The sequence below is a fragment of the Eumetopias jubatus genome, unplaced genomic scaffold (genome assembly GCF_037043125.1).
Source record: "Eumetopias jubatus isolate StellerSeaLion01/CBP00866 unplaced genomic scaffold, mEumJub1_p1.0 scaffold_8, whole genome shotgun sequence".
NCBI classification, from domain to species: domain Eukaryota; kingdom Metazoa; phylum Chordata; class Mammalia; order Carnivora; family Otariidae; genus Eumetopias; species Eumetopias jubatus.
In genome coordinates, this window is record NW_028274814.1 from 142426634 (window position 1) to 142479379 (window position 52746).

Sequence of the window (52746 nt, forward strand, 5' to 3'; positions counted from 1 at the left end):
CAATTCATTAATTTATAAGATACCAGTTATAGTCTTTTACCCATACATTCAACACATATTTATTGAGCACTATTTTAGATTCTGAGGATACGGCAGTGAACAAAACAGGTTAAAATTCCTGGTCTCATGGAATTTATATTCTACTGGTGAGAGAACATAAACAAGATTAATAAGTGAAATAAATATAAGGAGGGGATAAGTACCAAGGACAAAAGTCAACCAGAGATGGAGGGTGGAAGAGTGTGTGTGAAGGGGGTGGCTGCAATTTAAATAAGTGTACAGGCTTGTTGTGATGAGCACAGGGTGTTGTATGGAAGTGTTGAACCACTATATTGTACACCTGAAACTAATATTACACTGTATGTCAACTAACTAGAATTTAAATAAAAACTTAAAAAAAAAAAAAAAAACAAAGGAGCAAAGGGGGAAAAAAAAAGGGAGAGGTAAAACTCTCTGTTTAGAAACAGACTCTTAACTATAGAGAACAAACTGACAGTTACCAGAAGGGAGGTGAGTGGGGGGATGGTTTAAATAGGTGATATTTAAGGAGTGTACTTGTGATGAGCACTGAGTCTTGATTAAAAGTGTTGAATCACTATATTGTACCCCTGAAAATACAGGTCTTTGAAACTAATATTACACTGTATGTTAACTAAATGGGATTTAAATAAAAACTTAGAAATAAATAAATGTGCAGGGAAGGCCTCGCTGAAGTGATTTTGACCAGAGACTTGCAGGAAGTGAGAGAATGGGCCATACAGATATCTGGGAAAAGTGCATCCCAGGCAGAGAAAAGAGTAAGAACAAAGGCCCTGAGCTCGGAGTCAGGTGGATGAGCTGGAGAAAGAGCAACAAAGTCAATATAGTTGGTATAGAGAGAGGGAAGGGGAGAGTAGTGGAAGATGAAGTCAACATATGGGGGGTAGAATTATGGTGGGCCTTGTAGGCCACCAAAAAGACTTTTTCTTTGAGTGAGATAGGAGTCTGGAGGGTGATAATCTGATTTACATGTTGATAAATCACTAGGTTGAGAGTAGCTTGTCTGGACCTGGGTGGAAGCAGAGAGACTAAGAGGCCACTAATGCAGAATAATGCAGGGGAGAGAAAATAACAGTTTGGATTAGCATAAAAATGATGTAAGTAGTATGAAAGAGGATAATTCAGGGTACATTTTGAGGGCAGGGCCAACAAGATTTGCTGAGTCAATGTGGAGTCAGAGATGACACGAAGATTTTTGGCTGGGTAACCAGAAATGGAGATACCATTAACTGAGATGGGGGAAAACTAGAAGATACTGGGTTGTGTGGGGAAGAAAGAACTCAGTTTTGAACATGTTAAGATGCCTATGAGGCATCCAAGTGGGGATGCTGAGTAGGCAACTGGATAAATGAATTCAGAGGGAGAGTAGGCTAAAGATAGAAATTTGGGAGTCATCAGCATACAGGGTTAAGGTTAGGGTTATTTAAGACACGAGAATGGGTGAGGTTAAGGGAGATAATACAGATGGAGAAGAGGTCCATCAAGTTTGGGGAGATGCGAAGAAACCAGCCAAAGAGACTGAGGGAGAGGAGCCAGAGAGGTAGAAGGGGAACCAGTCCTGACTCCTAAGTCAAGTCCAGGCTCTCAGAGAGTCACTGGACCCCAGCTAATGTCCTCTGATCATATGAAATCTCAGCAAGCTGAGAAGACAACTCTAAAGAATTCAAGAGACAGGAACTCCAAAAACTGTATGCGATAAAATAGGTGTTTCCTTAATGAGTGAATAATTTATAATGCTGAGAAGGTGAGGACTTAAGATAGGACATGTTGAAGAGCATAAAAAAGTAGAATTGCTGGGGGACCTGGGTGGCTCGGTCAGTTAAACGTCTGCCTTTGGCTCAGGTCATGATCCCAGGGTCCTGGGATTGAGCCCCGCATCAGGTTCCCTTATCAACGGAGAGTCTGCTTCTCCCTCTCCTCCCTGCTGGTGCTCTCTCTTGCTATCTCTTTTCTCTCTCTTTCAAATAAATAAATAAAATCTTTAAAAAAAGTAGAATTCCTGTGAAAATTTGGTATTTTATGCATTTCTATGTTTAAGAGAATTTGGCTTATTAGAGTAACAGGTCAGCTCTGTCATTCTAGTTTAAAATGTGAAAATGATTATGGGTTACAATTTTATTTTTTTAAAGATTTTATTTATTTGAGAGAGAGAGCACACAACTGGGGGTGGGGGGAGGGGCAGAGGGAAAAGGGGGGCAGCCACCCAGGCACCCCTGATTATGGGTTATAATTTTAAGTCAAAATCTTTGTAACTTTATAAAAAGCTTTAGGACATTTAAGAGAACCTGAAGTTCATCATATTTATGTTTGGCTTATGAAATTTATAAGAATTACTTAAGAAAGTAAAAGGTTTGTTGTTAAGACAACTGAGAGTACTTGCAAGACTCTGTAGTGCTCTTCCTGCCTCAATCATGGACACCCACACAGAAATAGGGGCTGCAGGGTCAAAGTAGTCTGGAATGCTGAGCCCCCCCCACATGGAGAGCAACTGTTCTGGAGTCTCCCAGACCTGTGATGGACCTCATGGGAATGGGAATTAAACTTTTGTTAAACCACACACACACACACACACACACACACACACACACACACGCGCGCGCGCACACACGCACACAAAATGAGTTTAAGTTTGTACATGGAACAAAAACATAATATTATTACTATTTAAATTTGTTAGACCTAGAATAAAATTGAGAGTTTAGAATGAGATAATCTTTAGACTAAATAATCTAATAATCTGATTTAGAACGTAAACTAAACTTAAATGCTCAAGAAAAACTGGATTTTGGGGGCACCTGGGTGGCTCAGTCCTTAAGCGTCTGCCTTCGGCTCAGGTCATGATCCCAGGGTCCTGGGATCGAGCCCCACATTGGGCTCCCTGCTCATCGGGAACCCTGCTTCTCCCTCTCCCACTCCCCCTGCTTGTGTTCTTGGTCTCACTCTCTCTCTCTGTCAAATGAATAAATAAAATCTAAAAAAAAAAAAAAAGACTGGATTTTTAATATTAGTAACTTTAATAAAATAAATATTAATTTTTAAAACCAAATAAACATTCAAATACTCTTTTCTCTATCTAAATAATGCCTTTAAAGTCACCAAAGCTCATATTTATCAATATCTAGCCATGTCCTCATATTTACCCTAAGCTTCAGTTATATCCAATATTTGGTAAATTGGGTTATCTACCATATGCCAACCAGCACTACAGAAACTGGTAATTAAAAAATAAATAGGTACTCAGTCCTGCCATCAAGGAATAAGTCTGACAAAAAGAAACCTGTTGTAAAGCAAGATTCTTTGAAGAGCAATAGCCATTCATCCAGATGCCCTTGCTCAGTTTCAAACCAAAGCCTTCTCATATAAAATGGCCCTTATAGCCATGTCATTGAGAACTCTGAAAACTCCACGTTCTCCCTTTCCTCCATGTGTTTACATATATTATTCTACTGCCTGAAATACCCTTCCCTCACTCTCTTGTTTTTAAAGACTCAGCTCAAGGGTCACTTCTAGAAGTCTTTCCTCACATTCCCATAGCCAACTCCGAAGGTTGCACCTCTTTTGCATTCCCATAGTTTCTGCACCTCTTCCAGCCAGACACTGTTCTAAGCATTTACATCTTTAGAAGAACCCTAAAAAGTAAGTACTATTATTATTCCAATTTACAGATGAGGAAAACAAGGCTCATAGACATGAACTAAGTTGCCCGAGGTCAGACAGCAAAGACACAGATCTGAGAATTGGGCCCTGAGAATCTGGCTCCGTCTGTGTGCTCACACATTATACTACTGGTATGCAATAAATTCTTGATAAGCACGTGAGTGAACAGAACTAATGAGATGTAGTAAGCAACTAAAGAATAACTTGTGTATACCTTGCAACCCCAGGCTAGAACGCAGGCTCTGCCACGTATGGGCTGTGAAAGCCTGGCAAGTTACCCTATCTCCTTAAGTCTCAGCTTCCTCTTCTGTAAAATGGAAATAGTAGCTCCTTTGCAGGTTATTGTGAAGATGCACACAGCTATGGGTATAGTAGGCACCCACATTTACCAAATGAAATAGTTGGCATGACTATATGTGTAACACCAGGTACAGACAGAATAGTTGCTCAGAAAATGTTTTACTATAATGAGGTGAAAAAGAGATATGAAGCCAATAATATAAAAGCTAACAATTATTCCATGCTTAATATGTGCCAGGAACTGTGTAAATTCTCAGTGAGCATTAACTGATTTACAACCATGTAACATAGTAAGTGCTACACTTTCCTTGTTGTACAGATAAGGAAACTGAGGATTGTGGAAGAATCTAACGGAAGTCACATAGCCGAACAGTAGTAGAACTGGATTGGAGTGTAGTCCTGATTCTAGAGGTGGAGCTCGTTAGCCTATTTTCTCACAACTGTCTCAGACAATACAGTGGGTGGTTTTGAGCTTGACTGTCAGGAGAGACAAAGGACAAAGAATGGGGGTAGAGGAATGGAATGAAGAGGCTAACAGTGAGCTCAATTTGGGGCAGCTTGAGTGTGTGGTGCCTATGGTGTATCCAGGCAAAGCTATTCAACAAACAGTTGAAATACAGGATTAGAGCCCTAGAGAGAGAGAGTAAACTGAAAATAAAGATTTGATGGTGGTTTAAATTATGGGAAAAGATGAAATCATTCACAGTGAATGTATAAAAGAAGAGAAAATGGACTTGGAAGAAGCCCTTAAAAATCAGCCCTTAAAAGCAGAAGGAAACAAACCCATAAAGGACACTGATAAACAGAAATGTAGAGAACTGGGGAGTGGGTAGTTGAGACCAACAGAAGAGAGGAGGGACAGGCCAGTTAATTCATTTAGTCAACAAATATTTATTGACTATCAGGCACTGTTTTAGGTGCTAGGAGTGTATTAGCAAACAAAAGACAATACTTGCCCTTGTAGAGTGTACATTCTGGTCAAGGGAGATAGGCAATAAACACATAAATACAGAAAACGTCAAGCGGTAATAGAAAATAAAACAAAGCTAAGGTAGTTTACAAAATAATGGAGTGGCAAGAACCATTCCATCTATGGTGAACTATGGAAATCCCCTCTGAGAAGGTGAGTCTTCAAACAGATTCAAGAAAGTGAGTGTGTGAGTCCTGTGGATATCTCAGGGAAGAGTTCTATGCAGAGGAAACAGGGATGAAAAAGCCTTGAGGCTAACTGCTTGAGTGTGGTTGGAGAACAAGAAAGCTAGAAATGCAGAGGAATGAAGGAGGGCACGATGTTAGGAGATGAGGCTGAGGCTGGGGAAGATATTACAGTTTTTATAAGACTGACTTTTATTCTGAGTGAGCTGAGGAGATATTAGAGAAATTTGAGGGAGTGACACGATATTTGAATTATGACTTAAAAGGATTTCTCTGGGAGTGTCCGACTCTTGGTTTCAGCTCAGGTTATGATCTCAGGGTCGTGGGACCAAGCCCTGGGTCAGGCTCCACACTGGGTGTGGGGTCTGCTTATGATTCTCTCTCCCCCTCTGCCCACCAGCCCGGCTTACGCACACGTGCTGTCTCTCTCCAAAACAAACAAATAAATCAAAGGATCACTCTGGCTGCAATGTTGAGAGCAGACTGGGATGGGGATGGTGGAGCAGAGAGGAGGCTGCTGCAGAACTCCAGGTAAGGGATGACGGGGCTTGGACCAGAGTGTTAGAAGTGGCAGTAGTGAGAAGTGACTGGATTCTAAATATGTTGGAAACATGGAGCCAACAGTATGTGCTGACATTCAAGTAGAAATATAAATCTGCAGTGTGGTGAAAAGCCTGGCTGAACATCTGTACTGGGGAGTCACTGGGGTACAGATGGCATTTAAGGCTATGGGACTAGCTGAGATCTCCGGGCAAGTGAGGGTGGATGGAAGGGAGATCTGAGCTCTCCAACGTGTAGAATTTGGGAGGAAGAGGAACCAGCAAAGGAGACTGAAAAGCAGCAGCCAGTGAGCTAGAAGAACCAGGAGAGATCAGTGGAAGCCAAGTCTTGGAAGCCAAGCGAAGAAAGTAAACAAAGAGCGATCAATTGTGTCTCATATAAAGCAGCATAAGGAATAAAAAGTGGATTCGACATGGATTCAACAACCTGAAGGTCACTTGCAAACCTGACAGAAGCTGTTTTCATGGGGTGGCAGGGACAAAAGCCTGACTGCAATGTGTTTAGAGAGAAGGGAAGAGAAGCAAAACTTGTGTGTTCTGGTTCAAAGAGAAGCAGAGAAAGGGCCAGTAGTTGGAATGTAATGTGAAGTTACCGGTGTTTTTTGTTTTTAAATTGGGAGACGTTACACCAATGTCAAATATTACAAAAGGGCCCAATGAATTTAGGACATTTTATTTGGGTGTCAGGTCTCCGTGAGTAACTGAATAACAGTAACAATGACAACAAGATTTCCGTGAATAAAGAATTAATGGAGCATTAAACAAAATAGACAAGCATGCAGATTCAGTTGAGACAGGTAGGAGAAACAGGAGATAGTGACAAGATGATAGAGAGATTTTCTCTTTTTTTAATTTACAAAGGCAGAGACTTGCCTGTCTTTAGGTTTCTATGGAAAGAACTAGTTGAACAGAGAAGGCTGAAATCAAGAGAAAGGGTAACAATGGTGCACGGGCTGGTTTCAGACAGGAAAAAGTCACCTTACCCTCTGAAGGGAAGAGAAGGGTAAGGTAGGGTCCAGGTGGTCCAGGTTCAGGCCTGAGGTCTCTAGCTCACCCACAAATGGCAATGAACATGTTCTTGGTTTCAGGAGAATGATACAGGTTTGGTAAAGCTGCGCGCCTCACTAGAGGGACTTGGATATGCAGCAGAGAAGCAGTGGTCGTGTGGCTGGGGTCACATGGCTGCACGGGACCCTCAGGACTCTAGGGTAGCACAAAGAAAAGGTATGGAGTGTAGCTGGCTTGGGATTTTGAAACGTGTGGGGTGGACAGACAAGGTGAGGGCACAGGTAAGAGAGCGGATTAAGAGGTGTGTAAGATGATGGGTGGGGACGAAGCAGAAGCATGGAGACCAAGTCCTTGAGGGGCAGGTGGAATGGGGGTGGACGTTGTGACCAGAGTGATGCTGGATCTCAGAGGAGGGGTGGGCAGATCCACGGAAAGGGTATGAGCGGGGCAGAGGGAGACCATGGGGTCGGAGCCCATGTCTTTTCTTCCTGATAAGGTTGCTGCAGGGGAGCAAGACTAGGGTGGAAAGGAGCGCCAGGCCGGTGCCCATGCCGAAGGGAGTGAGGTAACGGCAGACTAATGGGGTTAGGTGAGCAGAGGCGGTGTGGGAGTGGGAGAGGGTGGCCTTAAGGAGACGGTGCGAAGGGCTTGAGGTCACAGGGGTCCTGGGGAATGGAGACTCCAGAGCTGTGCAGGGCTCAGGGCCTGGAGTCCTGGTTGTAGTCTCAGGGTCTTGCCTGGTCTGAAGAGTTTGGTAGAGGCTGGGGTCCCCCTGGAAATTAGAACTGGGAAAGGACAAGAGGGGCTCTTGGGTGGAGATTCCTGGCGGGGGGTGTGTGCGTGAACAGCGCAGGAACAGCACGTGTATGTGTGGTGGGAGTCCTGGAGTCAGAGGAGCAGGAGGCTCTGGGAGCACCCCCAGCGTGTAGATCTCAGGGACTGGCGTGTGTGGGGTGTGGGGTGCAGGTGTTCCAGGTGTGGGAGCAACAGGCCCTACGGGAGAGTCCAGGGCTGGAACGTGCAGCGTGAGGGGTCTGGAGGAAGTGTGGGGTGAGGGGACCGGGGTGAGGAGGGTGTGGGGGATGGGGGAAACTGCGGTGAGGGGGGTGTTGGGGTGGGGTGTGGGGGGAGAGGAGACAGGTGAGGAGCGGGTGGGGGGTGAGGAGACTGGGGTGAGGAGGGGGTGAGGGGAGAGGAGACTGGGGTGAGGAGGGGGTGGGGGGAGAGGAGACGGGTGAGGAGGGGGTGGGGGGTGAGGAGACTGGGGTGAGGAGGGGGTGAGGGGAGAGGAGACTGGGGTGAGGAGGGGGTGGGGGGTGAGGAGACGGGTGAGGAGGGGGTGGGGGGTGAGGAGACGGGTGAGGAGGGGGTGGGGGGTGAGGAGACTGGGGTGAGGAGGGGGTGGGGGGAGTGGAGACTGGGGTGAGGAGGGGGTGGGGGGTGAGGAGACTGGGGTGAGGAGGGGGTGGGGGGAGTGGAGACTGGGGTGAGGAGGGGGTGGGGGGTGAGGAGACGGGTGAGGAGGGGGTGGGGGGTGAGGAGACGGGTGAGGAGGGGGTGGGGGGTGAGGAGACGGGTGAGGAGGGGGTGGGGGGTGAGGAGACGGGTGAGGAGGGGGTGGGGGGTGAGGAGACGGGTGAGGAGGGGGTGGGGGGTGAGGAGACGGGTGAGGAGGGGGTGGGGGGTGAGGAGACTGGGGTGAGGAGGGGGTGGGGGGAGTGGAGACTGGGGTGAGGAGGGGGTGGGGGGTGAGGAGACGGGTGAGGAGGGGGTGGGGGGTGAGGAGACGGGTGAGGAGGGGGTGGGGGGTGAGGAGAATGGGGTGAGGAGGGGGTGGGGGGAGTGGAGACTGGGGTGAGGAGGGGGTGGGGGTGAGGAGACGGGTGAGGAGGGGGTGGGGGGTGAGGAGACTGGGGTGAGGAGGGGGTGAGGGGAGAGGAGACTGGGGTGAGGAGGGGGTGGGGGCGAGGAGACTGGGGTGAGGAGGGGGTGGGGGGTGAGGAGACTGGGGTAAGGAGAGGGTGGGGGGAGAGGAGACTGGGGTGAGGAGGGGGTGGGGGGAGAGGAGACTGGGGTGAGGAGGGGTGTGGGGGGTGAGGAGACAGGTGAGGAGGGGGTGGGGGGTGAGGAGACTGGGGTGAGGAGAGGGTGGGGGGAGAGGAGACTGGGGTGAGGAGGGGGTGGGGGGAGAGGAGACTGGGGTGAGGAGGGGGTGGGGGGTGAGGAGACGGGTGAGGAGGGGATGGGGGCGAGGAGGGGTGTGGGGGGCGGCGAGCGGCCCGCAGCTAGGGGACGGGTGAGGTGGGGATACCGGGTGAGGCGGCGGGCACAGCTCGAGGACATCGTGGCCCCGGGGGGTCAGGGCGCGCAGGGAGGGCCTGGAACCCGTGGCTGGGCCGGCCTCGCTCACCTCCGGCACAGCCTGCGCTCGCGTGGGGATCCGTGGCCCACCTGCGTGGCGGGGGGCACGCGGCGGGAGCGGGGCACAGCACCCCGCCCCTTTCCGTTACCAGACCCGCCCCCCGGAGATGGCTTCTCGCCCTCATTGGCCAGTCTCCGGGAGCGGAAGGGGCTGGGCCGCAAACACGTGAGTGTGCCGCCCTCTGGCTGGTCCAGAGTCTCGGCCTCGAGGTCTCATTGGCTGGTCTCCAGAGCGCAAGGGGCGGGGTCGCCCCGGCTGGTCTCGCCCGACCGAGCCCTGGCTGAGGTGGTGGCTGGAGAGCCGAACTGAAGGGAGGTGCCCTCGTGGACCTGATCCTTGCCTTCCTCTCCGTGGTTCATGAGTGCGAGGCCATGCACGCGGGGCCCTGTCCCCCGACCACTGTGTCCCCGGTGTCCAGGACAGCACGCGGCCCCGCGGGGGCTAGTAAGCATGTGTTCAGTTAGCTGTGCCCGGATGTGCTCCGTCTTGACGACGACGTGCTGGCGGACACTGTTACGTCTGTCTCGCAGAGCAGGAAGCTGCGGCTCCGGGAGGTGGGGCAGGGACCGGAGTTCCTGCGGCTGCGAAGAGCCCCCAGGCACCGCCGGCCTGCGGGCAGTGCAAGCGCACCGCCCCAAAACCGCGGTGGTCCAGACCGCAGAGACGGCGCGTGCCTCCGCCGGCGGGGGCAAGGCGCTCAGTCTCTAGAGGGCTACGGGCACCTGGGGAGGGCAGGAAGCAGGGGGCGACACGGTGACGGGGTCTCTCTTGGCTGCTGGAGGGGAGGCGAGCAGGCTGTTCGGCCGAGTGATGTTGGAGATGTGGACCGCCTGCGGGTGGCCGCGCCGGAGCAAGGACCCGAAGTCAAAGCCATTCAGAGGCTGACTTGACCGGGCTGGGTTATGTGGCCGGTGAGGGAGAAAGGAGTGAGCTGGTGGCCGGAGGGCGATACCACTGGCCGAGGGGCGGCGCAGGGGGACAGAAGCCAGTTCGGAAGGTTGGTAACTTCAGTTTTGATTCCACATAAACTGGACTTTCTCTCAGGGAGTCTGAGTGTTAGCAGACTGATTGCAGAGGAGGAGACACAGCTAGAGTTGAGCCCGACGGTTCTGGGCACAGAGGATCTGCCCATGTGCTGAGGCCATGCCCCTTCTGGACCTGGTTCCCTGGCTGTCCGTCCCCACCTGTGAGCCACCCTGCACACTTGTACTCAGTCCACCTTTGCTCGGACTGCCCAGAGCTGATTCCTGTTATAGCACCGCAGAAAACCATGAATCAGGAGTAGCTCCGATGGGTAATGAAGGCAGCTTCAGGAAAGTCTAGGAGTTTACCAGGATGACAAACGACATAGCATTCCAGGCAGAAGTTTCATCGAAGGCAAGGGCAAGGGCGTGGAAAAGCTTCCTTTAGGGAATGGAGAATGTGGTTTGGGCTCAGGAGGGGTTGGAGGAGACTCAGAAGGTCGTCTGGGCTGGGCTGGGAGGGCCGTGGATACCCTGCCTAGCAGATGAGGCAGGCTGACGTGCCTTGCAGAGCCCAGGCCAAGGACAGGCTCTCAGGAAGCCTGAGGATGTCAGTCCGGCCTTCCCATGAAACCAGCTAACTGTTCACCAAATGTTTCCTTTATATCCTTGTCACATAGCCAGACTGCGTTTTCCAGCCCCCCTTGCAATATGAGCTCTGGCTAGTGGATGTGGTCAGAAGTTCTTCGGGGCACCCCCCCCCGCCCCGGCCGGATCCCTCCCCGGCCGGATCCCTCCCCGGCCGGATCCTCTTGCTCTCTTCCCCATACACCTGCTGGATGTTGATGTCCAAGGCAACTTGGGACTGACTTGAGGAAGGGAGGGCTTCTGTTCTGTCAGCCTGCCTTTGAATAATGGTATGAGCAGAGTCTCCCTCTCAGCCAACTGAACAAGAATTAAACTTCTATTGGGTTAAGCCATGATGATGTCAGGATTTGTCTGTTCTGGCTGCCAGCCTTAACTAGTGCAGATCTGCAAACCCCAGGTGTACAAGTAGCTTATTCAGGTTTTATTTTTTTTTAAAGATTTTATTTATTTGGCAGAGAGAGACACAGCGAGAGAGGGAACACAAGCAGGGGGAGTGGGAGAGGGAGAAGCAGGCTTCCCACGGAGCAGGGAGCCCGATGTGGGGCTCGATCCCAGGACCCTGGGACCATGGCCTGAGCCGAAGGCAGACGCTTAACGACTGAGCCACCCAGGCGCCCCAGCTTATTCAGGTTTGATGGGTTGTCGCCAGAGGTTTTTACCTTGGTTTAGCATTATGATTTTTCCTCTTACTTATTTTAACCAAGAACAAATCTGATTGAAAAACAAAAAACAACAACAAAAAACCTTTGGATTTCAACATTAACGAAAAGCCAGTTTTTTGGGAGACTCTGCTCACTGCTCTGCCAGGGTAGGTTACACAAGTACCCAGAGTGGCAGAGGTCTGTGAAGAGATTTCTGGAAGCCTAAGAAAGCTCTGATATGGAGCGTTAACATTTTGTGAGCTTAGATTTATAAGCTTCTCACTGAGACTCAAATGTGGTTAGGAGCCTCTGCCCTGGGAATACCTCAGGAGCTCTCTTCAAAGCTGCTACAGGAGCCTACAACTCCTTAGTTTTCAATTTATCTTTTGAGGAGTTTGAGACATTTTCACGAATACTTCCTATAGGCACATCAAACTCAACATTTAAAAATATCATCCAAGCACCCAAAGGAGAAAGTGTGAATAATCTTCGATGCCTCCCTATCAGGTTTTTTAGACCTACCTTTGACATTCTTGGCGTCCTGAGTCTCCCTTTGGTAGTTTAAGCCCCGCCATTTCTCCCAAACCCCACCCCCCACCACGAGTAGCATGGACAGGTCTCCTTGTTTCGGTCTTCACTGCCCCCTACTTTGTTCGAATGTCATTCTGGTTGGCCAGAATGATCCCATTAAAATTTAGGACAGATTAGATCACCCTCAGCTCACACCTCAGTGATTTCTCCCATCATTCAGAGAAGCCCGAGCCTGGCACCTGAAGCCCTGATGCCCTAACCCACCTGTCCCCTCCTGCTCCCACTACCTCCATGCCAGCCACAGCCCTTCTGGTGCTGTTCCTGCACTGTAGCCAGCTCCTCTCACCTGGAAGCTCTGGCCCTGGCTGTCCACTCTGCCAGGGATGTGCTGCCCTTGCACCCTCACTTCTTTTGGGTCTGAGTCGGATGGCCCTGCTCAGGGAGGCCTGCCTTCCCAACCCTGTCTGAAACTGCCACCCACCCCTCCACTGCTCCCTCCCCTTACTTTTCCCCTTGGCACTTATTACCATCTGCCTTACTATATAATTCACTCATTCTTCTTGCTTAATGCCTGTCTCCCCACTAGACTCTAAGCCCCAGAGGGAGGGACTGTTTGGGCCAGTTTTATTCACTGCTGTAGCTCAGTGCCTAGCACACTAGAGCACTCAATAAGTACTAAGTGAATTATTCAAAAAGCCTCCTGGTTTCCATGCCAGTCACTCCATCCCCTGATCCATGCCTGTTTCGCCCAATCATGAATTCCATGTGGCAGATGCCCCGTTCACCACTGAATCCCCAGCACAGAGCCAAGCAGACGGTGGGTGCTCAATCAACAGTGCTTCATAAGAGAAGGCCCAGGACTGTATCGAATTCATTCCTGGGTTCTTAGCAACAAGCAGAGTGCCAAGATCTAGGTTCCTTCTAGCATGCTAATTAGCAATAGTAATTAAGTGCCTACTTATACTTTCCATAAACGTTTTTTTGTTTACTTTTAATGTTATTTTAATGTAAAAAGTCAACCTGAGGGAAGAAGCATGTGTTGCTCCAGATTATACTGTGTGCGCTCTCACAGACATGACCACCTGGCATGCTGACTATGGCCAGGAGTAGGCCGTGGGCCTCCACAGGGCGGTGCTCCAGCCCAGAGGCATGCAGAGGGCATGACCGTTCATGGAGACAGCGGCTGGGCCCCACTCTCTGGCAGACAAATAGAAGTGGCCCCAGGGAACAGGTGAAGGTTCTGAAGCAAGAATTTATTCCAAGTGGGTGTGGACAGTGGTGACCTCAGGAGAGACATGCATTTCAAAGTAGGTCACAAGCCTCTCAGTCTCCCAGCCCCATCTCCTCCCCCTGCTACCTCTCTGGTCTGAGCTTTGGCAGGGGAGGGCCTCCTAGTTGCCAAACAAAACAAAGGTACCTAAGAGCTAAGAGAGAATTACAGAGGTTTATTTTTATTAGTATCTAGCAAGAAAAAGAATCAAAATTCCCTCCCTGCTCCAACCCCACTTCCACCACCTGGGCCCCCAGGGAGCAGCATCTGCCTGGGGAGTGCCTGCTGCCAGAGCTGTCCTTGGAGCCTGGACACCTGTGCGTGGTCACCCCCGTGCCTGCGAGCCGACCCCAGGCCCCTTCCTCCACAATGTGGGCATGAAAGGGCAGCTGGCATTTCTCCAGCCCTCAGCTGTCAGCCTTGGGGACTTGGAAAAGATCAGCGATGTCCAGCAGAGCTTGGCGGATGTGGTTCCCAAAGCGCTGGGCATTCTGTGGGAGCCAACGCTTTAGGTGAGCCCCTGTCCCTCTGTCCTCACAACCAAGGGTCTGAGCCAAAGCTCAGACCAACGCTTTAGGTGAGCCCCTGTCCCTCTGTCCTCACAACCAAGGGCCCTTCCCCAGCCAGACAGGGCCCCAGGGGGCACCCCCTCCTCAGGCCTGAGCAGGAGCAGGAGAGACTCACTGTCTCTGAGCTTGAGAACTTGCTGGAGATGTGGAAGAAGATGGTGTTCTCGCCCGCGATCATGTAGGAAACCCCATAGCCATCATCTGCCACCTGAGGGCAGCACGAGTGGTAAAGAAGAGGTAAACCAAACTTTGCAGATGTGAAAGCCAAGCTGATGTCAGGCTTGCTGTTCCCACAAGCTTCCCAGGAAGGGGCCTGCCCCAGATGCTGCATTTCCCCTGAGGTCAGGAACATTTCCAGGCAACAGTGTGAAAACCAAGGGGCTCTGCCCACTGCAGATCCAGACACTACCAGGGATCCAGGATATTGTGTTTCTCTCAGGAGGCTCACGCTCACTGCCCCTCTCCAGGGAGTGTCTTTAGCTCCTTGAGGCGCCTGTCTATCTGGGTTGGTAGCTACCCATTTTGTTTCCAGGCAGGGCAAGCCCAGGGCTGTGCTCCCACCCCTGGTCTGACTTCAGGGCTCTGTACTCTCTACTGAGACCCCTGGGGTCCACTCCTGCTCATCCATCCCCCTTTCAAGGGGACTTACCGGGCCAAAGCCACCACCGGCACCCAGGTGATTGGGGTACTTGTCTGGGTCAAACATACGGATCTGGAATTGAGCAATCTGACTGGTGGAGAGACGCCAGGGTTCTGAGAGCACCTGCAACAGGGAGATCACAGCAGTGAGACACCATGCATGAAATGCCATGCACTCAGCCCTTACCTGCTGACAGGTGGTGCCTGAGCACCAGCATGAGCAGGTGCGCAAACTTCTAGACTGCTGCCATACGGCCTCCGGTCTGTTCTCACCATGACAGCATCTGCACAAAACCCTTGAGGCCCATGTCCTCTCCTACCAGCCTGTCCCTCCCTGGGCTCTGCTCCCTCCCCTCCTGCTGCTGCACCTTGTCCACCCACGCCCCAGTCTCAGCGCCGCCGGGCTGGGGGTTTCCTCTGCCTGGACCCTCTGCCCAGCCTGACCCTGCAGCCTCTTCGCTTTTCTCAGAGTGCCGTCACCACCTGACAGCCACGTGTTTGTCTGTCCACCCTCGTGAGAACCACCAGCTCTGCGAGGGAAGACTCCTACTCAGAAGCAGGACCACAGGCCTGGAGGGGGTGTGGAGTGGGACACCTAGCCAGACAGAGGACAGGCCACACCCCCTCAGAGAGGGCACGGGGACAGAGGACACACCCGCCAACAGTGCTAACCTCAGCCAGGAAGGGGGAGCTGACCCCCAGGTACTTGGAGACCAGGTAAAGGCAGAAGAGGTGCCTGTCTATCCCAGCCCCTGTCATGGCCAGACGGTACATGTTCTGGTGTTTCTTTGAAGCCTTCCGGAAGAGATCTTGGAGGTCTGCTTTCTGGGGAGCAGAAGTGGAGTGGTGAAGAGTAGCCTGCTCCTCAAGGCGGGCAGGAGGTGGAGGGTGTGGGGGGCTCACCATGTGGGACCCCTCCACCATGGCCTGAACAAAGGCCGTGGACTCGCTGGTACAGGAACGCACGGTCTCAGTCCGTCCCTCCCGGAACATCCTGGTCATGGAGGCTTCATAGGTCAAGCAGAACTTGCCCCTGTCCTGAGGAGCACAGAGAGGTGAATCTGGCAGGTGGGGCTGGTGCCACCCTGCCCCTCAGCAGCCCAGTAGGGCCCCTACCCGGAAGTGGGCCAGCTGCAGGGCAATCTGCACGAAGGCATCCGGGCTGGTCCGACACTTCTTGATGAGGCCTTTGCCAAATGGCAGGAACTGGAAGCAGTACAGCTCCACGTCGTCTGCCAGCGCCATGGCCACCTGGTAGGAGCTCTCGATGACTGCCCGGCACTGCCAAGATATGGAAGGGTCAGCTGGGGGCAGAGCTCTCCAAGCACCGAGGCTGGGCAGGTCTCAGTGAGCCTTCAACGTCTTCGGACACAGAGGACAACCTGAGGGGCCTCAGCCCCCAGAGGCCACACTGGGCTTTGTGGAAAGAGGGAGACACGAACGGGTGCTCCATGGACGAGTCTCACACCTCACGTCTTTCACTAACCACCCGATGGTCCCAGGATCTCTGTTCTCACCGTGGCCAGTCTGGACTCTGAGAAGCTCCTGTCCCTTCCCCCTGAGAGCATCCCAGGTACTTGCCAGTCTTGCATGCCCATCCCTGTCCCCTCCTGGCCTGCACACCTGCTCAGGAATGTCCCACTGCAGCCGCTGGGGAGCTGCAAGCATGGGGTTCGGTTTGCCCAGGCAGTGCCCGGTGTCCGTGTAGCCCAGGTGGAAGGTTTCAGTGCCCAGGACAAACTGCAGGGAGAAGATCAGGCTGAGAAGCCACCCTCGTGCCCTGCACCCAGCCTGCCTTGCAGGACCCCACTCAGGGCCCATTACCTCCCAGAGATGCCCTATGATAGGGGCGTCTGCCCACGCGTGTTCTGTGTTGAGGCCCAGCTGGCCATTCTTGAAGGCGATGACAGTGAAAGACTTGTCGAACCACCTGCAGGGAAGGAGACAGGAGATGCAGGGAGGGCGTCGAGGTGGGTGGAGGAGCGGGGGGACCTGCCGCGGGGCTGGGGCGCCACACCTGTTGTAGCAGTTGCCATGCAGCAGGGCCTTGCCGTAGAGGCTGAGGCTGGCCTCGTCTTCGGGGTCATAGTGGTGAGACTCCTCATCCAGGACCACAAAGAAAGCAGCACGCTCGATGGCATCCAGAGCAGCCTTGTTCTTGCCAGAGCTGAAGAAGGCCTGGCGTGCCTGTGCCCACTCCACTCTGGGGGCACAAGGGCAGGGTGAGCATGGGGTCACTGTGGGCGGTGGCGGATACCTCCCAGGCCCTGGTAGGGCTGTCCTGGCAGGCGCCCCGGTCCTCCACACACTCCCACCCAGCCCCCACCCAGTCAGAGGTGGCTAGATGCGCGGGCTGCCATTGGCCGCAGTCCCCTTCGCTACTGCGGGGCCTGGCTTGAGGATGCCATGCCAGCACGGCCCTCCCTCAGTCATGCCTCTGGCCCCAAGTTCCAGGGTGGCATGCAGGGCCGAGCTCCCCTCCTTGTGGGGCCCTGGTACCTTCCCCCTGCAGTGAGGGCAGCCAGCTTTTCCTCCCCAGGCTGAGGTGGGGAGGGGTCGTCCAGGATCCTCTGGAACTGCATCTCCAGGTCGCAAGGCTTGAGCAGCTGGGAGCCCTTGTAGAGCCACACCTTGAAGAAGCGGCCCTTGTGGTAGACAGCCACGTGCCTGCTGTCGGAGAGGTGCTGCAGCAGGTCTGGGACAGAAGCCAGGGAGGGCTGAGGCAGGGCACACCTCCCTGCTCCCACTCCACCCCAACAGCCCCACGAAGCACTGCACAGAAGAGGAAGCTGAAGCTCTAGAAATTACACACACTGTCCCAGCGTCAGGAACCAGGCCCTCTGCAAGCAGCAGCCCCTGCTCTACAGGCCCGTGAAGGGCTCCCGGTAAGCTCTACCCCTCTTGCTACTCCTTACTCAGACCACCTTTCCCTGCCCTGGAAGGCCTGGAGAGCAGGGGCTCCATTCCAGGCCCCACAGGGTCCCAGCACCAGCATCATACCTGTGAACAGGAGGTGTCTGGTGTTGGTCACAAACCAAATACTTTTCCCCATTATGTGACCCTGAGATGCCCAGGACGCTTGGTGATGGGCGAGGAGATAGGAGAGTGCCTGGCCATGGTAGGCCCAGAGCTGGGAGGGAGGAACCTCCGTTCTGGCGGCCCCAGCATGGGCACCTGGCTACGGCCCAGTACCTGACTCCTTGCCTGGGATCCGAGTAGTGTTGAACATCCTCTCCATCTGGTAGGAGCACATGGGTACAATGCCCAGGGCCATCACCTGGGAGGGAGGCGCAGCATGGCTCAGACTCGGGCCTCCTCTCCTCGTCGCGCCCTCAGTCCCACACAACTCACAGGCTTGATCTCTTCACGGTCCAGCTTACGGCGATACATGATCATAGCGTGGACGATGTTTCCCAGGCGGGCTGCCTGTACGTTTGTATTCTTGATGAGCACAAATTCCTGCAGAGAGAGAGCAGAGCCTGCACGTGGTGTGACAGAGATGCACAGCAACACCTCCCTGTCCTGGTGTCACCTGGGTCTCCCTGCCTGAGGACCTGAGGGGTCCTGACCCCTTTCCCCAGTCCCTCCTGTACACACAGTCAGGGTGCACTGCCAGAGATGAAACGCATAACTGATCACATCATGCCTCTGCCCGGCTTGAATCTTTGGAGTTGTTTTGTCATAACCTACTTTATTTGTTTGTGTTTTGTTTATTTTGCATTGAGAAAGGAGTTCCCACAACTGAAAAACAGTTTAAAACCTCTGACATGGGCAAGTTGTACGTAAATAGTTAGCTAGACAGCTTTGTGGAGGAGGGAACTTTGGCACATGACTTGGAATGTGTTTTGGACAGTGGGAGAGGAGGGGCATGCTGTGTAGACCTGTGACTGTTCAGAGGCATGTGCTGGGAGTGGGAGAAGAGCTGGTCATGTGGGTTAGGGGCTGACAGTGACCTGGGCTGGGCAGGGCAGTGAACCCGGGGGGACTCTGAGAGTGACAGTGTCAGGCTGGGGGACTACTGGATTCTCCAGATCCTCAGTACCCCTGCTGCCCTGAAGCTGCTTCCTGACTGTTCTTCTAGGATCTCCCCCATCTTCCCAACCCCCAGGCCCGCTCGCACCATGACGTAGTAGTTGCTGTTCACCATGAGGGGCGCCCTGCTCCTCAGGTACACGTACTCTTCCCACCAATCACTCACCTGCGGGAAGAAGGGAGGAATTGGGGCTGGGGCAAAGGGCAGGGGACAGATGCCCCTGACACAAGGGGGGTAAGGGTAAGCCCAGGAGGGGACTCACATAGTTAGTTGCCCACCATGACTTGAGGACCAGATACTTCTGCAGCCTTGGGGCGGTCTTGTCCTGGAATTCCTTGGCCAGTGTCTCCATTCGGTAGTATTGCTCATCATCCATCAAGGGCCGCACAGATTCCAGGTACTGTCCAGCCAAGTCATTGTCAGCGTGGGGGCCAAACAGCAATGACTATCTCTGTCCTCACCCTCTGCCAACATAGCCCCATTGCTCTCAACCCTGCTCTTTGCAAGGAACAGTCCCTTAATCTGGAGAAGTCCTCTGAGTCCAGCCTAGCCTGCCCAACCGGGATGTCTGATTCAGGCCCTTACCCGCTGAATTGTGGCCGGCACGCTGGGCACAGGAAGCTTGGGCAGGGATGTCTGGAAGCTGTAGAGCATGGGCCGCCGGCTGGACAGAAGGCGGACACAGATCTGGGCATACAGAGCAGAGAATGTTTCTGGTGAGAACCAGGGGAAATACTGGAAACAAATCGCAAACAGTTGAGGAGCTGGGCCCCCGCCCCTCAGAACCAAGACAACCCTATGCACCAGGCACCAGTGCCCTGACTGCCCCCCGCCCCCTCCAGCTTAGAACCCAAAATGAGGCCCCCGGAGTCTCAAACCAGATGCCTGAACCCGTCCACCGGCTTCTGCTCACAGCCCAGACTTTGGTGAAGTGGCTGGTCTGGCCATGCATCTCAAACATCCAACCATGGTAGGAAAGAAGCAGTTTCAGGGTTTGGCGGAAGAAGAAGATGCCCATCATCCAGACCCCCGTGGAGAAGATGGCCATGCTGAGAAGTGCCCGGGTCTGTGGGGTCCGGTAGGGGCCACATCTGTCAGAGAAGGGACAGGGCTGCAGGGGGTTCACTTGGGGTTTGCCTCAGGGAAATTCTGACTGCAGTTTTGATGGTTGTGAACCAGCTTGGGGGAGGCGCGGATGAACATTCCTGGGCACACTCATGTCTGAATGCATTACTACCAACTTACAAAATGTGCGACTCAGATGATGGTGGCGCCCAGGGAGGGCTGCCCCTAGGACCTCCAATGGCTATTATCCTGTATGTGCCCAGCTCAGGAACCCTGGCCTTGGAGCCTGCCCGGCCCTCTCTTGTAGCCCTGCTTCTTACCCCTCAGGGAGGCATTTCTGGATATAGCCGACCAGCCCCATGGAGATGTCCACCTTGCAGTAGGAAGAACCCACTGTTGCCATGATGACGACCAGCCAGCTGGTGGGGCTGCCAGGGTACACACCCCTAAGGATGCCGTTCTGGGGGGCAGAAAGAGGCACACTTACAGCAGGAGTGAGCAGGCACCTGTGAGGTCCTGGTCTTTGCCTGGGAGGCCTTCTTCCTCCCTCACCTGCTGTGCTCTTGTTCCTCCTTCTGTCTGGTCTTCCCCTCCTCCCCACTCCCGCACCTGCAGCCCCCACTTGCTCACTGCGTCTCACTGCTACTCCTTGCACACCCTTCTCCCCTCTGCACCTTGAGCACCCCTCTGGTTTCTGCCCTGCTAGGGCCGGTCACCCAGCCGAGCTGCCAGCCAAGGTGGGGTTGGGAGGTCTTGACCATGGGGCAGTCGCTGACACCTGGCCTCTGCCTCAGGGCAGACTCTAATCTGCACCTGCTGGGAGGAGGAAGCCAGAACCACCCGCGCCCACCTTGATGCGAATCAGGCGTTTCTTCCAGGAGTTGATCCCAGACAGGTAGATGTGTTTCAGGGCCTCGCGACTGAGCCGGAAGTCGACCCCATCTGGGGTCACCGTGAACTGGAAGGCCACGGCCTGGTGCGCTTCCGCCATCCTGGAGGTTGGCCGTCACCTGGGAGGGGGCAGGAGGGTGCGCGGGCGGGCTCGGGCTGGCCCCACCCCCGGCCGCCCTCAGCGCGGAGGCCCCCCGCGCCCCGGCCTGGCCGCGCCCCCGCCCGCACCCGCGCCGCGCTAGCGGCCGCCCCCGGCCCTCCTCCCGCTTCGGGCCCGGCCCGGCAGCCTGACCAACGGCCGGCGGACCCTCGCGCCCGCGTTCCGGGCGGGCTCCGCCACAGTGGTGCAGCGGTGGGAAGGGGGTCGAGCCGGGAGATCTTCGGGAGCCCCGAGGACAGTGAAGGGCTGCCTCCGGGTGGGGGGAGACGCATCTCGAGAAGAAGAGTGGGCCCGGAGCGAGGCAGACAGCCCCGACTGCGCGAGGGGCCCCGCACCGCCCTCGCCCCCTGCTCTGGTCTAGGCCTCTGAGCCCGACGGGGGTTCCTGTGCCGCCCCCCACGCCACTCACGGCTTGGGCTCGCTCCGGTCCGCGTGTGGGGCCAGTGGCTCTGGCCCGTGTCCCCATGTCCTTCAGGCCATCCCCGCCCCGCCCTCACCGGGAACCTGACACCCACTCCCAAATTTGGGTTGAGAAAACAGATGTGGGGCGGCAACCGGAATCCTGTCCTCTGTGTGGTGGGACTCAGGAGTGGGGGCGGGCCGGGGTTCTGCAAGCTGAGATGGCGGAGGTCTGGGAACCTGGTGTGGGGCCAAAGGGTCTCACGTGAGGATGGTAGCATCAGAGCTAAAAATAGCTGAATATAGGGAAAAGGTCATCAGAGAGTCAGCTGTGCTGCCTGTCCCCTGATCTCCAGTGCTCGGGGCTGGGCAGCCTCACCCCAGTGCCCTTTGTACCCCCATTACTCCCCAGCCCCACACCCAAATCCTTCCAATGTGTGTCACTTCTAAGCTGGGGCCAAGGAGGGTGAGGGCAGGGGACTCCAACTTGCAGAGGGGACCCTTAACCACTCTCTCACGCCCAGAGCACCAAATAGCCATGCTTTTCAGAAGGGGGACAGTGAGGCTCAGAGCAGTGGTCATTTGTCAATCTGTGTGCATTCCAGGTTGGTACTTTCTGCCGCAGAGCTAGGACAGGGTGTGAAGAAGAAAGCTTGTTTATTGTCTTCAGGTACACAGCCCCGGGGCTCTCTCCTACCATCTCCCTGCTGTGGGGGAGAGGTCAGCATCCTCAACCCCAGGTTCACTCCAGGGCTCAGCCCAGTCCCCAGAGCCTCCTGCTCTTTGCCCCTCCCTCCAAGGTCCTGCCCTGGAGGCTCCAGGAGCGATCTGAGGAGTTGGGGACTGGAGAGTCAAGATGAGAGGTGGAAGCTGCTCAGCTGTCCTTTCTGCTGGAAGTAAAACTGGAACCGTGACTGGGCATACTCCTAGGGAAGGAAACCCACCCCACAAACCCGTGAGAAGGCTTGGGACTACCACCTGCCTCTCCCCCGGCCCCAAGTCTGCCCACAGATCTCCTGGAGAACCCTGCTGCTCCCCTCCTCCCACCTAACTCACCCATCTGGGTTACTTACCAAATAACCAAATTCTATGGTGGACATAGACGCCTGGAGGATAGACCAGAGACCCCAAAAGAAATGGGATGCCAGAGCATATCTACGGAAAGCAGGAAAAACAGAGGGGTTCAGAGCACACTTGGGGTTACCTGGATCCCATCCCTGAGGCTGGTCAAGCCCCAAAGCTCAAACCTCTCCCCCACTGCCTTAACTCCAACCCTGTCCTGACTTCCCACTCTCTGCCCCCACCTGCAGTCCCAGAAGTTGGCCTGACTGCCTCTTCCTCAGCCCCCTTTCCTCTGCATCCTGCTCTGCCGCTGCCCCACCCATCTTTCCTCACCGATTAGCCTCTACCAGCAAATCTTCTTCCAGTTTCCTCTGCTCCTCCTGGGAGATGGTCTCACCTTTCCTGACCTCTGCCAGGTAATGTCGAATAAAACGGAGCTGAGATTGACAGATGAGAGTCAGGAAATGGGGAGACTGTGGAGCATTTCCCAGTGCACACCCTTTCTCACCATTCTTTCCAGACCTCACCCCCTCCTCCTCCCTCACAGGCCAGGTCCTGCTCCCCAGCCTCTGGTCCACATACCTGCTGCCCCCGGGTGGGGTAGTCTGCAGGCTGCGCTTTGTAGAAAGGCCACTCCTCGTGAGTATAATCATAAACCCACTCACAGAAATGGTTCCCAATGTCAAAGCCCCTGGGGGAGTAAGGTGGACACTCAGTCCCCAAATACCCTGGGCAGCTGGGATGCAGAGAGGAAGGCCTAGTCTGTTTTCCAGGCTTCTGTGGGAACAGACCCATGGAGACCATCCTCTTAGCCTCACCTGTAGTTGTAACTACTGTACTCGAAGTCGACCAGCATGAGTCTGTCGGTGTCTTCTGGCTCTGAGAGCAACAAGATGTTCCCTGGGGGAATGGGGTGGAGTTGTGGTCACTCCAGGGCCCTCTGGCCCCCCTTACCTTAGGAGCTGCCGATGCTTTCTCCTACCTTCCTGGACGTCATTGTGACAGAAGACCACTGGCGATGGGGTAGAGTCTAGCAATTTCCTGCAGGGGAACAGGGGGCATGGGTCCTGAGCAGGAGTGACTAGAGGAGGGCCAGTCACCTGGGGGCCAGGCCCTGACCCCAGCCCTCAGTAAATCCTGGGGAGGTACCCCAGTAGACGCCTGGCACTGGTTCCTGTGTTCTGTTCTCCCTCCCTGCTCTCACCTGAGGTTGCCCATCTCATCCTTCAGGCTGTATGTCTCCAGCAGGTTCATCTGGGGGAGGCCAGTGGGGGGCAGGTCCTGGATCTGCTTTAGGTACCTGAAGCCCAAAGAAGAAGATATACTCCCTCTGTTATCCCTTCTTACCTCCTATTTCCCCAGGCCAGGCTGTCCTACCCGTTCTCCTGTCACTGTAGGACTTATCTGGCAGATTTTTCTGACTTGTCTGCCTTATTTGGAAGCCTGTTCTGTGTGAGAGTTCCATGCTAGACACTGGGACACCTGATCCACTCAGCTGGAGGACTGGACAGTCATGGACACATTCAGCTGCAGCCCAGTGTAGTAACTGCCAACATTAGGGTTCAGAACAGGTGTGCAGGAGCCCTGAGAAGGCTCCTGACTCACCGTTCCATGGTCCCAAACAGCCAGTGGGGCTCCTTAGTGAACGGCATCTCCATGCCATGGAACCGGGCCATCTTCGTGGCGATTTCTGCTGACAGCACCGGCTCTCGAAGCTCACAGGTTTTCAGTGGCCGGCTCTGCACCCAGGAACCTATCAGGGTGGTGAGGGGGCTGGGGCAGGAGGGGGAAGGGGTGGGGAATGGGGGTGGGGGAGGAAGTCAGGGTCTCGGGGAAAATGCCCTACCTGGGGTAAGGGACATGAGGGCAAACACTGGAAAGGGGGAGAGGGGTTGGGGGCAGGAAGTGCCTCGGGAAGGTCAGGGCCGGGCTGGGCTCGTACTGGGATGTACTGTTCCAGCCGGCCCTCTGGAAAGACTCCATAGAGCTGGGGCCCCAGCGACCGCTCTGCCAGGATGGCGAACATCACACTTTCAAGGACCAAGGAATCCACGCCCTGAAGGAAGATGGACAACCAAGGCGGCAGAGTCACGAGGGTCCAGAGGAAAACACGGAAGGGTCTGCTTTCTCCTCCCGGCATCCCGCCCCCCCACCCCCTTCTTGCTCTATTGCCTGGAGACGCCAGAGCCAGGCTCTAGGAGGATTTACAAGTTACTTGGCCCCGGGGCCTCCGCGTCCTCAGCCGCAAAATGGGGAGAATCCCACCTGCCACGCTCGCTGACAGGTCCTGAAGCCAGGGGCCACTGCGGCCCTCGCTCCCTCCTCACCTGCAGAATGGCCCCGTACAGCCGCAGCAGCACCTCCCGGGGCTCCTTGCCAACGCTGGGCAGGTAGTCCGGCAGCGAGCAGCGGAACAGCAGGTTACTGAGGCCTCCGCTGCAGACCCACACCAGGGTGCGCTCAGCCCGCGGCCGGCGGCACCTGCCCCCGGTTCCCCCGGACTCGCCCCACGTCCAGTCCGGGCCAGGCCGGCCCCGCCCCTGCCCCCCCTGCCCCGCACGCCGGGGCCGCAGCAACGCGGGGTCCCCAGGGCCCAAGCTCGAACCCTGGCCCCGGTGCGGGCGCAGGAGAGCTGACCCCTGACCTCCCACCTCACGGGGTCAACCCTCAGCTCCTCGGGCCGCACTCGGCGCCAGGCCCCGCCCAAGTACTCCCGGCAGCACTGGTAGGCTCGGCGCTCGGCGTCACGCGACAGCGACGAGCCGCGACGCCGGTTCGGGGCCGCGTCCGGGCACTGAGACTGCTGCAAGCCGTCCTTGGCCAGCCGGTCGCCAAGAGCCCCGCCTCCGGCCACAGCTGTCCCCTCGGCAGCCATGGCGCCGGCTGGGCCAAGCCCAGCCCAACGTCCAGCCGCGCTCAGGCCCCTTCGGGCGGACTCGGCTCCTTCCGGCTGAGCTCGGGTCTGCTTCCGGCCAGCCTGCTCTTCTCCAGTCATACTCGGGTCTCTCCGGCTCTTTTCGGCCTTTTGCGGCGCCGCTCGGCTCTCTCCGTGACCCTGGTCGGGGGCCCTTTCCGAAGGCCAAATTCTGCGCGTCTCCGCCGTGTCCCGCCCCTACTCGGGGCGAACACCAATGACCTCTCTCTCTGGGCGGGGCCGCCCCAAAGACAGGCAGTTGTGAGTGGACGACGTGGGCCAACCAGAAGCGTCGAGAGCCGATGGGCGCGCGGCCCTGGGGCGTGTCTCGAAGGCGGGTCACGTGGGCGAGGTGGTGCGTCAGCCCGAGGTCGGAGAGCAGTCCTGCGGGCGGGCGGGAGAGGGCCGGGGAGGTGCTTGAGGGCAGGTGTTCCCGGGAAGGTGCGGGGGAGGAGAGACCTTCGCTGGGCTCCGGGAGCGCACGGCGCCGCGCAGGCAGCGGCGGCGGCCCCTCAGTGGACAGATCTGCCGCCCCCCGCGCCCCGCCAGTCCCGGGGGCAGTCGAGCAAGGAAGAGAACCACTGAGTGAGTGTGGGTCACACCTGGAGGAGGAGAGTGTGTGACTCACCACCAGGGAGTAGAGAATGTACTAAATGAGTAAACATTTGCTGATGAGTGAATGAGAGTTTGGGACGCCTGGGACAGTTCCGATGACTCCAAGTGCCTTAAATCCCTGATCACCGCTGAGGCTCTCTTGTTAGTTGAAGCGCACCTCTGAGACGAGGTTCTTGTTGCCCTGTTTGCAATTAATGTCTCCACGCCCCACTCCGCTACCCTTCTTGCCTCCAGATCTAGGCCAGGTAGAAAATCCAACCCAGGAGAAGGCTCACCTTGGAGCAGACGTCTCCTTGGCCCACCTGGGCAGTTTGAAGACCAATCAGACTCACCCCACCTTGATTGAGTCCCACCTTAAGTACATACCTCCTGCAACCAGAAGAGACCAGAGTGGCAACCAGAAAGACTTGACCCACAGGGATCTGGGGCAGTGCTTGCTGGACCACCGTGTTCTTGGGGTGAAACAGATGGGCAGCTGACTGGAGTGTTGTTTGATTTGAATAACCAGAAAGAAATGAAGAATTTGTGATCAGAAGGCAAATGTCCGTTGCTGCAGTGGAAAATCATGATCACTTACTCTGTTTAAATCTGAGCCAATTCTGAGACCCGGAGCCCACTGTTTGAAAGGGGGGCTTGGTCCTTCAAGGAAGGATCCTCCAATGCCACCATAAGTATATGAAAAAAAAAATAGTCCTCCAGTCCTTCCCCCGAGAGACCTAGAGTTGCTTAACAACTTACTTTGGAAAGGGACTATCCAGACCTTTCATGGGCTCTTAGAAACAGAATCTGAGACACTTGTGCCAAGGCACCTGAGACATCATGAGCCCCTGCTTAGAGCAGGGACTATGGAAGTCAGCTGATAAATGGAATCCTGGCCCGAGTCCTGTGGTTACCTTTTTGGTCCCAGTGCATACTTGGGATCATCATACCTAGCAGTGAGCAGATCCTGACGCCTGACCTGTGGAATATGAACCATGGTAGGAAGAGCACAGTGGGAACCCCTGAAACTACCCCCACACCACCTACCCCTCTAGGGTAGTAAGTTGGAAGCAATGCTGCATTCCTGGTGGATCGCAGAGATTGTGTCACTCTCAAAGACAAAGTGGTGGTCCCCATTACATCTTCAGTTCACCTGAATGGCCTCTGCAAAATCCAGATGGATTCAGGTAAAGGGTGGTGAGCCACCACCAACTTAGCCAAGTAGTATCCCCAATCACAGTAGCTGTATTAGTTGAGATATTTTTACTGGAACCAATCAATTCACCTCTGGCACCTGATAATGCAATTATCGATTTGGTGAACATTCTTTTCAATTTCCAGTAGCAGAGAGTAAGTTCCTAAAAGCAGTTCACATTTGTATGGGAAGAACAGCCAAACATATCCGTTATCTCACTTCAAGGTGCTTTTAACTTTCCTGCTCTCTGTCACAATTTAATCCATTGAGCTCTTGATCATCCAGACTTCCACATAACACTGATCACATCATGCTAACTGGACATGGTGAAGAAGGAAGTGACAAGTGCTCTGCCCCTGATAAGACAATGCTGATCAGAGGATGAGAAGGAACCCATCAGTAGTCATGGAGCCTGTCATCAGTGAAGTTTTCAGGGTGCACTGTAGGGCAATATGACGATAAGTTGTTGCATCTTGCATCCTTATCACAAAGAAGGAGGCATGGCACTTGATGTACCTCTGGACTTTGGAGTCAGCATACTTGGGAATACTGTTCTGACCCATTTATTGAGTGACTTGGAAGACTGCCAGTTTTGAGTGGTGCCCAAACCAGGGGAGGCCCCGGTAGACCCAGAGTAGAAGATGGGTTCCCCTGCCACTTAGCAGAACCAGTGGGTTAGGGTTGGCCTTATCTGGCGTAAATAGGGATTCTGTATGACACCTTTGGCATGCTCCCACAGATTTGCAGTGCACACTCTGAGGGTTTTGAAGCAAAACCATGCCTGCTGCAGTGGAGAACTACTCCCCAGTTGAAAGCAGCTTCTGGCATACTGCTGGACCCAAGTAGAAACTTAGTGCCTGATTAAGGGGCACCAGATGACCATGTGACCACATCTGCCTGTCCTGAGCTAGATACTGACAGATCCATGAAGTCAATAGGTTAGGCAGGCTCAGTAGCAATTCACTGCACAGTGAAAAAGAGTTGGGTCCAAGCTTGTCCAGAGAGCACCAGTCATTTACAGGAAGAGGTGGCTGTGGCCCCCATGTCTCCTACCTTGTTGCACCGATGCCTCTCTCTTAGGAGACAGGAAGAAAAATTCAGATCTGGTTCACAGGTAGGTCGACTTGACGTGTTGATATAAGCTTAAAATGAATCACTGCTGAATTACAGTCCCTTTCAGAGTGGCTCTAAAGGAAAGTAATGAGAGGAAATCCTCCAGAGGGCAGAGCTTTGAGCAGTACCCTTGAATATCCACTTTGTAGGGACAGGGTTGCGGTCTAAGGATCTGAGTGGTGACAGATGTCTTGCTGGGTGGCCAGGGACCTGGAAAGAACAAGGGGGGAATACTGGAGACAAGTCTGGGAAAGAAGATGAGCCTATGGAAGACATCACAAATGTGTACATCTTTGTGTCTCATGTTAATACCCACTGCAGAGGGGTCACTGAATGACAAAGTGAATGGACAAATGTCAGCCAGCTTCTGTCCTTGGCTGCCCCCGTGCTTGTATGGTAGGCCCGTGAATGGAGTTGCCATGGTGGCAGGAGTGCTGGTTACATCCACTAACGTGGGCGCTCTCTTATCAAGGCTTGCCTAATTGTTACTGTGGCTGAATTTCTGACTTCTTAGTAGCCAAGATCAATGCTGAGCTCTGATATGGCACCATCCCTAGGTGACTCAGTGACAAGTTGGTTTCAGCAGATCCTTTCCACCCAGGAGAGGGCATTGATTCACCCTTACTGGAATTGACACCTGCTCTGGATATGGGTTTGCTTTCCCATATCCGCATATGCACAATGTCTCAGAGTAGTATCACTATCCAGACCTTAGAGAATCTTGATTTACCAACATGGTGTCATGTATAATGTTACTTTGGATCAAGGAACTCATTTTACAGTGAAAAAAATACAACAATGTATGAATTGCCATGGGAGCCACTGCTTTAATATCCTGAATTATCCGCAAGCAGCCCATCTAATAGAAAGATGGAGTGAACTCTTAAAGACTTAGCAAATGTCTCAGCTCTGGGACAGTAGCCTGAGGAGGTGGGATATATACACTGAATTAAAGCCCAGTATATGGTGCTGTGCCCCAGTAGATAAAATATATGGATCGAGGAACAAAGACACAAACCTAAGAACCCAGGTGTTGGGACATCTCTCACCATCACTTTCAGTGACCCATTCATAGAATTTGCACATTCTGTCTCTGTAACATTAAACTCCGCTGGATTTGGCTCCTGGTTCCCAGGCAGGGAACACTTCCATGATGAGACCTCCACTGGTTTGAGGGAAGGTCACCCCCACTGAGCCTCAGTCTGAAAATTCCATAAGGTCACTTTGAGCTTCTCATGCTTGTGAACCAGCAGACAAAGAAGGAGGGGATAATTGAGGATGATTATGAGGAGATAGGGTTGCTGCTACTTAGGGGCCATCAAGAGTTTGTTTGGCACTTTGAACATTTACCTGGGTCTGTCTGGTTGCTTACATGCCAAGTGATAACTGAAAAGGCATTTTCATCAGCCTCAGCCTGCCAAGGGCAAGGCAACCAAGGGTTCGGAACCCCCAAGGAATGAAAGTCTGGGTAACTCCATGAAATGATGGCTGAGGGCGATGGAAGTCTAGCATAGGTGGAGAAGGGAGATAATGAGTATCAGTTAGAGCCTCAGGAGCAGCTGCAGTTGTGTGGACTGTTTTTGTTGTATTAAGGTTTGTGTAGAGGAGGTGGTGACCAGCCTTTTCCTCGAAGACTCATGACCGACTGGACTTAATGTGGTGTCCGAGTAGATCTGAGGGCTGTAAGAGCTGGTCTTGACTGATGCCCTCAGCATACCTTTAATTACAGAGGATTTGCAGAGCTGCATCTCAGGCACCTGCCATGTGTCTACACGGTCTGCCCCAGCCCTTTTCTGGCACCACAGGAGCCCACTTGGCCTGCATACCAGCACAGCCCAGGTCTCTGGAGGCAACCTCAGGGGCTGGGGACAGGAGGCAGTGGGTGAATAATTGGACAATCCTAGGAGGCATTCTGTACACTTCTCAGAAGGCCCTGGTGAAGTCAGGGTTGTTACCCAGAGCTGTGACCTCAGGAACACCAAGTTGTGATTTCTCCTTTCTCTTCTCACTCACCCCCCCTCCCTCACTTCTGTTTCATGGGATCACTTCCTGAACAAACCACTTATACCCAAGTCTTTGTCATAGGCTCTGCTTTCCAAAGAACCCAAACAAAGACACATGGTAAAAGAACAAAGATTTTTGCCAATTCATATCCCCAAAAAGATACTGGAGAATATGTGTGGGGATGGATTACAAGGGTAAAAAGCCAAGAACTAATTGTAGATTAGTTCAAACTTATCGACATCAGTGTACTTACTCCAAAGAGATTCTGGATTCAGTGTTTTGGCTAAAGCCCTGGGATTAGTCATAACTGTGTGTAGTGGGCTGAATGCAGCCTGGATTCTCTGGTGGCCTGCACCGTGAGAAGGTGAGAATGTGCTGGAATGGATTTGTCATGTATATAATGGCCACCAGTCTCCTCTCTTTTGTTTCCTTTCATTAGTCCATTATGTTGATTTAAAAAATATGTTAGATAGATTGTGTTATGAATTTCTTTTTAAGATGGTGAAGGGGTGTAAAATATTTGATATGTGTTGGGTCTGTTAGGGCTGTGAACCCTAATTGGTCTCATTTATGCCCATGACTCAATTAGCAGCCATATGCTTGTGACTGAATAACGGCTTGCCAGGATTGATATTCTTGGGTCACTGTTAGTTTCCTATTGCCATTATAACAAATTACCACAGTTTTGCTGACTTACAACAACAGCAATGTATTCTTTCCCAGTTCTGGAGGCCAGAGGTTTGAAATCAGGATCACGGGGCTGGAGTCCAGGGGCCGGGAGGGCTGCACTCCTTCTGGAGGCAGGAATCCACTCCTTGCCTCTCCTGGGATCTGCTGGGGGCAGGTGCTCCTCAGCCTGTGGCGGCTCCTGTCCAGGCTCTGCCTCCGGGGGCAGCTTTGCTTACTCTCTTCTGACTATGTGATCTCCTCCTGCTTCTCTTGTAAGGACACTCGTGATCACATTAGGGCCAACCTGGGTAATCCGGGATCACCTCTTCATCTCCAAACCCTTAATTCCATCACTTCTGTGGAGATCCTTTTTCCAAATAAGGTCACATGGACAGGTTCTAGATTAGGATGTGGACGTCCTTTGGGACACAGTTTTCTCAGCCCCCCACAGTTCTTTCCCTTTGAACTTCCAACTCCTTGCTCCATGGTGCTCCAGTCCCGGGTGTTGCAGCTGAAAAGTTGAGCCCTTGCCTAATTTTTCTCCCTTGGACATGATTTCATTTCTTTGCCTGCATACTTGAAGTATGGTATGTTCACGCTGAATGGATCTTTTACTTACGTATAATTTTGAAACATCATGCCTTCATTGGTCATTTGGAAAATATTGGTTCACTGAGTTATGTGGAAAATATTGGTTCACTGAGTTATGTAGATCTTCCAAATTTTGACACATTTTCTTATATAATATCAAAAAATATTTAAGCTTCGGGAAACTTTAAGCTCCTGGTGATAGACAAAGGTTTTCCAAAATTCTAGGTTTTGCTTAAAAGCTCAAATTTTATTATTGGTAACAAATACTTTCAGTTCTTTTCCTTGAAGTCACACGCTGACTTTATTCATTTTTGAGGAAGTGTCTGTAGGGTATGCAAGTCAGAATAAACATAGTTCGTCAATTTTCTTTTGAGTAAAAATAGAGTTTCATGAAAAAAGTGGCAAGTTCAGCTGCCCAGATAAATATTTGTGTAAGTAGCTATGACACTGTTGTACTTCAGTATGTGGTCCTTTACGCCATCACCCTGAATATTAAGTGTCAACACAATAAAATTAGTAGTTTTTTATTGCTTAATCAATGAAATTCTTAAGTAAAATTGCTTTTTCCTCCCCTCAACCCCCAACCATGTGGCAGTGAAGAATTTGCTGATTACTGTTACCGTTTGGTACCACTTCCTTGATTTGTGCTACCTAGCCATTGCTTTTGCACCATAAATGCAAAGGTCAACACAGTGGAAAGGCAAGTCACACTTCAGTATCACACAAATAAATTTGACCTTGCTGACCTTTAGAGACTCCAGGATCTAGGGACCGTATTTTGAGAACCTCTGTAATTGTGTATTATAGGGATCATAGGATATGCATATTTTCGGTCTTACTAAGTATTGCTAAGCTTCTCCCCAAACTGGTTATCCCAATTTATGCCCTGTAGCAATTAGGATACTATTTGGCCATGAATCACAAGGAGCCAGAATAACAGTGTCTTAAGTAAAAGGGAAATTTTAGTGATGCTGTGCGTGGTTGAACACATAGAATACACTAAGTGGGGTCCCTGGATTTACACAGTACACGACCTGTACAATGTTGTGCAGTTTACATAAGATAATTTTATTTTTCTCATGCAAAAGTTTAGAGGCTGCCGGCCCTGGGCTTGAATGGTGGCTCTTTTCCATGAAGCCCTGTAAGGATCCACGTTCCTTTTATCTTGTTCTGCCTTTATGTCCTCCATTCCCGAAGTTACTTCATGCTCCAAGATGACCGCTCCAACAAGCGCTTCCAGCGTTTAGCTGGCAGGGATAAGGGTGGGCACAAACACCTTGGGCCAGCAGTCTCTTCGGGGAAATACCTGGGAGCTGCCACATGCCACATGCCACATGCCACTAGCAGCAAGGAGTCCTGAAAAATTTGGAGGGCTAAATGCCTGACGCAAAGTCAGGGATTCCAAAATTACAGACGACCAGGAGAATAGACACTGGGGGACAATTGGCAGTTTCTGCTGTAGTCCACTCATTTGGCTATATGCACTCTCCTACAACTGGAACAAACTCACTTTATCCCTAAGGGAGATCATTTGTAAAAGTTCCAGCCAGTTGCAGCATCCAGCTCACAGTTTAGGTTCTCTGAGTTATGTGCAGTTTGTTTCAAAAGGTCTGTTGTAGATCCTTGTGGTTCCGTGATTTAAAATGAAATGATATGTTCTGTCCTCCCAACATAATTAATGTACAATAGTTTATAAATTCAGTGATTTATAAACTGAGAAATATTTTATGTGTCCCAAATACACAATGAGAAAGTAAGAGTAGGGTAAAACAGTAAAACCTCTATTTATAAAAGGCAACATGGGAAATATATAACAGTCTATGGTCCAAGGCAATTTCCAAATCCTATTAAGCATGAATAATGAAGACTCCCTACCCTGGAAGAAGAGATAGTTCCTTGTGTTGATAGCTCCTGGCTGTCCTCTGGGATGTTCTTCTTTGTTATGCTTCATGTTCACATCTGGGGAGGGCACTGCTTGCAGGCTGCTTGTGTAGAATAACTTGGGGGACCCTATTGTAGATTTCTGGATCTCTTTGAGTAGATCCTTTCTCTCTAGTACTCTTCTGTCTGTCTGTCTGTCTCTCTCTGTTATCTGAAAATTCTAAATACCCTGGCCTCTCCAAACTCTGACTCTGTCTTCTAAACTCATCAGGACTGCCACATTCTGATTGGACTCTCCTCCCTGCATTCAGGAAGTTCCTCTGTACGGAAAACCAGGGCAATTGTAGGTTTTATGTCATTGATTCCCTTTATCTTAGGGACCACAATTCTGTGCTGTCCTTTGTCCAATGTTTGAAAATAGTTGCTCCCTAAATAAATTGCCCAACTATAAAAAAAAAAAAAGAAAAGAAAATAGTTGCTTCATATATTTTGTATTTTGTTCCGTTTCCTGGGGTTTCCTCCCCACCCTGTTTGGAAGGAAGGAAAGTCCGATAGCTGTTATTCCAATAATGGCTGGAAGCCATTTAAAAAATAATGAATAACTGTTGAATGTTTTAAAATTCACATCTATTGAAATGATCATGCAAGTTTTCTCTCTTAGTCCATGAATGTGTCGGATTACCATTGGAAGTGAAAGTGAGATGTTGAGCCATCCTTGGATTTCTGGGTTAAACCCCATGTGATCAGAATGCATTTACAAATATAAACTGTTGAATTTCATTATCTAGTATTTCGTTGGGACTTTTGTATATATGCTCATAAGTGAAATAGACACATAATTCACTAATTTTCTTGAGCTAGTCTTACATGTCGGGGGGTTTCATAAGATGAATGGAGATGTAATATGGAAAACTAGATTCCTAAGTAGAACTTCCTAATGAAAATGTTTTAAAATCAAGGATAAACCAGAAATAACAAGTGTTGACAGGGATGTGGAGAAAAAGGAATCCTCGTACATTGTTGGTGAGAATGCAAACTGGTGCAGTCACTGTGAAAACAGTATGGAGTTTCCTCAAAGAATTAAAAATAGAAACACCGTATGATCCAGTAATTCTAGTACTGGGTATTTGCCCAAAGAAAACAAAAACACTAATTCAAAAAAAAAATATGCATCCATATGTTTATTGCAGCTTTATTTAGAATAGCCGAGCTATGGAAGCAACCTAAATGTCCACTGATAGATGAATGGATAAAGAAGAAGTGGCATATATATATTATATATATATTTATATAATATATATAATGACTATTACTCAACCATAAAAAAGAATGAGATCTTGCCATTTACAACAACATAGGTGGGCCTCAAGGGTGTTATGCTAAGTGAAATAAGTCAAACAGAGAAAGACAAATACAATATAGTTTCACTTATATGTGGAATCTAAAAAACAAAACAAATAATCAAAAAGAGAAACACAGACCCATAAATACAGAGAGCGAACTGATGGTTGCCAGAGGGGTGGGGGTAGGGGGCAGGGCAAAATGAGTGAAGAGAAGTGGGAGATACAGGCTTCCAGTTATGGGATAAGTAAGTCATGGGGATGAAAGGTACAGCCCAGCGAATACAGTCAGTGATACTGTGATAGTATCACATGGCGACAGGTGGCAGCTACACTTGTGATGAGCACAACATACAGACTTGTCGAATCACTATGTTGTCACCTGAAACTAACGTAACATTGTGTCAATGATACTTCAATAAAAAAATGTAGGAAAACTATTTTCTAAAAAAGTGTTTTCTGAAATCACCGATGATCTAGTAAGAAAATAAGGGATTAAATAAAATGGGAGGCCAGAGGGGCAAGTGAAGTGCTGCACGCCGCTTTTGATCAGAGGCATTGGGTCAACTGAGAGAACTTGGATTTGGGATTTTATAGTCTATGCTATAAATAAATAGTGTCCCCCCAATTCATACCCACCCAGAACCTCAGAATGTGACCTTATTGGGGCACCTAGCTGGCTCAGTCCATAGAGCATGCAATTCTTGATCTTGAGGTTGTGAGTTCAAGCCCCATGTTGGGCGTACAACCTACCTTAAAAAAAAAGTGGCCTTATTTAGGAATAGGGTCTTTGCAGATAAAATTAGTTAAGATAAAATCACACTGGATTAGACTGGGCCCTAATCCAGTGACTGGTATCTTTATAATAATAAGAGGGAAATAAGACACAAAAACCTAGGGGAGAAGATCATGTGACAACACAGGCAGAGATTAGAGTGATGCATCTATGAACCAAGGAACTGGCAACCACCAGAAGCTATAGGAAGAGGTAAGGGGGCATTTTCTCCTAGAGCCTTTGGAGAGAGCATAGTCCTGCTGACGTGTTAATTTGGGGCTTCTAGCCTCCAGAAATGTGAAAGAACAAATTTCTGTTGTTTGAAGCCACCAACTTTATGGTACTTTTTAATGGTAGCCCTAGGAAACAAATATGTATCCTTTGAGATGTAGAAGACAGAGACACATCAAAGAGCCTGCTCAAGGAGGAGAATTTAATAAGAAACCAATCCTCTACAGAGTATGGACTTCAAAGAGTTAAACCCTCAGTATAAGGGTGAATTAAAGATATACTCTGCCCTTTGGGGACTGCAAAGAAAGTTGTTTCAAATTTGGGGCAAAGTGAATGTGTGTGTGTGTGTGTGTGTGTGTGTGTGTGTGTGTGAGAGAGAGAGAGAGAGAGGCAGAGACAGAGACAGAGACAGAAAGAGACAAAGATGCTGAAAATTTATTTATTTATTTATTTTTTTAATTAAAGATTTTATTTATTTATTTGACAGAGAGAGACAGCGAGAGCAGGAACACAAGCAGGGGGAGTGGGAGAGGGAGAAGCAGGCTTCCCGCTGAGCAGGGAGCCCGATGTGGGACTCGATCCCAGGACCCTGGGATCATGACCTGAGCTGAAGGCGGATGCTTAACGACTGAGCCACCCAGGCACCCAAGATGCTGAAAATTTAGAACAAGAGTCTGGCCCTCATAGAGGTTGTCAGCTCAAATTCATATGGTCAGGGTGGTCCAAGAAAACTTCAATGGAATATTGAATATAGAGTGATCTCAGGTTGGTCTGGTGGAAGCAAACACAAATTGTCTCTGATGGTACCTACCTTTTTCCTAGGCCACAGAGTTTCCCATAAATACAATCCCACGGCTAACGAGCATCTCTAAGTTAAGAAAAAAAGTAATTAAGCAGCAAGATAATGAGGAATCATGACAGTAAACCAGCAGTAACCACAGACAGCACATTTCAGGTAATAGAATTATCAAATGTATTATAAAAGTCCTATTTTCAATATAATTTAAGTAATAAAAGGCAAGGTTGAAAATATGTGCAGCAACTAAGAAACTATGAAGAATAATCAAACATTTTGAAAAGAGGCTCCAGGGCGCCTGGGTGGCTCAGATGGTTAAGCGTCTGCCTTTGGCTCAGGTCATGATCCTGGAGTCCTGGGATCGAGTCCCGCATCGGGCTCCCTGCTCCTTGGGAGCCTGCTTCTCCCTCTGCCTTTCTCTCTGCCTCTCTCTCTCTCTCTCTCATGAATAAATAAATAAAATCTTAAAAAAAAAAAGAAAAGAAGCTCCAGATGGAAGTTCTAAAATGAAAGTTTTAAGTTAATTGAGTATCATGGGGTGCCTGGGTGGCTCAGTCATTAAGCATCTGCCTTTGGCTCAGGTCATGATCCCAGGGTGTCCTGGGATCGAGCCCCGCATCGGGCTCCCTGATCCGCAGGAGGCCTGCTTCTCCCTCTCCCACTCCCCCTGCTTGTGTTCCTTCTCTCACTTTGTCTCTCTCTGTCAAATAAATAAATAAATAAATCTTTAAAAAAAGTTAATTGTCACTTGAATTTTAATTTCAACTAAATTTAAAACTCTGTGCACAGCTTTAGCAGCAGATAATAAACAACTGAAGAGAGAATTCATGAATTAGAATGTGAATAAATTATCCTGAATATTGCCTAAAAAGATATAGAGATGGAGAGCATGAAAGAGATGCTAAGAGCTATGGAGGCTGGAATGAGGAGGTCCATGGGGGTCTGAGTGGGGCCTCAGGGGGAGAAGAGAGGGATCAGGGAAGGCAGTATTCCGGGAAATACTGGCTGTGAAATTTCCAAACTGATGAAACTATAGGGAGAAATCCATATAGCTGAGAAGCTCAGTAAACCTCAGGCAGAAAAACAAAACAAAACAAAACAACAACAAAAAACCAACAGCCATAAAACAAATGCACACCTAGATACACTGTATTGAAACTTCAGAAGACCAAAGACAAAGAAAAGAGTCCTAAATGCAGTTGGAGAATAAAGAGAAACAGCCTTCAAGGGAATGGCAGACTGAGAGGTGACTTCTCATAGCAAAAGGCAATTCAGAAGACAGAATGACACCTTTGAGTTGATGATGGCAACTAATTATCTGATCTAGAATTCTATATCCAGTAAAAATATCTTTTGAGAGTCAGGGGAAAGTAAAGACATTCTTAGACAACTGGAGAGTTTACCTCCCAGAGCTCTCAATAAAGAAAATGCTAAAGAATGTACTTCAGGGACGCCTGGGTGGCACAGTTGGTTAAGCATCTGCCTTTGGCTCAGGTCATGATCCCAGGGTCCTGGCATCAAGTCCCACATCTGGCTCCTTGCTCAGCAGGGAGCCGGCTTCTCCCTTTCCCTGCCACTATCCCAGCTTGTGCTCTCTTTCTCTCTTCACCAAATAAATAAATAAAATGAAAAAAAAAAAAAACTTCCTTTAACATTAAAAAAGAATGTACTTCAGGCAAAAGGAAAGTGGTATCACAGGAAGTTCTGAGATGCAAAGAAGAATGACGACACAGAAAGAGGTTAACATTTGGATAAATCTAAGTAAACAGTGACTGTTTAAAACAAAAATAACAATTCTTTATGTGTCTTTAAAAAGAAAATTAAAATGCATAATAAAATTTAAATTGGGACTGGAGTGAATCCAGTTAGAGTCTTCTACAGTCTTTATATTGTTCAGGAAGAGGTAGGAACACCAATTAAGTTCAGGGTTTCTCAAGTTTCATGTGGGTGTCATAGGTAAGAGTGTGCCTTAGATCAGATTCCTTCAAAGATAGTGGCTGGGACAGAAGTTCAAGTGCAAGTAGCCGATCTGGATGGACTTGGGACTTCTTTGACCAATAGGTATGGCAAAGGTGATGCCATATGACTTCCAAAGATATATCGGAATAGGCCACGCAGTTTCTGCCTGGCCCTCCTAGGGTACTCACTCTGGAGGAAGCCAGCCATCTTGTAAAAAGTCCAACCACTCTGAGACTACCATGTGTAGATGCTGGTTGAGAGCTCCAGCTGAGCTCTCTGTCAACAGTCACCATCTACTACCAGCCTTGTGAGTGAGCTGTCTTGGACATCCAGTCCAGCTGACTTCTGACTGTAGCCACACCACACAAGAGACCCCAGACAAGGACTTTGGAATCCCAAATTTATGACTGCAAAACTGTAAGCAAATAAAATGGTTGTTTTAATCCATTAAACTTTGTGGTAATTTTCTACACAGCAAAAGTAATTGGAACACCTATTAGGTCAAGGAATTGTGAGTGTCATGGTGATACAGTAAGAAAGCAAGAAAAACAGGAGGTGATGGTTAGAGATTTGGATGCTTAAAATCAAAATTGAGGAGATGGTGAAGTTATTGGTTATGACACCATTCCCAATAAGGTATGGCTCTTAAGCTTTTCATCATTGTTATACACTTCTGTTTGTAGTTTTAGCCATTGGCATTTTACTTTTTTTTGTGACTTCTATGCTGAATAGAATAAAAGGCAGATTAGTATGCATTTATTTATTTTCTTTCTTTTTAAAAAAGATTTATTTATTTATTGAGAAAGAGTGCGTGCACGAGTGGGAGGGGCAGAGGGAGAGGGAGAGAGAAACTCAAGCAGACTTCATGCTGAGCATGGAGCCTGACGTGGGACTCAATGTCATGACTCTGAGGTCATGAACTGAGCTAAAACCAAGACTCAGATACTCAACCGACTGAGCCACCAAGGCATCCTGCATTTATTTCTTTTCTTTTCTTTTTAATTTTTATTTTTTCAAAGATTTTATATATTTATTTGACAGAGAGAGAGAGACAGAGAGAGAGGGAACACAAGCAGGGGGAGTGGGAGAGGGAGAAGCAGGTTTCTTGCTGAGCAGGGAGCCTGATGCGGGGCTCGATCCCAGGACCCTGGGATCATGACCTGAGCCAAAGGCAGACACTTAATGACTGAGCCACCCAGGCGCCCCTATTTATTTTCTAATCTATGAGAAAATTGTCAGAAATTGTCCTCTGACTTTTTAGAATTGATCAGGATTGTTGAAACAGAAACTGTTGCTATTTCAGTTTTCCCATAGAAGTCCAGTCAATTTTGTGTTTTGTACTAACTGTCAATGCCACTAATGGACTTTAGAGAAAACCAAATTATTAAAGTGGTGTATTTACGGGGAGGAAAAGGAGTCTGGAAGGACACTGGCAATAGGTGGTCAGGAAGGCAAGAGGAAGAGCAATAATAGTGCATGAGGCCCACAACTGAGGGAAGGAAGAACTTCAAGGAGGGATTGGTCAGGTCCTGTGGATCTCAGTTCTTTCATCCATACAAAGATGCTATGAGAATCACATGAGGTAACACACGTAAACTCTCCTACATGAAATGTAGGAGATGTAAGGATTATAAACCCCTTCAGGAAATTTTGCCTTTTCATCAATGTATCCCTGAGCTGGGAAGAGCAGAGTCCTGAGGGCTTGGGAACAAATGGGTCCTGGTGCGAGGAGCATGGGGAGGAGGAACATTGAATGATCATGATGCTAAGGCCCATGGCTGGAGCTTTACATGTATTATCTCATGTGATCCTCATAGCATCAGTGTACAGATGAAGAAACTGGGGTCCATAGGATTGAGTAAATTGCTCATGTTCAGAAAATTGATCACAAGATAAAGATTGGTACCACAATCTCTCAGACCCTAAGGCTGATGACCTTCCATTTGTGCTCTGGGGACAGATGGAAGACTTCACAGGTAAAATTGGGAGTGGAAACCCTGACTTCATGACATTTATACTCCTGGAATCTGGAGGCAAGTCATCTGACAAGAGGGAGGGAAAGAAGGGGAGAGGCTTAAAGAGGATTGTGGGAATGATAACTTGAGATGAAATTTAGAAATATAAGGCTTCATTCAAGGTTGGTGCGATTCCAGGCATAGGTAAATTCTGAGGCTTTTTATGGGAGAGGTCACTAGAGTTGAAAGAATCAAAGACTGTTGACTGATCAGAAGTCAAGGAGCTGACTTACCAGGATGTTGGATGGGTCATTTATGTGGATGTCCAAGTTAACCAGTTTGATGACAAGAGAGGATTGAAAGGAAATCTGGGAAGTGGGGGTAAAAACTCTTTGTGAATTCTAGGGCGTGATCTGGATTATTGTGGGGAAAGTCGGGGAGTTTTTAGTATGTCCAGAGTCCTTGAAGCTCAGAAAAGGGGAATGTTCTTAGTGCTCCTAAAATTGAAAAGACAGCGTGATGACAAGGACTTAATGCTCCAGACCTAGTAAAGTCCATAAGACCTCTCATTCATTCATTTCTTCATTCACATATTTGCTGAGCACCTGATGTGTTCCAGGCTCCAACTGTGCTATCTCAAAGAGAGATAAGATAGTGTCTCTTCTCTCCTGCAGCTCTCATTCATTAGAGAGGATAACATAAACTATTAAGTACCATTCTTAGGAAAATACCGTAATTGACACAAAATATAAGTTGTGGTTGGGGCACAAAATAGGGCACAATCTGCCCTTGGCTATAGGCCTTCTCTCCCAAAGAATGATGTTGTCCTTCCCAACATGCATGAGCACCTTCTGCCTTGTGGTTTCCAGGCATTAATCAAGTGCTTCATCTTTCCCACAGAAATAATTTTCCACAGAAGTAAGAAATGTCAGGGCACATAATCTCCACCAAGGGTGTGTGTGTGTGTGGGGGGGAAGGATAATTTCTTGTTGAAAATCCAGCCTCCTTCTTTAGCCAAATCTTCTTCACAAAGTTTCCCTAACCTACCCCTCCAACCCTTCTTTATCAACTGTACTTACAACACTGATCTGCCCTCCCCCACCCCAATGCCTGCTGACCCTGACCTAATCTAACTCCTCCAGCTCGATTTCAATCATCGCCCTCCCCACACAGCTCCATATCAAGTCAGAAAGTCAGAACACGTCAGTATCCTGAACAATGCCAATCACATAGTTGGTGCCCAAGAAACAGTTTTTCCAATTGAATGAACATAGCCTCAGGGTTATCACCCAATGCCCATCAGTACCTCTGTCCAGCCTGCGTGGTCTGTACTGTGTACTGAAAGTTCAGTTTTAGCCCCAGTCAGCATCCTCTGTTTGATCAACTTGGAATCCAGCAGGATCAGCATCCTTGATCAGTTATCTCTGTCCAGCACCGATCAGCACCCTTTGCGAGAACAGCTCCTTCAGCTCCGATCAGCACGTTTTAGGGAGACGTCTCCGTCGGCCCAATCAGCACCCAGAGGCGGACAGCTCCTGCAGCCCCTTGGAACACGCAGCCAGCCCAGCCTCGGTCTGGATCCCCTCAGGCCCAGGCTCGGGACCCCAACTCTTCAGATTCTTCGGGACGCCAGCGCAGCTGCGGGAGCGCGTCCACCCCTCCAAGAGCCGCTCCCCCTCCCAGTTAACCAGGGGTCTGTGGACCCGGACCCCTGCCCTCCTCCGACGGCCCACCGCAGCTTTCTCACTGAAGGCTCTCTCTCTCTCTCTGTCCCCCGCACCCGCAGACCCTCCTGTACACGAACCTAATCCTTCCCCCAATCCGCCGCCAATCCGCTTCTCACCTCCCCCACCTCCCGAAAAAACCAAAGCCGATCGTTCCCGAACCAGAGCCTCTCAGTCAAACCATCTTCTCTCCTCCAACCAGCTTCCCCGCCGGCCCCCTCCCTCCCTCCCTCCCCTGTCCCCTCCCTCCGCTCCCGGATCCTCCCTCTCCTCTCCCCTCCCCCTGCGGCGCTGCCGCTCGCCTGCCGCGGTGTCCTGGCAGGGTGTCGAGGTGTGTCGGCGGGCGGGGTGTCGCAGGGCGTGTCACGAGGTGACTCGGGGAGGGCTGAGGACCGAGGGAGGGAGCGACGAAGGGCGTGCGGGGCCGTCGCTCCGCGCACCCCTCCCCCCGCCGCAGTCGGCAGGCCTTTCCCGGGAGAAGATGGCGGATCGGGCGGAGATGTTTTCTCTTTCCACCTTTCACTCGCTGTCGCCGCCAGGCTGCAGGTACGCACTCTGGCGCCCCGGGCCTTGGCAGACCCTTATCTCCTCGCAACCCCCGCCGCGACCCAGTCCCCAGCCTCCTCCGACCCAGCCCTGCCACCCCACCCCCATCGCCGTTGGGGACCCAAGCCCCAGTCCCCTCTCTGTTCCTGAGGCCTCTGACTTCTGCTCCCCATCCTCCTTCCCTTCAGGGCGTCTATTTTTGTCCTCCCCTCATCCCCCTTCTCCAGCCCTAATGACCGCCCCCCTCCGCCCCATATCCCGCTGGGATCCAGTACCGCACCCAGCCGGGCAGCTGACCCCTCAAGGGTGGAGGATCCGGGCTGAGCCTCTGAGGGGCAGCCTGTCTGGGCAGGACCCTGAGCCACCTTCTGTGCTTGGCAGTGTGCTTTTGGCCTCGTTGGGCCTGTCTTTGGTAAAGGCCTGTCTTGGCCTGTAGGGCTCAGGGAGGGAGTTGAAATCAAGCCTGGAGCCCTTGGGGGAAGGACCTGAGATGCGGAGGGTTGGATATCTGGGTGTAGACCTGCCTTGGGCAGGAGGGGGGAGACAAAGTGGCTAGTAGACTCTGCTCCCAGAGCAGGCCTACCTGCCCCCCCTCCCCCGCTGCTGCAGCTTCAGCTCCCCCTCCCCCCACTCTGCTCAGCTTGACTCCCCTGGGACTGAAGCTGTGACCCAGAGGGCCCTGGAGCAGGGAGGAGAGGCTGCTGGCTCTCTGAGAGAGGAGGGGCGGGAGGAGGGTCGAGGGGACAAGTGGCTCCTCTGGGCTGGTAACGGCTCAGATTGTGGGGGGAATCCGTTGAAGAGCAGAGCTTGGGGTTCAAGGTGATGGGAGGATGTGGCTCTGGGAGTTGGGTTTTCTGGAGACCATGGGGCCTAGCAGCTGGGGGTCCCTCCTTAGGGCCAACATCTAGGCAGGGAGGGAATCCAGCATTGGTGGCTCTCTAGGGAGCCCTGTCCTTGCTCTCTGACCCTGGTCCCCTCTCCCAGGCCTCCCCAGGACATAAGCCTGGAAGAATTTGATGATGAGGACCTGTCTGAGATCACCGATGACTGTGGCCTGGGCCTCAGCTATGACTCGGACCACTGCGAGAAGGTGGGGAAGGGGCTGGGGGAATGGAACCCTTTCAAGGGAGAACCTCACTTTGGCTCTGCTTAATGTTCACTTGGAGTTTTAGGGTGGGTCTGAGCTCAGCCTTGAAAGAAGAAATCCTCTGATTGCCCCCTCCCTTTGGGCCTCCTGGCCCAGGGTCTTCCTTGATCTCAAACCTCTCTTTTTCTCAGACTGTACGCCCTCCATAGAGGGCTGTCCCCAGCATTCCTCGCCTGGCTCCTGTCACTGGGCTAGCTTGGGGGAGGGGAGGCAGGCCTTCTGTCCTCAGACCACTTTTTAGGAAGACCCTGCCCCTTCCTGCTGCCATCTCAGCTGTCTCCTTCCCAGCCCTGTCCCCACCTCTCAAGCTTCCTCTGCCTTATGTCTCCACCCCTGATATCTTTTCTCCCCCGATCTCCTGCTTCTTCTCCACCCCCTCCCTGTCTCTCCATGTTTCTGTTTTCATTCATGCAAGAACATTTCTGAGGAACTGCCATGTGGCAAGTGCTGGGGGCTTCCAGGTGTGTGGAAGGAGAATGGGACAAGTGTGGCCCTTGCCCTTGGGAGCTTATAACTCAGTAGGGGAGAAAGACATGTCAGAGGCCATGGCTGGCTGCCTGAATATCAAAGACTGGGTTCCAATGGGAGGCCACTAGGTGCAATGAGGGGAGAGGGAACCCAGTAGAGACTGAGGCCTTCAGGAAGACTTTCCAGGGGAAATGGCACACAACCTTGCCCTTAGGGAAGACTGGATGGAGCTGGGCAGATAAGGGCGGTAGGGAATGGAGGAGAGGGGTTGCTGGCAAAGTGATTAAGTGTGTCAAAGACCCTGAGGTTGGTGCAAGCTTGGTTAATCCTGGGTTGTCTTCATGCATTCCAATTAGCATCTATAGGCTAAGTCCTGTTCTCAGGGTAGGATCTATCAGTACACAATAGGACATGGTCCTGCCCTGGTGGGCCTCGAAGCTTGGTGGGTACAGCAATGGTGAATTGGGCTAAAATGCCATGAAGGAAGGAGAGCTGGTGTCAAATGTGATGGGGTTTGGAGATAACATGAGGGTGGCAGGTGGATTGGGGCCACTCTGAGAATTCACTTAAGCTAAGGAGTTTGGGCTCTTACCAAGAACTGGAGTGATCCTTTTGTATCTTAAGCAGATTTTTAAAAAAGATTTTTTATTTATTCATTTGAGAGAGAGCGAATGAGAGCATGAGCAGGGGGGATGGGCAGAAGGAGAGGGAGAAGCAGACTCCCCGCTGAGCTGAGAGCCTGGGACCCTGGGATCATGACCCTAGCTGAGGGAGACACTTAACTGACTGAACCACCCAGACGCCCCTTAAGCGGATTTTTAAAAACATTGCTCAGTTGGTGGGGAGCAGAGTGAACTGGAGTCTTCTCTCTCTTAACTTATAGCTTTCTGCTTTCCCCTTTCCTGGCACCTGGAACCCCAAGTCACTGTTGAGCTCTGGCCCAGCTCTGCCTGTCCCTCCTTCTTGCAGGACAGTCTCTCCCTGGGACGTTCGGAGCAGCCGCACCCGATCTGCTCCTTCCAGGATGATTTCCAGGAGTTTGAGATGATCGATGACAATGAAGAGGAGGAGGAGGAGGAAGAGGAGGAGGAAGAGGAGGAGGAAGAGGAGGAGGAAGAGGAGGAAGGGGAAGGGGAGGGCAAGGAGGGAGGAGGCCCTGGTTCAGAGGCCCCTGCCCCAGAGGCCCTGATCCCTTCCCCCTCCCTGGAGGAACCCCACAAGAACCGGCCCACCACTCTCCACCTGACTACGCTGGGAGCCCAGGTGAGCATCCAGACCCACCCACAACATCCTGGAGTTAACCTGGGTTTTTAGCATCTGGGACTCTGCTCGCCATGGCAGCCTGTCCTACCACTGAAGGCTGGAGACCCCCATCAGCGCTACTTTCTTACTGCTCCCCCACCCCACCCCAGGACTCCCTGAACAACAACGGAGGCTTTGCCCCAGCCCCTCCAGCTTCCTGGCAGGAGACAGTGCTGTGCTCTCCTCCCCAGGAGCCCCTCAGAGGTGAGCAGGGTGGTGGTGCTGGTGGTGGGGTCACAGGAGGCAAGGGAGAGAGGAAGGGAACCGAGTGGGCTTGCTGACACATACCCCTGCTCTGCAGAGTCACCCGCCTCCCTCCAGCCCACAGACGCGAGCCCATGCGGGGCACAGTCGCCTGTGCGCCAGGGTTGCGATTGTGAAGGGAACCCACCGGCCGCGGGCCCCCCTGCGCCCTGTGGAGCCTCGCCCTCCTCAGATCCTGGCATCGAGGCTGACCTGGGAAGCCGCTCCAGCGGGGGCCGAGGGGGCCGGCGCAGCAGCCAGGAGCTGTCCTCGCCAGGCTCCGACTCGGAGGACGCAGGGGGCGCGCGCCTCGGGCGCATGATTTCGTCCATCTCGGAGACCGAGCTGGAGCTGAGCAGCGACGGCGGCAGCAGCAGCAGCGGCCGCTCCTCGCACCTCACCAACTCCATCGAGGAGGCCTCATCGCCTGCCTCCGAGCCGGAGCCCGAGCCTGAGACCCCATGTGAGCCCCCGCGTCGCCCCGCCTTCCTGCCCGTGGGCCCCGACGACACCAACAGCGAGTACGAGTCAGGATCCGAGTCTGAGCCAGACCTCAGCGAGGACGCCGACTCGCCCTGGCTGCTCAGCAACCTCGTGAGCCGCATGATCTCCGAGGGCTCCTCACCCATCCGCTGCCCCGGCCAGTGCCTGTCTCCCGCGTCGCGTCCTTCCGGGGAGCCCGCATCGCCCGCGGGTGGGACCACGGAGGCCCCTGAGGCGGCTGCAGGGCCAGGCGGCGTGGAGCTGGTGGACATGGAGACGCTGTGCGGGCCACCGCCCCCCGCGCCCTCTGCACCCCGGCCCGGCCCCGCCCAGCCCGGGCCCTGCCTCTTCCTCAGCAACCCCACGCGCGACACCATCACGCCGCTGTGGGCCGCTCCGGGCCGCAGCGCCCGTCCGGCCCGCGCCTGTTCCGCCGCCTGCTCCGAGGAGGATGACGAGGACGAGGACGAGGACGATGCTGGTGACAAGGTGGGGCCCCCTGGCGGCAGGGGCGTGCGCCCCGCTGCGCCGCTGGACGCCTCGCTGGTGTATGACGCGGTCAAGTACACACTGGTGGTGGACGAGCACACGCAGCTGGAGCTGGTTAGCCTGCGGCGCTGCGCTGGCCTGGGCGAGGACAGCTCGGAGGACAGCGGTGGCGAGGCCAGCGAGGAGGAGACGGCGGCCACGCTTCTGGGTGGTGGTCAGGGCCCGGAGGACGCCTCCCCAGACAGCCCTGACCTCACCTTCTCTAAGAAGTTCCTCAATGTCTTTGTCAACAGCACATCTCGTTCTTCCAGTGAGTGGGAAGTGGGGAAAGGGGGAAGGTCCCTGGGGAACAGGCAGTTTCCGCCGAGCGCCCGGGGCAGCCTGAGGGTCTCAGGGTGGTCAGGGCGAGGCGCTGCCCTCTTACCCAGGACACGTGCCTGGAACTTTCCCCAGGTCCCCAGCAGGGTGGGGAGCAGAGTGGGTAGGCCTGCTCTGCCTCCAGCCCCTGATGGCCTGGTTCTCCCTCCCCCCAGGCTCGGGGCAACCTACACCAGGCTGCTGGGGGGGCAGGGGGGAGGAACTTGACCAGGCCTTCAAGTACCTTCCTTCTCCTGCCTCTGAGTGCCTGTCTTTCCCTGTCTCTGTGTCTCAGGCACGGAGTCCTTTGGTCTTTTTTCCTGCTTGGTCAATGGGGAGGAGAAAGAGCAAACCCATCGGGCTGTCTTCAGGTACAGCCTTTCTCCTGTTTGCTGCCAGTGATCCCCAACCTCGGTCTACAGACACTATGGGACCTGGGTGGACACCACCCACTGGGTCCTGCCCTGCCCCCCAGTGATCTCCCTCCTCTGACCTGATCTCAGGTTCATCCCTCGCCATCCGGATGAGCTGGAGCTGGATGTGGATGACCCAGTGTTGGTGGAGGCCGAGGAGGATGATTTCTGGTTCCGTGGCTTCAACATGCGCACAGGGGAGCGTGGGGTCTTCCCTGCCTTCTACGCCCATGCGGTGCCCGGCCCCGCCAAGGACCTGCTGGGTGAGGTCCCATCCCCAAGGGGTAACTTGTCACCCAGCCTGAGCCACCCCCTCTGCCTGCTCTAGGCACCTTTTGACACCCCCTCTCCCCCCAGGGAGCAAGCGGAGTCCCTGCTGGGTGGAGCGCTTCGACGTGCAGTTCCTGGGCTCTGTAGAGGTACCCTGTCACCAGGGCAATGGCATCCTGTGTGCAGCCATGCAGAAGGTCAGTCTGGAGTCAGTGGTCCACCTCACCCCCATAGGCTGGCCCATCCTTTGGAGGCCCCAGGCCTCTGGCCACAGAGGGTTCAGACAGTGCCTTGGGAGCCTCAGGGGGCAGAGATCCCAGCTCTGATTCAGAGGCCTGGGCAGACCGACCTAGGGCAGAGCTTGGCAGGTCTGTCCCTCCATCTAACCCTCAGTCTGACTCGGCCTTCTCTGCCCTCTCTGCTCTAGTTCTGGCCTTGCAGGTTTATTGGATTTAGTGGGGCCTCCACCTTCCCGCCGGCCCCTCCTTTCCTTCATTCCGTCCTCTTTTTGTCTGTAAATCAAGACCAATTCTCACAGATCCTTTCCTGGGAGTCATTTGCTCATTCATTCACTTGGTAGACATTTAGTGAGCCTGCCCATCTACTGGTCTTGTGGTTGAGTGGGAAAGCAGCAGAGAAACAGGATAGTCTGTAGCTGAGAACTCCCATCCAGTCCACAGGGATGGGCAGTGAGGAGGCTGGCGGAGGGGCGGGGAGGGGGCTTTGTCCTATCTGGAGGAATAGAAGGAAGTGGCAGTCTTAGGGCAGAGAGGTGACCACCTGGTCCTGAGCCTGAGGAATGGCTAAGACCACCGGTTCTCGTCTTCTAGAGTCAGTGCCAAGAGTCTTCATCCATAATGTAAAATGTTGCACCAAGGGGAGAGAAAGACACCCTTGTAGGCCCTTGAGACCGTCTCTCCCCCAACTTCTTCCCCAGATTGCTACGGCCAGGAAGCTGACCGTCCACCTGCGTCCTCCTGCCTCCTGTGACCTTGAGATTTCCCTTCGGGGGGTCAAGCTGAGTCTAAGCGGAGGACCTGAGGTGGGAGTGCAGGGGCCTGAGGCACAGGGGCGGCTAGGGATGGGTTAAGGCAGGAGGGTCTGCTAGAGGGATGTCTGGCCGGGGTGGCAGAAGCGGCCCCCGACCCTGCATCTAACTCAGCATGCTCGGCCACCTCTGCTCCAGTTCCAGCATTGCAGTCACTTCTTCCAGATGAAGAACATCTCCTTCTGTGGCTGCCATCCCCGCAACAGCTGGTGAGAGCCTTACCCTCCTGAGTCCCCACGATCCCGGAGGGTTGCCTAGATACAATCCCTATCCCCCACCACGCTGACTGCCCCACCTGCACCCACATGGCACCCACTCTGCACTGGGCTCGGGAGCCTTGGATCAAACAAGCTCTCATCTGGTCTGGGTGAGGAAACAGAGACACAGACAAGTGAGTGCTAGAAGCATCTATCGGGGTCTGCTGTGAGCCGACCTATAGAGAGGTGGGTGAGTTCTCCTGGGACTCAGGAAGGGACTGAAGACCACTCTGTAAGCCTTGGAAGACAAGTAAGTAATGGGGTGGATCTTGGCAGGGAGCCAGTGGAGCTAAGGCTGTGGGCGAGGGGCCCCAGGTGTCTTGGCGGGCAGCTAGGGTGAGGCTGGAGGGACACTAGGAGTACCCGGGACTCTGTCAGAGAGCTTGTACCTAGTCCCATTCGCAGTGTCTCATGGTGTGACTCAGTTTGACAAGATGGCTCTGGCTGCTGTCCAGATGGATGGACCCACGTGTTACGCAGGAGGCCAGGTGCTGCTGAGGTTCTGCAGGGGCAGTGTCCTGGAGGCATTTAGGAGGTAGACAGGCAGGACCTGGACTGATTGGGTATAGAGGCTGGCCTAGAGGGAGAACCAAGGGTGATGTGCCTCCTGGGTGATGGGCAGAGAGTGACCCCCACACCGAGAGAAGGAGCACGGAGTGAGTGGGCCTGACATGCTGGAAACGTGGCATTCAATCGCAGATGCAGTGAGATCAGATTGGCTATTTGTTCCATGGGTCTGGAGTGTGGGACGGAGACGTGGAAGGAGAGAATCATCTGGGAGCAGGTGGGTCACTGTGGCCGAGGTGAACGAGACAGGCAGGCAGAGCGAGAAAGGAGGGAAGGGGGTGAGCGAGCCAGTGCTGTAACCAGCTGGGGGGGCCACAGGCTCCCTGGCCAGCCAGACTCCCGCCCACTGGTCCCGGTGTCCTTGATGGAGGAGACAGGATGTAACCAAAAGGCCAGGGCCAACCAGAGGCTCGAAAAGACTCGATGGGGTGTTGGAGGAAGCAGGTCCTCAAGGGCGGAGGAGGTATAGGAAGAACACAGTGGACCTGGGGCTGAGGCTTGTGGTAGGTCTTGAGTCCAGCATGTAAGTCATTTGGACACTGCTGTGCTGAAGAGGGTGATAAGAAGGGCTCTGTCTGCCGGCCGGGGGGTGGTGTCAACCCTCAGCAGGTCAGAGCCCAGTCTGAGGAGGGAGATACTGCTTTGCAGGCTGCAGACCAGCTAGCAGGCAGCGCTGGCACTGTGAGGACTGGCCTGCACCTGGAGGGAGGGTGGGCTCAGAAGTGCACTGCCAAGAGGGAAAACAAGCTTGATTCCTCAACAGAGGGAGACTGCCCAACCTCAGGCCTAGACACCTGAGCATGGACCCAAGTGCAAGCACATGAGAGAAAGACGGTCAGACCAGTGGATCAGGGTGGAGGGGAGGCGGTGGGTGGGGAGGGGACCAAGGCGCTGCTGTCTTGGCCCAGACCTTCCTAGTACTTGGTACTTCAGAACTCAGCCCAGTCTGTCATGGTAAGGAGACACCAATGAAATAGTGTTAGGTGAACCCTTAACTCATTTCCTCATTTCCTTGAGAAGGAAGCAGGACATAAGGAATGTGCTGGACATGCTGTATCTGGATGAGGTTGGCGTGTGTGGCCTGTAAGATCACAGACTGCTACAGACTAGCTGTGTGTCCTTGGGCAAGTTTCTGACCGCCTCTGGGCCTGGTCTCCATCCTCTAGAGACAATAGATCAGGGCACCTACCTCGCAGGGCTGTTGTGAGGGGTATGTGGGTTAATAGTAGAAGGTGCTGTTGTGCTTGGGGCTCGGTAAGCGACCTCCAAGTGTTGGTGACTATAAAGTGATTCTTTGACCATGGTGTTTGAGACAAGTTTGTTCATGGACAACATGAGCACGTTGTCTTGGCAATGACACTGCCGTGTGGATTCCCATTTGGTGGAACCACAAAACCCCAATCCAGTCTGATGTGGATTGGATTAGCCACCGTGAAGGGAGTCTCGAGCCTCAGGCTGCAGGGCTCTGACAGGCCCTCCCTCTGGACAAAGTTTTCATGTCTTAGAGGAACCGAACAGGGCAGATTCAGGAAAGGTCTGAATGAGACAGAGTTGGGACAGTGACTAAAAATTCATGACAGAGCCAGGGTGGGAGGTTTCTCTCCACAAAGAGGGTTTCACAGATTGGGGGCCAATGCCAAGTCCCAACTCAGAGCTCAGATAATAGCTGTAAAGTTTGCAGGACCAGAGGTGGGGCTGGGCAGGCTCGGGTGACTCACATCTAGAAGGCAGAAGGGAGGCCCTGCGCTATGGCCTAGGGGCAAGCTCTGGGTGGGGGGCCCACCCCTGTCCTGGAGAAATTCACACAGGTCACTCATTCCTCGTAGGTACCTAGCACTGTGCTTGGACCAGAACCCAAAAAGGCACCTTCAAATCTTGAATTCGTGTGACCCACACGTTTTTCTCATTCCGTACTCTCTTCCCGAGCCCTCTGTTCCTGACTCTTGTCTCCGGATCCGGGGGCGGGGGGTGGGCTAAGCTGTGGGTCTGTGCTCTGATACCCCTCCGCATCAACCCCCCTGCAGCTATTTTGGCTTCATCACCAAACACCCTCTGCTGAGCCGCTTTGCCTGCCACGTCTTTGTCTCCCAGGAGTCCATGAGGCCCGTGGCCCAGAGTGTGGGGTAAGTGGGGTGGGGAGTGCCCAGGTAGGAGAGCAGGCCTGAGAAGACGGGCAGGGAGGTGAGGTCTGGGGGTGGAGAGTTTGGGCAGGAGTGAGGGGGGAGGTCAGATGAGAAACAACAGAGGTGGAGAGTTGGGAGTGGGTGGAAAACAAATTTGAAGACGGGACAGGAGCCCGGGGGGAGGGTATTTGGGATGGAAGTGACACGGTTCCCTGTGCTTGTGATCGCCGAGCCAGAGAGCTGAGGAATGGGGTCTGGGGATGACGGGCAGGCCCAGGTGGGTGAGGGGGGAGAGCTGTGGGCGTGTGGTGGGGGCGACTCAGGAGGCCCGGAGCGGCTGGTAGATGACTCTCTCTCCCCCAGCCGCGCCTTCCTGGAGTACTACCAGGAGCACCTGGAGTACGCCTGCCCCACAGAGGACATCTACCTGGAGTAGCCGCTCACTGCTCCCTGGCTGCAGGGGCCGCTGGGGCTGGGCGTGTCTCCAGAAGCCGCCGTGGCTTTGGCAAGAACTGGATTGGGGGCATGTGGGAACTGATATCCAGGGAGCTTCCTCCTTGCTCCCCAGGGGCCGCGGGAGAGAGGGTCCTCTCCACTTTCCCTCCGATCCGTTCTTTCTGTCACCCTCTTCCGCCCCTTGACTTCATCCTGTCTCTTGTTTCTGTCTCTGCCCCTCTCTGTGCCTGCAAACTCTCGCCCTCTGCTCTTTACTTGGGGTCAGAACTGGGAGGGTTGTAGAGGAAGGCGAGGCTCTAGGTGACTGGTGGTACCAGGCTCCCAGGCGATCACCTCCTGCCCCTCCCCTGTGATTTATAAAGGAATTTTAATTTTTATAGTGAATCTCAAGGGATTATCCCATCCTTGACCACAGGGACAAAGAGAGGGACCTCCCCATACTGCCCCACATGGAGCTCAGGGGGAGGCAGGGAGGGATTCCCCAGAAGGGTCCTGGGGGAGATTAGGAGTAGCTCTTGAGGCTTATCCCGAGCCCCCAGATGCTAGGAGGAGGGTGCCTACCCTGGCCCTGGCCACACCAGCGTCCGCTTTGCCGCCGCAAACACTCCCCGCAGTCTAGCACCTCAATAAACTCTCTGCTTGGTGTGACACTGGCTGTTTCTGGGGGGGCCCAAGTAGGGGGTTGGGGGTCCAGGAGCTGCCCATGGCAGTGGGGACCAAGACTCCAGGGTGATGGAACCGTGAGAAGATTCACCCCTTCAGTGCTCTCTGAAATCATGCCACGGGCGCCCTGGGGATTCTCCCCAGATGCACTTGATTGGCCAG

At 52.6% G+C, this 52746-nt stretch overlaps 3 protein-coding genes across 5 annotated transcripts; 1 reads left to right on the forward strand and 2 right to left on the reverse strand.

The window, feature by feature from the left end:
* Positions 1 to 13348: 13348 nt before the first annotated feature.
* CPT1B (carnitine palmitoyltransferase 1B) lies at positions 13349 to 20567 on the reverse strand. 3 transcript variants are annotated; one of them, XM_028115482.2, is made up of 18 exons: positions 20350 to 20566; positions 19820 to 19959; positions 19348 to 19525; positions 19020 to 19121; positions 18697 to 18834; positions 18522 to 18599; positions 17753 to 17860; positions 17594 to 17678; positions 16901 to 17096; positions 16419 to 16604; positions 16226 to 16331; positions 16025 to 16141; positions 15518 to 15682; positions 15305 to 15439; positions 15074 to 15226; positions 14412 to 14525; positions 13878 to 13970; positions 13349 to 13684 (listed from the first exon to the last, which is right to left on the reverse strand). In XM_028115482.2, the coding sequence occupies exons 1-18, from the start codon at positions 20488 to 20490 to the stop codon at positions 13601 to 13603; spliced, it is 2319 nt and encodes a 772-aa protein (XP_027971283.1). In that variant the 5' UTR covers positions 20491 to 20566; the 3' UTR covers positions 13349 to 13600. The 3 variants fall into 3 exon arrangements, with proteins under 3 accessions (XP_027971283.1, XP_087881581.1, XP_027971281.1); XM_088025455.1 differs by having other exon boundaries at positions 19258 to 19525; XM_028115480.2 differs by having other exon boundaries at positions 15074 to 15439; positions 20350 to 20567.
* Positions 20568 to 21712: 1145 nt separating this feature from the next.
* On the reverse strand, positions 21713 to 25060 carry CHKB (choline kinase beta). Its single transcript, XM_028115479.2, has 11 exons — positions 24663 to 25060; positions 24339 to 24447; positions 23954 to 24067; positions 23617 to 23750; positions 23216 to 23311; positions 22994 to 23052; positions 22830 to 22911; positions 22594 to 22702; positions 22345 to 22448; positions 22023 to 22104; positions 21713 to 21875 (listed from the first exon to the last, which is right to left on the reverse strand). The coding sequence occupies exons 1-11, from the start codon at positions 25004 to 25006 to the stop codon at positions 21801 to 21803; spliced, it is 1308 nt and encodes a 435-aa protein (XP_027971280.1). The 5' UTR covers positions 25007 to 25060; the 3' UTR covers positions 21713 to 21800.
* A 17173-nt stretch (positions 25061 to 42233) lies between these two features.
* On the forward strand, positions 42234 to 51901 carry MAPK8IP2 (mitogen-activated protein kinase 8 interacting protein 2). The gene is made up of 12 exons (XM_028115686.1): positions 42234 to 42298; positions 43283 to 43388; positions 44883 to 45176; positions 45326 to 45419; positions 45517 to 46740; positions 47083 to 47158; positions 47291 to 47463; positions 47558 to 47667; positions 48408 to 48512; positions 48657 to 48727; positions 51367 to 51465; positions 51829 to 51901. The coding sequence occupies exons 1-12, from the start codon at positions 42234 to 42236 to the stop codon at positions 51899 to 51901; spliced, it is 2490 nt and encodes an 829-aa protein (XP_027971487.1).
* Positions 51902 to 52746: the final 845 nt, after the last annotated feature.

What these genes read in the sequence shown, in the direction of transcription:
- CPT1B (XM_088025455.1), bottom strand. Translation starts at nt 20,490, where the DNA reads ATGGCGGAAGCGCACCAGGCCGTGGCCTTCCAGTTCACGGTGACCCCA. An exon ending in AGTGGGACATTCCTGAGCAG is followed by an intron (nt 15,683 to 16,024) that starts GTGTGCAGGCCA and finishes ATATCTTGGCAG; the next exon opens with TGCCGGGCAGTCATCGAGAG. An exon ending in TGCAGCTGGCCCACTTCCGG is followed by an intron (nt 15,440 to 15,517) that starts GTAGGGGCCCTA and finishes TGTGCTCCTCAG; the next exon opens with GACAGGGGCAAGTTCTGCTT.
- CHKB (XM_028115479.2), bottom strand. Translation starts at nt 25,006, where the DNA reads ATGACTGGAGAAGAGCAGGCTGGCCGGAAGCAGACCCGAGCTCAGCCG. An exon ending in GATGAGATGGGCAACCTCAG is followed by an intron (nt 23,053 to 23,215) that starts GTGAGAGCAGGG and finishes GTTCCCCTGCAG; the next exon opens with GAAATTGCTAGACTCTACCC. An exon ending in TACAGTAGTTACAACTACAG is followed by an intron (nt 22,703 to 22,829) that starts GTGAGGCTAAGA and finishes TTACTCCCCCAG; the next exon opens with GGGCTTTGACATTGGGAACC.
- MAPK8IP2 (XM_028115686.1), top strand. Translation starts at nt 42,234, where the DNA reads ATGGCGGATCGGGCGGAGATGTTTTCTCTTTCCACCTTTCACTCGCTG. An exon ending in CTGTCGCCGCCAGGCTGCAG is followed by an intron (nt 42,299 to 43,282) that starts GTACGCACTCTG and finishes CCCCTCTCCCAG; the next exon opens with GCCTCCCCAGGACATAAGCC. An exon ending in ACCCATCGGGCTGTCTTCAG is followed by an intron (nt 47,159 to 47,290) that starts GTACAGCCTTTC and finishes ACCTGATCTCAG; the next exon opens with GTTCATCCCTCGCCATCCGG.